The 71,711-nt window shown below is 36.7% G+C and overlaps 4 protein-coding genes, 3 long non-coding RNA genes and 1 pseudogene across 10 annotated transcripts; 2 read left to right on the top strand and 6 right to left on the bottom strand.

Annotated features, from left to right (window-relative positions):
- Positions 1-1,258: 1,258 nt before the first annotated feature.
- Positions 1,259-3,396, bottom strand: LOC147485826 (cation/calcium exchanger 1-like). Its single transcript, XM_086571800.1, has one exon. The coding sequence runs from the start codon at positions 3,190-3,192 to the stop codon at positions 1,390-1,392; it is 1,803 nt and encodes a 600-aa protein (XP_086427926.1). The 5' UTR covers positions 3,193-3,396; the 3' UTR covers positions 1,259-1,389.
- Positions 3,397-12,889: 9,493 nt separating this feature from the next.
- LOC147485825 (protein EMSY-LIKE 4-like) lies at positions 12,890-17,692 on the bottom strand. Of its 3 annotated transcripts, none has more exons than XM_086573384.1 (8): positions 17,559-17,692; positions 16,878-17,038; positions 16,588-16,697; positions 16,263-16,464; positions 15,568-15,789; positions 13,479-13,550; positions 13,305-13,362; positions 12,890-13,229 (listed from the first exon to the last, which is right to left on the bottom strand). In XM_086573384.1, the coding sequence occupies exons 2-8, from the start codon at positions 16,992-16,994 to the stop codon at positions 13,078-13,080; spliced, it is 933 nt and encodes a 310-aa protein (XP_086429510.1). In that variant the 5' UTR covers positions 16,995-17,038; positions 17,559-17,692; the 3' UTR covers positions 12,890-13,077. The 3 variants fall into 3 exon arrangements, with proteins under 3 accessions (XP_086429510.1, XP_086429511.1, XP_086429512.1); XM_086573385.1 differs by having other exon boundaries at positions 16,275-16,464; positions 17,559-17,676; XM_086573386.1 differs by lacking the exon at positions 15,568-15,789 and having other exon boundaries at positions 17,559-17,676.
- Positions 17,693-18,142: 450 nt separating this feature from the next.
- LOC147485824 (uncharacterized) lies at positions 18,143-19,005 on the bottom strand. The gene is made up of 2 exons (XR_015200875.1): positions 18,604-19,005; positions 18,143-18,515 (listed from the first exon to the last, which is right to left on the bottom strand). It is a non-coding gene; the product is annotated as an uncharacterized LOC147485824 (long non-coding RNA).
- Positions 19,006-20,466: 1,461 nt separating this feature from the next.
- On the bottom strand, positions 20,467-21,816 carry LOC147485823 (uncharacterized). Its single transcript, XR_015202307.1, has 2 exons — positions 21,780-21,816; positions 20,467-20,915 (listed from the first exon to the last, which is right to left on the bottom strand). It is a non-coding gene; the product is annotated as an uncharacterized LOC147485823 (long non-coding RNA).
- A 939-nt stretch (positions 21,817-22,755) lies between these two features.
- On the bottom strand, positions 22,756-25,467 carry LOC147485822 (ABC transporter I family member 1 pseudogene; annotated as a pseudogene). Its single transcript, XR_015200874.1, has 3 exons — positions 25,099-25,467; positions 24,940-25,002; positions 22,756-23,698 (listed from the first exon to the last, which is right to left on the bottom strand). The product of XR_015200874.1 is annotated as an ABC transporter I family member 1 pseudogene (transcript).
- A 125-nt stretch (positions 25,468-25,592) lies between these two features.
- Positions 25,593-42,144, bottom strand: RIF10 (polyribonucleotide nucleotidyltransferase). The gene is made up of 25 exons (XM_086570246.1): positions 41,809-42,144; positions 41,635-41,703; positions 40,737-40,843; positions 40,577-40,619; positions 39,703-39,786; positions 38,579-38,643; positions 38,271-38,427; positions 38,046-38,102; positions 37,746-37,859; positions 37,118-37,390; positions 36,173-36,247; positions 35,053-35,166; positions 34,357-34,449; positions 33,174-33,352; positions 32,858-33,041; positions 31,808-31,855; positions 31,615-31,687; positions 30,205-30,278; positions 29,936-30,043; positions 29,761-29,855; positions 28,519-28,582; positions 27,864-27,917; positions 27,728-27,769; positions 26,114-26,600; positions 25,593-26,025 (listed from the first exon to the last, which is right to left on the bottom strand). The coding sequence occupies exons 1-24, from the start codon at positions 42,064-42,066 to the stop codon at positions 26,235-26,237; spliced, it is 2,796 nt and encodes a 931-aa protein (XP_086426372.1). The 5' UTR covers positions 42,067-42,144; the 3' UTR covers positions 25,593-26,025; positions 26,114-26,234.
- A 7,947-nt stretch (positions 42,145-50,091) lies between these two features.
- Positions 50,092-52,788, top strand: LOC147485820 (cytochrome P450 87A3-like). The gene is made up of 9 exons (XM_086575014.1): positions 50,092-50,349; positions 50,477-50,801; positions 50,903-51,052; positions 51,179-51,427; positions 51,537-51,626; positions 51,720-51,798; positions 51,974-52,080; positions 52,189-52,316; positions 52,396-52,788. The coding sequence occupies exons 1-9, from the start codon at positions 50,150-50,152 to the stop codon at positions 52,484-52,486; spliced, it is 1,419 nt and encodes a 472-aa protein (XP_086431140.1). The 5' UTR covers positions 50,092-50,149; the 3' UTR covers positions 52,487-52,788.
- A 16,644-nt stretch (positions 52,789-69,432) lies between these two features.
- Positions 69,433-70,350, top strand: LOC147485819 (uncharacterized). The gene is made up of 3 exons (XR_015202703.1): positions 69,433-69,589; positions 69,674-69,937; positions 70,048-70,350. It is a non-coding gene; the product is annotated as an uncharacterized LOC147485819 (long non-coding RNA).
- Positions 70,351-71,711: the final 1,361 nt, after the last annotated feature.

Raw genomic sequence — 71,711 nt, 5'->3', positions numbered from 1 at the left:
TTTGATCTGTTCTTTAGCTCTTTCTGATATCAAAGTTTCAATAAGAGTTCTGGTTTTATAATCATATGAGACCTAATTTGTGCAAGAAGTTTTGATTTTTGAAAGAAATCGTTGATGCTGGAAGTGTTGTATGGCAAATAATATACGAAATGTTTATCGCTTTTTCTCTCTTATTGTGACTTCTTGCGTTTTTCAATAGGTTTTCCTATCCTCAGTTATATTTTGTCAGTCTTGCTCTTAATACTGACAACCTAATCAATCCAATCTCTAGCATATTTTGTCCAACTTGATATGCTGACAATTCAGCCAACTATCAGTGCCCACATTAAGAATTATGATTCATGTACAATGACACACGTTGAAGTAAAATGTGGTCTATAAGAGACACGAGTAGGTGACTGACTCTTGGACTCTTGGTGCACAATGTCCACCCTTTGAGTGTCAAGTGTGATGTAGCTTTTGTAGTTTCTGTGCACATATTCATATACCAAGACAGAAATAACTATATCATGCCACACTTCTAATAGTTCTCGTAAAAAGGAGTTCAAAGTTGCTACGTTTCTCGTAAGAATTTCACTATGTAGTATGATACTGCAATAATGTGAGCTCCTGCAATGATACAACTCACATTATTTTGGACCTTTTGATGTCTTGTGGCCAACTCTATTGACTGATGCATTCATGTATCTCTGCTATCTCTCATGTCTGTGAATTGTGGTGGTTATAATGCCAACTCTTCATGTTTATATAACATAACATGGAATACACGTTTTATATCAGGAAATAAAATATTATTGAAATGATGATCGAATTTAACAATGTTTTCCAATATTTCCAATATCAATTTATTTAGGGAAAAGTTGGCCGATGTTGGGATTAGTTATGTCAAATCTGATTAGTTATGTAATGACACTTTAATTGAAACGTGCCGTTCTTAAAGTGGTTTAAACGGGTGATCGTCGTTTTCTAAAGTAACCTCTTTAATAAATTCGCAAATCAGTGTTTAAGATTGAGTGTGATGCGTAGATGACTATAATAGATACATCACTTAAGGAGTGTTATACACTTACACATCACAGTGAAGTAATTGTCCATAAGAAAATTCCAAAAAAATGCTCGCAACACAAGCTCGATAGACTGCATACGTCGTACATGTCGTTTCTGATACTTCACTAGCTAAGATATGTTGCAACTTGTAACTGATATAATTATGATGTGTGTCAACGACCCGGCCTGGTCAAAAAAGACGACAGGTATCTTTGCTAAAAGATGATGATTTAATTTGTGTTAAAACTAAAATACAATACATTTTCTGTTAAATACATAGAGAATGACATTCTGTATTCTAGTATGAAACTTACAAACAATGTACAGCTTATCACCAAACTATTACACTTGTTGCACTATACCAAGAGTCTGAGCGAGTCTAACAAATAGAAAACACAAGTATATAGCCAATAGTCCAGCACCCAAAGTTCTATCTAGCTTCATATTTCTCCTTGGTAGGATTACAAGGGCCCAAAGCAAGCCACTCATCAGAAATGCTAGAGTTTCATAGAGAGAAGGGTCTTTTGTGATGACATACGAAGATGGGTACTCAGACCAACATGAGAAAACAAGTGACAAGCCCAGTCCCACGGTAGTGTTGAAGATGGGCCCAGCATAACAGCCTGAGATAGCAACTTGGACCCCATATGGCCCACCATTTATCGCCATTGTTACATTTCCAATGAGATCTCCAAGTGAGTTACCCCAAGCAAGTAAGGTGAGCCCTAGAATTGAAGGGCTTATTCCAAATATATGTCCAAGTGATACTAGTAAGGAAACCAATTCCTCAGCTATGATGTAACTCCAAGCTATACTCATCAGAAACCCTCCTATAAGCCAAGGCAATAAACATCTCTTTGGTGGACTAGACCTCTTTGTACTCACAAATGCAACAGTCCCAAAAATTACCCCAACAAGTGCACTAGTTAAATTTATCACAAGGCTAATTTTGGTGTTCATGTTTCCACTGTGAGAGTTCCACAAGACTGCCAACAGAATTGGTGCTAATGTAACTGAAATAACAGCACATGGCTTAGACCATCTATCTTCACTAACAACAGGAATAGTTAATCTTCTAGGTAGGTAAAGGGGAAGCTCTAGGATGTAAAATAGTTGATGCAAGTAAAAACAACTTGTCGAATCGAGACTAAAACATCTTGTTTTTGCCTTCTGATCATCATCTGCTACAGTATCAGTTTTATTCGTTGAAATAGGCTTCTCTTCATCAACATAGCCTAATAACGGCGTACCAAATTCGCCTTCTCCAGGTGCAACCCCAAAGAAGTTCTTAGTACTGATAGGAAGTATATGACATACATTATCAAGATTCTCCTCTTCATTCCTATTCCTGCAGAAATATGTGGTGGAGACGGCGAACACATACACAAAGTATATAGAAAGAAAACATATTGCGCCCCATATGTTGATCTTTCCAACAATCAGAATTACTAGTAGAGAACAAAGAGATAGGAGTAAGAAGAGAACATCTCTTATAAAGCTAGACCTGTCGACAATTACTTCACGCCTTCCCATGGCAATGCATATAACTCCAACAATGATACATGAGATAAAGAAGACTCCTCCCAAAACACTATTTAGACCAATTCCGCCCGTTCCATTTCCCATGAAAGAGACCAAACTAGCGAAAACGTCGTTTGCACCATTGCCCAGAGAAAGAAGGGTGACACCAGCAATAGTAGGAGAAAGCCTCAATACTCTTGACAAACTCTCTAAGGAAGAACAGAAGTAGTTGGCAGCAGTATTACCCAAGACATAGAACAATATGGCAAGCCATAGGAATAGGACAGTGTAGCCTAATACTGGGTACTGCCCAAAGGTGCAATAGAAGAGGTGGAGATAGTCTATGTATCCTTCTGAATGGCACCCCCTTTTGGAACTCACATACTCACACTTAGCTTTGTAACCATGGTACTTATGAATGTCGTCGCACGTAACATTGTTACTGGATATATTATAAAGGGTTTGAAGAGTAGAAATGGTAGGTCTATTAGATTGATTAAGAATATGGTAATCTGAAAAATAAAAATAAACTAAAAAGAAGAGACATAGGAGGAAAAGAAAGGATGTATTGAGAAAGAGAGAGAGTTTCTTGCCATGGGATATGGAGCAGGCCAAACTTGCCATTCAAAGATAGGGTGTTAGATATCTGCAACTTCTATTTTAAATTTCATGGTTTCAGATTCTTGAAGCACTGAACAACATGAACAAAAGAGGATTATGCAGTACTAATGACAGAGAGAAGGAAAGTGAGGGGGGGACTGGGGGAGGGGGTTTCCAGGAAAGAGATGTTCCCCCACCTTTTAGCTAAATAACAACACTTCGATGGGTTCAATGACTTTTAGAACCAAAATAGTTCATATATTATAGGTGTGTAAAACAGAGAGAAAGACGGATATCTAAATCACATCATCCACAAGAAAATAACTTTGTTAAAATTGTTATGTTGATTACGAAAATTTTACTATGTGTGGTCTGGAACTCTGGATTAAGATAGAACTGCCTAACATGACTAATCCAGTGACCAATAGGACGATAGCGATCTGAGGTCTTGTATCTTTTTGGAGTGGTTGTTGTGTGAATTTGTTTGCTCGGTCTCATTTACATATTTAAAAATTCACACTTGTTGCTCCTTAATCCTTACAGGCTTGGGCATCTGAAAGTTTTCATTTTATGCTCAGCATTCAAAACCAATGAGTGAACCTAGCTCTCTCGTCTTGTTCTTAATAGACAGATTACAGAACACACTTGAAACATCCACTTGCGGAAGCAGTTGATACATTTTGTCTAGAAATAAAATTGACATCATTAACTTTTTGTATCTTCTTCAAATTCAATCCAACTGTATGTCTGTAACTCTGTATGTGTACCTTCTATTAAGTAGACAAGTGCTCAAAAGTTTATCCGTCAAAGAAGTGGAAGTATAAGGTGCCAGACTGCCAGGTAATGATAGGACTACAGAGAGTGTATGATCCCATAAAAAAAACAGAGTGTATATGATTAATCATTAATGTAATTTTGCAATTTTACCTTTGCAGATAAATATCATGCTATATGTCGGGTTCAACCACATATGTAGGCACTAGGCAGTCAAGCTGATAGATTCTTCTCAACAATTATTAATGATCTTCAAGAAAGTTTAAATCAAATTTGCTCAATCATGTACATGTCCAGTAAAACTATTTATTTACCAAATAACCACAGCACGTCACAGAGTTTGAAATTTATAAACATCGCATAAAGATCAAGTAAGATGAGAGCTGTACATTGTAGATGAATATGCTAATTTGCTAATGGAGGAGTGGGGATATTTTTGTTTGCGACATCCTAAAAAAGATCAAGTAGATGAGAAATTGTTTCTTCATCCTTCAGTAGAGTCGAAGTTAATGCATGAGTTTGACATGGTAAAATAGCTTGGCTTCTAATATTAAAGATTCCCAATGATGTAAAACTTCTGAATAACTGCATTACTGATATGCTTATATACAAAATAGTAGTTTCCAAAGCTTGTTGCATTATTAGTGCACTTCTTTTGGAGGTTAGGCCCTAAGAAAGCTAAGATTCAACATTTGTTAAAAAAAGAAAAACGCTTTTGTTTATATTTAAAAAAAATAATCCCAAAACTTGTTTTGATAATTGTGGTAAAAAGCTTTGGCTTCATTTTCTCTTATATGGTCTCTATTATGGAGGCTACCCTATAACCTTTACCAAACCACAATTCTGTTGAACGTGGTTGCATTAGTTGGATTCATGAGTCGGCAATTTGTCATTAGGTGCAGAGTTAGGCCGTTGAGTTCCAAAACCATGTCCACTTGCTCTCAAAACAATCTCGGAGAACGAACATGTATTTGTGGTTTTCTTCTGACCGCCAACGTAATTCTGGTATATATATCATGATTCATCTCTCAAACTAGGGAAAACTGACAAATTTTTCGATGTTTAGTAAGAAAATGCAGAATTCTGTTGTATGGTCTATATATCATATATGCACCTACCATGTAGTTAAGCTAGAAGAAGCACCAGGAATAATTATAAAAAGGTTGTGCTAATTTGGGCAGAAAACCAACACACGTTCAAGGGGAATGCCACTCTAGGAAAACTTGAACAAAAAGGCATCTTAACACATGCTGTTGTAAAATTATATTGAGTAATGCGATGAAAAGTTTGCCAAAATTTTAATACTGAGATCATATTCCAAAATTTTGTCGATACACCTGTTTGTAACATCCTTGAGGATTTTGAGCAATATAGAAGAACAAATTGAACTGCCAATTAGAAGGAAGAACTGCATCAATTTTCGTCAACCATGTCTAATATTCTTTGAAGCAGGACACGTTTCAAATTGATGATATAAATGGGACTTTGAACATCGACTCGATATCGACATTTACTTTAATGAAAGAACCACTCCCCGAATGCACGACATTCGACGCTAGACATGGAGGATTGGTCGATAACAATGTTCATCTTTAGGAGTAGGTATCCTTTTAAGACTTTGCATTTTCCAATTACCCTTTCAAATATGGTTCAAAACACCTGGACATATATCAGTTTTGGTGCGCCTACCTAGAATATAAAGGGTTAGTTAGGGATACTCTCCTTTACTAGTTGCAATTAGGGATATCCTATTTTCAAAAATATTAGGGATATCCCCAGTTGCAAGATCTAAGATCTCCTTTCCCCCCTCAATTGTAAGATTCAACATCTCGTAGCCGCCGTTGAATCTTGCAACTCGGGTATCCTTAATATTTTTGAAAATGAGAAAATATCTCTAATTGCAACTGTTAATTCGGATATCTCTAAATAACCTGAATATAAATTGATAATTCATAATTCGACCAGAATGCAGCTATAGTAACATTGTGACCACAATGGATAATTAATTTTATTTTGAAGATAAACAGTATTTGCACTGGTTATTATCAGCTAATGAGAGTATGATACAGAGTACAGACATTTTTGGACATGATCTCCGTTTTGTGGGGAAAGACCGAAAGGCTACTTGAGCTGGTGCCTGGTGGCTTGGTGAAAAAGCCAAAATGAGATAATTAAAACTACAGAACTTGTCTGTTTTTTTAATTCACGTCACATGAAACACTTACCTTAAAATGCAATGTGGGGGTTTAAGGGCCACACCCGTAAGGTATTCTGGTTTCTAAGATTTCATGTCAGAAATTCATGATGATCATGTTGGGCTGTAGAACTGTCGAGCTTATGAAGCTCCGGTATCTCACCAGCAAGCTTTAGAGTTTTGAAATTTTTCGGAATTTCGACAATTTGTCGATATTTCGGCCCCAAACATTTTTTTTTTTTTTTTTCTATGTACACCTATATAAAGGAAATAGATTAGGGTTTTGAGACAATCTTTTGAGAGATTCATTTCTTGGGTATTGTAGGAGCTCTATTGAGCTAGGGTTTGAGTGATGCATCTTGTTCTTGATTCTTGATATTTCTTGTAAACTCTCCAATCTTTGCTATAAAGGAAACTTGGCTCTTGTGTGGATGTAGGTAACATTTATCGAACCACCTAAATCTTTGTGTCTCTTTGCATATTTACTTTCTTATTTATTGTTTGCTTGCTATGGGTGATGATAAATTAGTGGCTTTGCTTGTTTGAGTTTGTTGTGATAACTACCAAAGTCTTGGGTGAGTGATTTCCTTGGTGTGAGCTCCAAGTTGAAATCATTTGGGATAGAAAGTAACTAGATTGAGGTGTGACTTTCTAGTGAAATCTCCCAACAAGTGGTATCGAGCTATAGATCAGAATGAATGAGCTGGTGGTGTGTGAGGAAAAAGACTCCACCTTTAGCATTGGAGGCTAGGTGTTTGAGGAAATTCCTCTGAGAGGTTCTCCACCGTTGGTTTTGATTCAGTAAAGTCATGACGACCGACAAAGAAAGCTACAGGATAGAAAAGTTTGATGGAACAAACTTTGGCTATTGGAATATGCAAATTGAGGACGTTCTCTATCAAAAAGATTTGATGGAAACGTTGATAAGTGAGAAGCCTGAGGAGATTCCGCAAGACAAATGGGATTTGCAGGATAGAAAGGCCTTGGCCACAATCCGATTGAGTCTTTCAAGTCGGTAGCCTTCAAATATTAAGATCGAGAAGACGCTAAGTCTCTCATGGAGGCACTTACTACGATGTATGAACAACCTTCGGCCGCGAACAAAGTCTATTTGATCACCAAGCTATTTAGTATGAGAATGTCGGAGGGGACATCCTTCAAGGATCACTTAAATGAATTCAACCAAACTAAGGACCAATTGGAGTCGGTTGAGATTACATTTAGTGATGAGGTGCTAACTTTGGCGATACTTGGACAAATGCCTCCAAGTTGGAAGGCTATAGTTGCGGCTATTAGTGGCTCTGCGGGAATGACCAAGTTGAAGTTTGAGCACGTTGTTAGTATGGTACTAACCGAGGAAATTCGGAGACAGGATTGTCCTTCATCTTCGGGGTTAACTTCGGGGTCGGCATTGAGCACTGAAAGTAGGGGGAGAAACTCAAACAGGAATCGTGGTAAGAAGAAGTGGAGGGGGAGATCGAAATCTCAAGCCCCCAATTGCAACGCGTTGAATACAAACCCGAGACATAAGTGAAGTGAAGTGGTGTGCTATAATTGTGGTAGGCCCGCCACTATAGCCCCAATTGTCCAAAGACCAAGAAACAACAACAACATTAATAAGAACAAGAAAAAGAATCAAGAAGGTAATGTTGTTGAGATGGTAGATGACGCTTTGATATGTTCGATGGAGCAAGAAGGAGTCTTGGGTACTTGATTCCGCCAAGATCTTTCCATGCTACCTCACATCGAGAGTTCCTTGAGAACTACACGAAGGTGACCTTGAACGGTCTTTCTCGGTGATGACCAACCTTGTGACATTGTCGGCAAAGGGTGGCGTGCATGTCAAGATGAATGGCTCGTCATGGTTATTGAGGGACGCCGCATTAACGCCCGGATTCGGAGGAAGAATTTGATTTTCGTGGGGCAATTGGCAAGTGAAGGATTTGTTATAGTCTTCACCGGTGATACTTGGAAGGTCTCGGGCGGTTCATTGATTGTTGCAAATGGTAAGAAAGATGGTACTTTCTACATGACCGCACATGGTTGTGAGTCGATTGCCGCGGGCACACGGCAAAGAGGATCCGAATGTTTGGCACCGCAGACTTGGTCACATGAGTGAGAAAGGAATGAAAATCCTTCACTCTTCTGGTAAACTCCCAAAGTTATAGTCGACTGAAATTGACTTCTGTGAGAATTGTGTATTTGGAAAGTAGAAGCGAGTGAGTTTTTCGTGAGAATGGGTCGACTCGAAAGCAAGAAGGCTCGAGTTGATTCATACAGATGTCCGGGGCCGCCTAATGTCTCTTCACTTGGCGGAAAGTCATATTTTGTGACTTTCATTGATGACCATACTAGGAAGGTGTGGGTCTATTTCTTGAGACACAAGTCAGAACTATTTGAAGTATTCAAGACTTGGAAGGCCATGGTTAAGAATGAGACAAGCTTGAAAGTAAAAAAGAAGTCGAGATCCGACAACGATTGGAGAGTATGAGGATTCGGTTTTTAAAATCTTGTCGACAATGGCATCAAGATGGAAAAGACTTTGCCAGGGACACCTCAGCAGAATGGGGTTGCAGAGCGGATGAATAGAACACTGACAGAGAGAACTAGGTGTGTACGCATTACATTAGCGAGGCTTGCCCAGCAGTTTGGAAAGCGAAAGTGTTAGCACAAAGAAATTTTACCTGATCAATAGAGGACCATCAGTACCTTTGGATTTTAAGATTCCAGAGGAAGTGTGGAGCGGGAAGGATGTGAACCTTTCCCATTTGAAGGTGTTTGGTTGTGTGTCCTATGTCCACATTAGTGACCAAGCTAGAAGCAAGCTTGATGCTAAGTCACTAAAGTGCACCTTCATCGGCTATGGCGGTGATGATTTTGGGTATCGCTTTTGGGATGATCAAAATCGGAAAATCATTCGTAGTAGAGATGTTGTGTTTAATGAGAAGGTGATGTACAAGGACAGAGATGAAGCACAAACCAAGGAATCGGTACAAAGAGCGCAGCATAATATGTTGAGTTGGAAGACTTCGATGTAAGTCGTGGTATAGTGGGAGCCCCACCGGGAGGATGCGATAGTAGTGACTTCGAGAGAATAATGAGGATACTACACCACCGAGTCCATCTCCACCTCGTGCCCCAAGGAAGACATCCAGGCCACATGTACCGAGTACGAGATATCCACCCTCCACCTATGTGAATTACTTGCTACTTCATCGATGGTGGCGAGCCTCAATGCTATGATGAAGCATTGGAGGTGAGTGATGCAAGCAAGTGGGAGCTTTGTTTATGCAAGATGAGATGAAGTCTCTCATCTCTAGTGGCACGTGGGAGTTAGCCAAACTACCCGTGGGCAAGAAGGCTCTACGAACAAATGGGTGTTTAGAGTCAAAGAGGAACATGATGGTTCCCGAGAGATACAAAGCGAGGCTAGTAGTCAAGGGTTTTCGCCAGAAAAGGTGTTGACTTCACAGAGATATTCTCCCCGTGTGGTGGCCCAATACTATTCGGCCGGTGTTGAGTATTGTTCTGTGGAAGATTTGTATCTTGAAAGCGGTTGGATGTTAAAACCGCCTTCCTCCATGGTGACCTAGTTGAGGAAATTTACATGCAAAGAACCGGAGGGTTTCATCAAGAAGCGGTAAAGAGAATATGGTATGCGCAGCTCGAAAAGAGCTTGTATGGTTTAAAGCAACCCCCAGTAATGCAGGGAAGTTTGATAACTTCATGCAAGGAAATGGCTACTATAAGTGCAACGCCGACCATTGTTGCTACTTCAAGAGGTTCGACTCTACGCCATCATCCGTTGCTATATGTTGATGATATGTTAGTAGCAAGTTCCGATATGTCGAAATTGGGAGATTGAAAGAGAAGTTAGCAAGTGAGTTCTCTATGAAGGACTTGGGTGCGTGAAACGATTCTAGGGATGAGGATCGAAGAGATAAAGCGTAAAGGTATTCGGAGTTGTCTGCCGTGAGTATATTGAGAAGGTATTGAAGAGGTTCAACATGGGTAGTGTGAAACCGGTTTGCACACCTTTGGCGATCCACTTCAAGTTGTCCAAAGAACACTCTCCCAAGATCTGTTGAGGAAAGAAACTTCATGGCTAAGGTATCATCGCCCGCCATTGGAAGTCTTATGTATGTATGTCATGGTTTGCACGCGTCCGGATATAGCCCAAGCAAAGGGGAGCCGTCGTAGATTTATGTCTAATCTGGCAAGCAACATTGGGAAGCCGTGAAGTGGATATTGAGATATCCGGGAGGTACTACGAGAAATGCCTATGTTATGGAAGGGTGTTGTGAACCCGCAAGAGGGTATGTGGATGCCGATTTTGCGAGGAGAAGTAGATCGCGAAGAAGCACTATCGGTTATGTCTTACAACGGAGGTGCTACCGCAGATGAGTGGATTTCGATTCTGAAGATTGTTGCTTTGTCTACCACGTAGCGAGTATGTAGCCGATTCTGAGGAGGCAAGCAAAGAGATGATCTAGTTACGAGGGATTGATGGAAGAGCTTGGGATGAAGCAAAGAGAAAGTGTGTTACGGTGCGGATAGTGAGTGCTATAAATCTTGCTAAGAATTCCGCCTTTCATTCTAGGACCAAGCACGTTGGTCTCCGGTATCATTTTATCCGATCTGTTAGAGGATGAGGTTTCGCACTTGAGAAGATCCAAGCGGAGTGAGAATCCGGTGGATATGTTGACCAAGACCGTGCCCTATCGAGAAGTTGAAGTTGTGTTCAACTCCGGTGGGTCTTCTTGCTTGAAGACCATGATGGATGAGCCGAGTGTTTCTTTAGTAAATTGGAATTTGATGGAGTTGTTACAATTGAGATGTGATGTGCATGTAGAATCTCGAAGGTTCCAAGTGGGAGATTGTTCATCGTGGAACCGCCGGTATGAAGCTCTCCCAGATCTCACCAAAGAACCTTTAGAGTTCTGAAATTTTTCGGAATTTCGACGATTTGTCGATATTTCGGCCCCAAACCTTTTCTTTTTTTTTTTTTTTTCTATGTACACCTATATAAAGGAAATAGATTAGGATTTTGAGACAACTTTTTGAGAGATTCATTTCTTGGGTATTGTGGGAGCTCTATTGATTTAGGGTTTGAGTGAGGCCTCTTGTTCTTGATTCTTGATATTTCTTATAAACTCTCCAATCTTTCTTTATAAAGGAAACTTGGCTCTTGTGTGGATGTAGGTAATATTTACCGAACCACCTAAATCTTTTTGTGTCTTTCAGATATTTACTTCCTTATTTATTTATTGTTTGCTTTATGGGTGATGATAAATTAGTGGTTTTGCTTGTTTGAGTTTGTTGTGATAACTACCAAAGTCTTGGGTGGGTGATTTTCTTGGTGTGAGTTCCAAGTTGAAATCATTTGGGATAGAAAGTAACTAGATTGAGGTGTGACATTCTAGTGAAATCTCCCAACAGATCAAGGCTTCCAAAGAAGCCAGGCTGCAACAGTACAATACTGGTAAAGAAGGTTACTTTTTTGGGATTCGTCTGAAGTTACATATGAGTGAAGCTTTATTAATGGTAGGATTGTATGGCACGAGTTTCATTTTGTCATCAGTGGTTTGACGAGGCATCTTTTTACTTACGGGGAAACATGCAATAATTGGTAAATTATCAAAGGTTTTACTATTGGATCTAAGAAATAGGATTCAACAAAAGCAACTGAAGCATATTGTTGCAATCAACATGTCTATACCTCGATCGACTATAGCTGCACATTCTTCTTAATCTTCCTGTAGTTTGACAATGGTGGAGTGGGAGAAACGAACCCCTGTTAAAATGTACATAACAACAACTCGTGTTGTCTGGGACTCTGGGTTAGGACCACAGACCATAGCAGAAAAACGTACAAGGATCGAAATACACTAGCTATTCAAAAAGTAGCCAGTCCCTTGCAAGTTGCAATACTCTCAAATCTTATCGATTCTTTGTGTTTGTTGATTTCTCCACCAACCGAGGAGATACTAAAAAATGAAGGACATGTTTTTACCTGCACCCGTATTTGAAAAAGAATTAGACTTGCCCCCAATTAAGGAAAATTAGACTTGCCCCAGACTAACTCCCCCTCTCATTCAAAGCATCTCCGTGGTCAAGGTAGTGAAATGTCTTGAATACCCTTGTCGTTGTAAACTACCAAAATAACTCTTAAAATAACTTCTCAATTCAAGACTCATTTTCATGTTTGAGAAGAAAAAAAACACATGTTGAGAAAAAAAAAATCTTGAACACCCACCATCATTTTATCCATATTAAAGTGTTACTTTTAATGATTTCAAACAAAATTAGTACTTAATTAGTTGGGAAAGATAAACTCAAGGTTTAGAATTTAATTATCAATGAGTGATGTGGGTCATTGGATATATGGATGTGAGTAATTAGATATTGACACCGTGTCATGTACATTTTCTAGTTTAAATTGGATATTGCAAAACCAATATGTCATTTTGATAATTTTTCAATGAAAAAAGTATTCAAAACATTTCAACTGTCTTGACCACAAGAAAACAATCAAAATGCGTTGACTGAGACGGCAAGTGAAGCTATAGGGGCAAGTCTAATTTCCCTGAATTTGGGATGGCAAGTCTAATTCTTTTTTAAAATGGGGTGTAGGTCTAAAAGACCCAAACTCGAAAATGAATGTCTGCCAAACAGATAAGGCTACTAGCACCAAGAAGAATAGTGTCAACTATTGACACATGCCATTAGACTATTACAAGACAAGATCGTCAATAATAGAAACAGCGCTGTATTCCAAAGTGTTACGATCAATAACAAAGCCGTAAAGAAGAATATACACATGAAGGCCTATTGCAACTAATCCTGTGTTGACTTATCAGCAACCTAAATGAATAAAATAGCTGTTTGTTCTTCTGCTATTTACATTGCCCCTAAATCTGGTGAAAATTATTGTCCCTAAATCATCTAGTAGATGGACACAAAGGACGACCCCTTCCATTGACGTGGTCCGCATGAAAAGCTTTCATGTTATCAGCTTGCTCATAGAAGGCAAAAGGTGTTGCCAATTGACGTGCATTCCTCTGCTGATGCTCATAATGACGAACACAGCCCTCTGGTGCAACAAAACAGTTCTTAAATGAATTTGCGAGATTTATTATTGAAACAAGAGTAGTGAGATGTGACTCACCATCATCTGACAGATCAGCAAGTTTTTCAAGTGCATCAATAATTGCTCTTTCTTGCTCCTACAACAAAATCAAAAGCTCACATGGTAGAGTTAGAAAACAAAAGTTAAAGAGGTATGTCCAAAAGTGCATGAGGTATGTAACGATTATAATTGAGAAAATGATAACAAAATTACTTTGAGTAACGATTTTGCCTTCTCTACTTGTACCGGGTCGGGGTATTCTCCGCTGTAGATCAGCTTCTCAACCTAAGAACAATTTCAGATTTATTAAAGAAAAATAAAAAGAGAAAAAAACAAAGAAATAAGAAGAGTCAACAAGAATATCATTTATAAACAACAGAGGAAGTGAATCCTACAGATAGGCAACTAGGGGAAGCCTAGCTGGCAGGAGATACTTTACCACCTGATGCACATACTGCACCACTTAACATTACAGTCGAAGTAGTTGATATTGATGCCCAGGAAACTGAGCATCCATATCAAAGGCGTCATGTTTAAAGCAAAAGGAAAGTGTAACAGTAGGTTGGATGCCATTCATAGGTCAGATAACACGAGAAAGTGAACTGCTTGAGGCAACTTCTAATTACTACTATGATGGTAGGACAACAGGGAAAGGCACCTCTGTGGCTTGCACAGGGAAATAAATACTTTATGTCACAGCCTTACAGAAGCTCAACAATCTGGCAGATAGATGGAACAAATCTTACTAGAAAAGATCATTACTCGCAAAACCTACGGGAACGAGTGAAAACAAAGCAATTCTTGACATATATGGGCACATCTCACATCTATAAACACCCGATTATAAACTACAATATAAAGTAGTTTTCTCCGAGATAAATCCTAGGAAACATATGCAGTTTCTATATCCTAGAGCAAGGTTATAATTTTCAGAAAATGAGTCATTTACAATTAATACTACCAAATAAGTGAAATTTATCCGAGTAATATAAGCTACTTACATTTGATACAAACAGTACTATATGCATTTACAATGCTAAATGAAATATAACTCAGATCCTCCAAAAACACAGAGAAAAGCTAAAATCTACATGAGCGATCCTGAGAGAGAACAAACAGAGCTAAATGCCTATAAGTCTATACTGAACAGAATAATCTCCTCTCAAATATGAGAACATAAAAGGTGTCTGCAGAGCAACAAATGAATGTGGAAACCCCAATTTCACCAATTTTTTCAGACAGGACTCTCCAAACTATATATCACTCTTCAAAAAACACAACTTACAACTTTAGCCAAATTTTGTAGCGTGTATTCCACCATCCAATTTTCTCTCCAAGGATATCGTTTACAATAAATATAGAAGTCTCAAAGCTATGTTGCCTGGACATGGCATGGACACTGCTTTGATACTTGATACAAATGGAGTATCAGGTTATGGTGCAGCTTCCATATTGAAATAACCATGCAACAGAGCCTCAAAGACTTACCCTAGTCACAACTACATAAAAAATTTAATCATGGTTATTTGAATTAAAAAAAAAAAAAAGACGAAAGGCAAACTATTAAAATGGAAATCGCTTATATGAAAACTATTCATGAATTTAAGGGGGGAAAAAATCTTGTTAAGTTTATTGAACAAAGAGAGTGAATATATAAAAATAAATAAACAAGGCTCTTATAGCTTACAAAAAAATATATGAAAGATTAAAAAAGAAAACAAAGACTTACTCACTTACATGGTTACATAATCCCAAATAAATATAATAAATAAAAAAGAGATCAACTTGAAAAGATGGTTCCAGCTTTGAAGTTTGAAAATCTAAGAGTTTATTAATGGAAGCATACACTCATAAAACAGCCCTTGACAAGACCTTTCAAGTTATAATTATGAGTTTATAAAGTTGACATTAGAAGTGATGTCCTAGACTCCTAGTATGATCTTACAATATTTTCTTTTCCTCCTTCATAGACCAATAATGGAACACCCCTCAGAACTTAATTACTTCTCTCCTGCAGCAATTCCTTGTTTTTAACTTTTTAGATAATAAATCATGCGTGTTTCTCACTGCTACATTGACAAGAAATGGATGTTCAACTTTAATATAATGATACGTGATCTACTGCTCCTAGGCTTCCTAGCTAACTTCCATAGCAGAGAGGTTGGCATTATTTTGTAGTTTACATCCATCCAAAGAGTGCTGGTTAAGGTTCCATGACACACTTACGTTTTCAAAATAAGCCACTATTTCACAGCAAACTCAACACTAAAATAAGCCTGATAACACTGTCTCACGGTCTCACCTCATGAATAAGCTTCGTTGTTGCACGAATCTCAATTGAGACTGATCTTCTTTTGGAATTGTCAACATCCAAAACTTGATGACCCTTCTTTGATTGGAGTATCATGCCTTTGCCCACAGCTAACGCTTGCCCGTTATGACATACTAGATTCTTAGGTCGTGCAACGCTTTCTCTGCTGGAAAATATAGCTGCCTCACCACCATATTGACTACTAAACTGTGTCTGGACGCAGAGGTAAAAGATATGTTATATACCAAAAAAGTATAACAGTCATCTTAGACTTTATGCAATGCACTCTGAACTACTATGGATATTACCAGTCAAGATTCCTAAGTTACAGATCCCAAACTGATTATTGCTAACCAAATAAATGATCCAATAAAATGCAACATTAAGATGCAAGACAGTAAAAAGGGCAGATAATATATTTTGTAAATTCCAATCACCAGACACTATTGTGAGACCCACTCATTTTCATGCAGTGGCCGTAAGAGAGAGAGGAGGGGGTGGGGAGGGGAGAGCTTGTAGCATCCCCAACTACTTTATCAAGGACATGGACGAAAATTTCCCCCAAATCAATAAATCTTTACTCCACAGGGAATGCTTAATATAGCCATTTAGTGCAATTGAGTTATCACCAAGAAAGTGATTGTATTTAACCAAGATCAATACATTAAAATACAGCTAGAGCTTACGTCTTCACATACTGCCTTTGAAGAAGGAAGAGCTGCAGGTAAAGGTTGAGCTGCAGGTGAGTAGATTTGATAGGATGACAGAGGAACATGCGGAGTTTTCAATCTCTTGGAGGAAGCATGGCTCATTGAAACAACTGAAGGAGAAACATTTATGTTATTGGAATGCAATTCTTTCTCCCCGACCATGCCTTGACGCCACTGCCTGTATCAAAAGAGAAAACTGGCCAATAAAGAACGATTCACATGCAAAAGTTACCAGATAAAATCAAACTAACCTTAAGAAATAGAAAGAAAATAAAAGCACAACAAAATAACAATACGACACCTTATCATAATGACAGAGTCGTCTGACTGCACTTTTGCACGGAGTTCTCTGTGTTCAGCATCTGAAATCCTAAGCTCCTTCCTCAGAGGAATTAAGTTTTCAATTTGCTCCTAACAATATTGTAAATAGATAGTTTCGTCAAAAGGTGATAAATGTTGGGATGGACAACTATACATACTATGAGAAGCAAGCAAATACAACAACAAACCACCATACAAATTCATATCAAACCTGAGCTGAACAAAAGAAATAAGGCAAAAATAAAAATTAAGCTGAAGTCCCTAACCTACCCAGGTAGGTCCACCTTGAGCAGTGAGAGCCCTTAGAACAGCAGTGTATGCCTCTAACTCGATAGAATGTAACTGAGAGTCCACGTCAGGCGGGTCCATTCTGTGAGATATCGCCATTGGAGTACCTCTAACAGATCCAATACTTTGCAGCCCTGGTGTTCCTGTCAATACTCAGCATTGGGAAAACCTTAATCAGTTCCCCTCGTATTGGTAAATACGTACATTTGACAAAGTATTGTTGAAACACAAGAGCAGTGTTTCCTTTTCCAAAAAAAACCAAAAAAGACATCAGAAAACATGTCTAGCAACCAATAAGATACAAAGTTAAATATTTGTAGTCACTCCCGCGCGTCAAGATTTTTTGATGTGTATATGTTGATACCATTGATTACAAAAAAAAAAAAAAAATGAGGCCTAAATCTTGTTGATTAGTTTTCAACTCGTAAGAAAATCTAAAACCCTGCAATGCCTAAAACCCTAATAATTAACGTAAATCAATCATAATCACAATGACAATGACAAGGCCAGGAATCTCTCAGGAAATATTATATTCCATGACATAAAACAATAAATGCAAGAAACAAATTCAAACAAGAATAAAAAAAAAACAAGAGATGCATTATTACCAATGCTGTATGCTAAACAAGTAAGAAGGAGATGATCATAGCATAGCGAACTTACGTGTGATAATGCGCGGGAAAGAAAACGAACCAAAACCCTAGACGACAAAGGTGGTCAATTCATGCTCTGGGGTTTTCGCTTCTTCTTTCATTCTTCTCTGCGTCTCTTTTTTTCACTTTCAAGTTTTGAGGTGGGGTATAAATACTACTACATTTTTCCAGATAGGATAGTCTTTGGGCCTCACAATTGGGCCTCAGTAACTGAAGTCCTTTGTCAAACACTCACTCACGTGTAACGTGGCATGCTGGCAGTTTTTATTTTCGAACACTGGTCACTAGACGGCCTACGGCCTAGGCACTCATTCAAATCTTAAGCCTACACGGGCTTTTAATTTTTTATATTTAATCATTCAAAATAATAATAATAATAATAATTGACTGGACTGCCTAGTCCCGCCTAATCAGTCCACCTAGACCCGCCTAGTCGGTCCACCAATTTTTTAAACAATTTGAGCCTAGACAAATCAGTTGGACAGCGCCTAGAGACCGCCTAGACCGATTTTTAGAACAGTGCTAGCTACGTAGTGCTTGGCAGCAGCAGGAGGGTAATGAATTAATGACAAATGCGAACGCTGGCAAATGTAATTCCAGAATAAAATTACAGCATCCTTCTCGTAGAATTGATGATGAGTTTATATCGTACAAACATTCCAGTTACATACCCCAAGAGGAAAAACGGGTAAGGTCTCAATGATAAATTAATACACAACAGATTATTACTTTATTTTGCTTCTAATTCACGCCTTCCAAGTTTCTTCTCATCTCGCTAGTATTAACAAGGCTATCGTAAGAGGGTTTTGCAAATTGAGAATGGTGCAACTGTGGTTTCACACATGATGTCTAGCAGTAACAAGGAGCATGGACAGAAACAGTTGAGAGTCACCAAACATCAGCCAATGCTAACAGATGATAAATAAAATAGATGCTTTTGTGAACACTTGTATCTATCTGCATATACCTGCTCAACACAACAGAGAAATTACTGATTGAGTCATATTTCAATAACAAATGCAATAAAAATTTATAGAGAAGAATATTTCACATACCTCCATCCCGGGTAGCAAAATGAAATTCATTGGTAGAATTTCATCCCTTGACACAAGTAACTTTTTGGTCCCCCGGATGAAGTGCCGCCCTTAACCAAATTTAATATCTCCATTTACAAAATCACTTCTCATCTTTGCCAACACCAGTGCTAACTGCTCTACTGCTGCTCTTCTTTTGTCTGTCTTTGTTGACATAGCCCGCATCTCCAACAGAGCGAACTACTTTCTTGACAAGCTTCTCCTGTGAAAGTACGCTGTCCTGAGATGAGCTCATTCTTGAAGGGGCGCTACTGACTCTGCGAAGTGTACCCCTATACTTCCCTAGCTCTTTGTCTACTTCTGTTGGATCACCATTTCCTGGTGTATATCGTGGAGACCCAGTATCCTTGGTGGGAGAAGTTGTTTGCGACTCCCCATTGGTTTTCTCTGGACTTTGTAATACCGTAGAAAACAAAACTTATATCTTCTAGGTCTTGCTACTCTCTGTTAACGCTGTACTACCGAGTTTTCTGTTTGCCCATTGTATATATAACAAGGGCTAAAGACCTCATGTTTGGTGGTAAAATGTCCGTGTGAAATTTGCTATGTTATATTTATTATTGATTCAAACCCTTGATTACCCTCATAAATGTGAGCATGTCAATTGTTGCTTAAATTGTTTGTGTATATTGCATGTCTCTAGCTTATACGTGTTGCTATAATTCAATTGTGAACTTTTATGAAATTCCATTAACTTGGTGGTTAATTTCCATTCCTAATTGTTTGTATTAGGTATGCTTGATTCCTTTTCAATATTATCTTGTTTCTACAATTGGTGGAACCAAGATTCAGATGAAAAGTCCTTGTACTGGAGTACCACTTCATCTTAATGGTCAGCAGATGAATCATTGAGTTGAAATTTTTAAGATATTCTCCATGTCTTTTTTGACCTGTAGAAAGCACATGATTAAGTTTTAGGGAGTTCATTTGTTGGTTATATTGAAAGAAATGTCTCCCAGTGATGCGTTAATATAGGGTATGAATGATAGAGTTAACCTTGTGTAAGAACAAATGGGGTGGTAGAGCATAGGCTTCCCCAAAGATCAACACTGAAACCCTGATTGTTTCCTTCGGTGATAATCAATGGCGAAAACATCCAATAGAGCAATTCTGGAGTGCCGTATCAGCAATGATTTGTCAGACCTCCCTAAAGTCATAAATGAGTGACATAATACACAAGAAGCAAAAATAGGAAAGTTTAATCATTTTTTTAATCCGTAGGAACGTTTATTAATGAAAATCGAATTATCATAGAAGAAATAGGAAAGCTAGAATGTTGGATTCCAAGGGATTTAGAGTCTCTGGAGCTTGACTTTGCATAGAGTACAGTTATGTAATAATACAAATTGACAAGTTGGCCTCTTCTTTCTTCTTCATTGTCATATTAAAAAAATGCAAGTCTGGTTTCTTGTTTGAGATATATGGTTTACTTACACTGATCTTACTTAATCTGTCAGGTTGAATCAACTATCATGCCTGAGGAGTACCGCGATAAAAAGGTACTTTCATCCTTGTGATTTCAAATTATAGGAAAGCTATATTTATGACACCTCATCCCCATGTTAAGGAAAAAGGTTCTATTAATTCTATAAATAATAATAAGCATTAGATATGACTTGCCATCACAATCTTGTTAAATAAACACAGAATTTTTTCATATTTATGTTTTTGTGACACTGAAAACTCTTGTTAAATAAAGTGTAGTCTTCTGTACTGATGAAGGCTTGCTTTTGTTCAAGATACCGCAAAACTTTTCATCTGAGTTGAACTTGTTTAGGAATTTTTTATCAAGTAATTCCTACTCATGCATCTCGTCTTTGCAGAAGTTATTCAATTGACTTATTGCTATGTACCCCACTACGTCAGTGCCAATTAGATAGAGTCTAGCGACTGCATTTTTTTCCTACTGTTATACAACAAACTTGACAACATTTATAGATGTCCCTGAAGTGGTATATAGGAAAACAGGTGCTAACCACATGGTTAGGAGTATCACGCACCAGTGCATGTCATATGGTGGTTCTACGTCTTGCAGCATCTCAATTAAAGTGTCTTTGTCAAGCTCTACATCAAATTAATGATTTCCTCTTAATAAACATGCCTTGTCGTATGATGCAGGTCTGGATCCTCTGTAATGATTGCAACGCCACCTCTGAAGTCTTGTTTCACATATTGGGGTTGAAATGCAATCCCTGCGGATCTTACAATACCCGGCAAACTGCTGGGACCAGTATCTCCTCGGTAACTGATACATGACATCCACTCCTGAAAATCTGAAAGCATTGGAGTGCACAAGTGCTATTCATTCATTTTGCTAGATAGGTGTTTCTTTGTAAAGCCTAATAGAAATATGGGATCCCAATTTTAGTCCATCAGGGATCAGGCCTAATCATTCCTCTTTTAATTCATTCCGGACCATTGAGTTCTATTAACGTAGGGCCGTGGCAAATTTTGACTTGAATATCATTGAAACCTTGAATATGTTACTCATCCCTGTGATGATATAAGCGATATTTTGAAACAAACATATTGTTCATTTTAGATGGGGGGGGGGGGAATGGGAATGGGAATTGGTGATGGTGTAATCTATGAATGTTGTTATCTGTGGTGATCAACTGCATACATAGCTGCATGCCAGTATGCAAGTTCACATCGTGTTTGCATGTAACAGTTTCTTGTATATCACTATATCCACCAAGGTCCATATAATTGGTAATCTTTGGAAAGTGTCAGTATCACTATGCCATAAGTGACTAGCTTTTTAGTTTTTTACCCGCCTTTATGAGTCTTGGAGTTGTACCTAAAGCAGGTTTGGGTCAAAAGACGTGTAATTAACACTAAACCACCGTTCCAAAGATTTATTACCTTCAAAACGGTTCTCAGTTTTTTTGGTTGCTACTTGTAGAGTCTTTGCAAGTCATAATGATGAGGTGTTACTGTCTTTCCAATAAAACTGAAAGACCTTCTCAGGAAAATTGAAAGAAATTACTTTAGAAACGGAAGTTGATCCAGGGTAGTTGCTCATGCTGGTAACTCCGTACTTATTATTTAACCTTTTTAAAGTTGAATCTTCCCTAGATGCATCTATTCCCTATTGATAAACTGATAGGGCCATAGGGGTGTTGCCGAAACCTTACCTTGCACAAGTGTTACCATTTCCTAGCATTCTTTTGGGCAAATCATCATCGTCGCCTAACAAAGAATGGAAAGTCAGAGGCAAGACAATGCCATCTTTATTAAGTTAGCAAAACAATACATCTTTATTAAAATAAGTAAGATGTTAAGCAGAAAAAGTCTTCAACTAGACCTGATAATTAAAAATAGAGTATAAATGGCGTATAGATAAGCTTAACAATAAATATTCAACCAAGTTTAATTTGGTTAGGTGACACAGAACTCTTTCAGACTTACATTGCAGGGCAGATCAAGAAGAAAGAAAGATGGCAAATGGTTGCATCAAGGGAAAGCTAGATGTATCCAAGTACTCTTCTCCTGTTCCAGTGATCGGCTTGTACATAGCAGCAGGCTCTTAGGTATGTTTGTTATTCATGCTTGGTGATATTATAGCCGTGATCCGTCACAAGAATTTTTTGGATACCATGCCGGCTTTTCTCACTTAACTCAGTTGCTTTAACCCTGCTTTCTATATGGCAAAATTTCCAGTGGACTTAACAATGCCCATGCCAAAGACCAACTTTCCAAGCTCACTGGAACTGCTTTCATATGTATTTCAATTGGTTTCCTCAATCCTTCAATAGGAGACAACAGACTGACAGAGGATCCGAATGTTTGACTAATGTGGCTGCCTTAAGCATCTTGGTAATAACTATCATGGTCAATGACCTCATTAGATGCAAAAAATTACAATTAAAAATGGTAAAGTTGTTTTCAATTAAAACAAACACATTTATATGAGAATGCAAAGAAGGTACGGAGTCTTTGAAGATAAGGACAATAGGAGGTTGTACCGATGAACTTGTTAGTAGATACTAAATGAACACACAACTAATTGAAGTTAATAAGGCACCCCGATGAACTTGTTAGTAGATACTAAATGAACACGCAAGTACACAACTAGCTACATACTAATTGAAGTTAATAGACATACTGCAGTGCCATAAAAAATTTCAAACTATTTCACTTTTTCAACAAAATATTACATTAAACGGGTAAAAATATACATCAAGACAAAAAAATTTACTTTTGCTCATTTTTCTGTGAAAAGATTGAAAAATGTAAAAACAAAAAAATGAGCCACAGAAATATGGCCATTAGAAAACCATTTACCTACATGAAACACGAGAGATTGAATAGAAGCCCGCCCATACAAAGAACAAGAAATCCCCATATGTCATCTCCTTAATCAGTCAAGCAAATCAACCATGGTTTTCCTCCTTGGAAACCTTTGTGGCAACCTTAAACACATAGAATCCCGAATCTCGATCGGTAAATGAGTGGCTACAAACACAATTCCCCCCTTATTTCTATGCTCCGAGATGATGTACTCGAGCAATCTCGTCCCGTCAGCATCTAATGCAACTGATGGCTCATCAAGCAACCAAATAGGACGGTCAATGGCAAGTAGTCTTGCAAAATTTTGAAGCCGCTTTTTGCCCCATTGAGAGCATCCTTGCCTTTTCGTTAATTAGTCGACCGAGTCCCATGAGCTCTAATGAGTCCCTGGCTTTTCCAGACTTGCCTTCAAGGAGCTCAAACCATTGGACGTTGTCAAGGACAGTGAGTTTGTCCTTGATGGCATCTTTAAGAGAGAGCCAATTGAGTTGAAGCTTGTACTGTTGGAAGACTCCCGATTGAGTTATGTCGCGGGTTATTCCAAAGGATCTCACCCGCCAAGAAGGTCGTGGAGAATCCCGCCAACATCGTGAAAGGTGGATTTGCGGCACCATTGGCACCTGTTAGTATAAGGGCACTTCCGTCATGGACGGAGACATTGATGTTTCTGAGGATTGTTTGAGCATTTCTCATGCAAGAAACATTGTTAAGAAGGAGGCGAGGAAGTGGTGCCTTGCGCAAGGACATTCTTCCCTATTATATCGAAGCAAACTAGCAAAACCGGGTTAGGCCATGAAAGAAGAAGACCTTTTGAATTCACAAATTGAAACAACTCGCAGAGCTCCAAGTCATCTCATTAAGTGTGAAATCACTCTTACACGAACCACTTCAACAGAGCATCATAACATCATAACAAATCAACATCCAGTTAAAAATCAACCAAAGTGATAGTGATTTGAGAAACCGAAGGAGGACTATAACAGTAATACCGGGAGGTGGGGGCCAAAAAGCCGAACTGCAATTAATTCGGTGCATAAAAATTAAGAGAAGTGAGCCTTTTCTCCAGCATGCTATCGTGTCAACACCCTTACGAAAATGTGATGCTAAAAGAGAATCCTAAGTCCTAACGGCAACATGACGAGAAAATTCTAAATAACTAACTTAGAGTTACTACCTCAAAAACACAATCCTCTATAAAGAAAGCATGCAAATTATTAATCTTGTCAAATTTCACATAGATCTATAAGACAGTAAATCCACCAAATGCCAATTTATATGTTGATTAAAATGGAATAATAATACTATAATAGAAAGAGAAGACGAGAGAAAACAAAGTAAAATGGATTCTATTAAATACAAGTTTTGTCTGAATCAACACGTTTCATCCTATATGCAAAACTTGGTAAACTAAACCATCCACATACTACTGATTGGAGCACTTTTGATCTTGTTTCCCTTTTGAGAAGCAACACCTTAAGAGAATTTCACTGTGCACCCACGAAGTAAAATGCATATGGCACTCATTTCCAACTGTGACAATACAACTATGTGACCACTACCCTGAACCTACATAGCGAAAACCATCTAGATACTGTGAAACACATGTGTGGACTAGCTCTTGGTGAAGCTGAAGACACCACCATACCTAAAATGTTAAGCTTTCGTTTATAGTGATCATTTTACTGAAATCCCAAGCAACATGAGGGACTGAGTCCCCAGCCAATTTTAAGGTGATAATTGCATTGTTACATGTATGTGTATACTTGAACACTCATAACTCTGAAACAACACATACTAATAGAGCCCACAATGCAAACCATAGTTTTGTAAATTTGTTATATATGTGTACGGAAGGGCTTATAATATCTTACAGGTAGAATTCGTGGCCATGTTTGTCTATAGCAGTTGTAACAGTAAACAATCTAAGTGGTAGTAATAAAATTTAAACAAACTTAGTTCTGCAATCAACATGGATATATAACAACAATTCATTTATCGCTTACCAGAATTTACAGTTGCTATCAACAATTCAAACAATTCCACACTCTTGACTTCAGAGAGAGTTTCCTGCATACAATAATAAGTTGTGTGAGGCATTTTGTCAAACAGGTCGCTCACCAAACTTGAATACAAAATCATAGTTTTAGACTTAGTCACACAAACCGTGCGAAGTGCCCACCGTTCCCGGTCTCAAACCTCGCTCTCACGGTTTAAGAGTCAAATCGCCATAAAACCGCGCTTTCCAAAATCTTAACAAATAGCGTCTTTTTCCCCAAAGAAAAAAGTTTAATGACTGCTTTAGGATTTGTGTGTTTTGTCTATCTGCAAGAAATTTCAACCCAAAAAAAGTAGTAGGAGAAGATGATAAAAAATTTGGGAAGGACGTTTGTGTTTAAGGTTTACAAATGATATGGTTATGGCTTCTGCTACTGGTTTTTGGCCAAGAGAGAAAGCAGAGAAGACAGATAAATAATAGAATGACGAGCGTAGTATTCTCTTTGTTCTCTTGTTGACTTGCTGGTTTCTGTGCCGAATTATGTAATAACAATCAACATTGTCAAAGTGGTTTCAATTTTGAACTTAAAGTTCCGCAATGCTCACTATATGCCTATATGCTCAGTAATTCTATTACTTAATGAACGAAGACCCTGCATCCGGAATAAAATTACAGCATCAAATTATAGCAATGCTCACTATATGGTCAGTAGCAAATGTAATTCCAGAATAAAATTACAGCATCCTTCTCGTAGAATTGATGATGAGTTTATATCGTACAAACATTCCAGTTACATACCCCAAGAGGAAAAACGGGTAAGGTCTCAATGATAAATTAATACACAACAGATTATTACTTTATTTTGCTTCTAATTCACGCCTTCCAAGTTTCTTCTCATCTCGCTAGTATTAACAAGGCTATCGTAAGAGGGTTTTGCAAATTGAGAATGGTGCAACTGTGGTTTCACACATGATGTGTAGCAGTAACAAGGAGCATGGACAGAGACAGTTGAGAGTCACCAAACATCAGCCAATGCTAACAGATGATAAATAAAATAGATGCTTTTGTGAACACTTGTATCTATCTGCATATACCTGCTCAACACAACAGAGAAATTACTGATTGAGTCATATTTCAATAACAAATGCAATAAAAATTTATAAAGAAGAATATTTCACGTACCTCCATCCCGGGTAGCAAAATGAAATTCATTGGTAGAATTTCATCCCTTGACACAAGTAACTTTTTGGTCCCCCGGATGAAGTGCCGCCCTTAACCAAATTTAATATCTCCATTTACAAAATCACTTCTCATCTTTGCCAACACCAGTGCTAACTGCTCTACTGCTGCTCTTCTTTTGTCTGTCTTTGTTGACATAGCCCACATCTCCAACAGAGCGAACTACTTTCTTGACAAGCTTCTCCTGTGAAAGTACGCTGTCCTGAGATGAGCTCATTCTTGAAGGGGCGCTACTGACTCTGCGAAGTGTACCCCTATACTTCCCTAGCTCTTTGTCTACTTCTGTTGGATCACCATTTCCTGGTGTATATCGTGGAGACCCAGTATCCTTGGTGGGAGAAGTTGTTTGCGACTCCCCATTGGTTTTCTCTGGACTTGGATCAGGAAGCAGTGCTTTGCGACTTAGTCGCAGTTGACCCTTCTCGTTTATCTGGATTAAATTCAACCATAAACAGGAATTAGGCAGACTAATTTTTTGAAAATGTGAATCTACATAAGCGAAATCCATTAACAAGACTCAAAAAGGCTTTGATGAAAATCTGGTGCAATAATTCCATTTGCCAGTGCATAGGAACATGCACTGTCAAAGAGAAAACACAGATCCTGCAATGACGGTATGATCCATCCAGCAGTAACATGGGTCAATACGATTGAGAAACACAGCAGTAAGACATTGCAGAGGATGGTTTCCTCATCTATAATCTATGAATGGCACGAAGCAGTCGGGTAAGGAGTCAGCACTCAATCAGCTCCACCCAAAAGATGTCTTCCGGTAAAACACACTTATTTTATATCCAAGATATGACTTTGGAACCTAATTCCAAAGCCTATGTCAGTTTTTGGGTTCAACACCATATTCCTTGCGAAGAACAAGGCCTCACACAAAGAGTACAGACAGAAAGAACCTTTCACCAACTCAAACTTTATTAATCACCAACTCTAACTTGGCCAAAGGCCTGCAACTCAATTTTATAAGCAAATACAACTTTCAAAATAGAAACCTAGTCCAAAAACAATTCTAAATAAAATAGAAACATTAATGCGTAATTGCAATAACCCCGGAGTAAGAAATAATCTACAAACCTAAAAATACTTATTAAACGTAACTTCCAAAAGTCCCTTAAAATACTAATAAAAGTAGTAACTAAATTGGGGATGATTCAGTGTTGTAATCCCTAACATGCATCCCTAATTTTAGATGCATACCGTTTATGGCCCACCCTTTATAGATTATCTTCTCTAACAACCAAGAGGAATGAGATTATGCTCAGTAAATCAAATGTCCTAGGCTGGACAACAAAGAAATGGCCTTGGATGTTCCTATTAAAGTTGCCATCAAGCACAGAATTTAGGGAGGATAGCTACTTGTAGTGACTACATTAAATCACTAAAACAAAATTACTATAAACAATACACTAGTTGATACATTCCTAGGCACATTTTTTCCATTGCTAACTCTTCACTTATTGCACATTTAATATCCTAACAGATTAGAATTTAGAGTTAGAATTATAAACATCCACTGTAAGATCCAAATGAAAGGAGTACAATAATAACCTCAATAAGTTTGACGTCAATACGGTCCCCAACTTTGACGGCCTGTGGACAACGTATAAAGGAACTGTAAATCTAACATGTTTTCGAAAGATCTTGGATCTGGAAAAAATTAATTAATTAAAAGTAGGAAACTCACATCTTCTGCCTTTGCCAGCCAATCTGTACTCAGCTCGCTAATATGGCAGAGACCCTGCAGAATATACAGATTGAGGAAAGATTGTGATAAATTTGACATCAATACAGCAACAAAAAGGTCAACTCTGAATTTTTATTATACGCTCATCCTCACTGTTGCTGTCTTAACAACCAATTACTTCTATCACTACAACAGCTATCATAGTTAAGCATTTGTTATTGTTGAGTTGTATGTCCACGCTTCCTTCAATCCATGGCCTCCACCAGACAACATCAGAGAAGCAATTTGGTGTGTGTGTGTGTGGGTGGCTACCATACAAGGCGATATGGGTAGGGGGTCACACCTTCATAAGAGGCTCGTGTTCGAACGAGCTTAATCGAAGGGTATTCGAGCATAAAAGGAAAGGATCAGATGCCATCTTGTTAGAAGTGAAACTTTGTTTGAATGGTCTAGAGGAGTTGGCTCTTAGGGGGTTGAGATTCTATACATTGTATGTAACCAGGAGACTGTTGCATTGTGATAAGCCTTGTATGAGGATTTGGGAAATTCGTATTCAATTTGGTAACAAGTTATAGCTTTCACCATAAATAGAGAATTATATATATATAAACAAAATATGACATATCAATGGCTAATGCATATATGAAATTTGTACCTCACGCCCTGGAGAAACTTCAACAAAAACTCCATAAGGGACTATTGATTTGATTTCACAGTCCCTGACCAAAAGGCAACAGAAATATCCAAGTATTAATATCAGATTCGTAGTAGAAAACTAGAAGCTTATCAACTCCCAATTAGATCCTTTGTTAACCACGACCAATGAGTCTCCATTTCAGAAGAGATTAATCAATTAAATAACTAAACTGACAAAAAAACTTTCAAAATCAAGGATCTGCAACTTCAGCATAATCATGAACAGGATGTGCCTCGTAATTAGAATATTACTTTGAAGATTGTGTTTGTCAAAAACACCCGGGATAAGTAAAAGAATTGGAAAAAATTATTATTCTTGGTGTAAGCAAGACAATGCTATCAATGTCAATTACACAGGGCGCCTTGTCAGACATCTGTGATAGTTCCATGAGGTTTCCACATATAACAATACAGCCAAAAGATACACAAATACAATATATGTAATTAACTCTAATGTTTTCAGACCTGTGCAACTAATAGGAGCATATTAAATATATTTAAAAACCTTTCAATTTCATAATGGGAAGAACCTGGCCTTTTCTGCTCATAGAACATGTGCAACTCGAAACAGTCCGACATGACCAGTTAACCCATTATGGATGGTTTGGTTCTTTGAAGTCACACTACGCTGTTAGCCTACATTTAATAGAGGGCAATCAGATGGTTTGTAGAATTGAACATTTTCAAAAAACCGGTCTTCCAGGGTCTACTCAAAGGGGTGCAATTGGGTTTTCAGTGGGACCATCTTTGTCTGTTGCTACTTTCTAGTCCCTCCATCACCTTTATATGCATTCCCCTTTATATTTTTAAAAAGTTGAAAAGAATTTTATTAAGGATATTGGCATGAAACTGATAAACATATTTCGCATTGACAATCAAATTTGTAAATAAACTCAAAAAACAAAAGCTAAATGGCGACCTCTTTGTAGTTTTTCTTTTCTTTTTTCATAGAAAAATATAATAACGTTGAGTACTAGCATGCCTGTTACATGAATTCCTACGCAGTTGAGGTAGATACCTAAATTGGACCAATCCATAAGAACAAAAGACAAAACATAAAATACAGAAACAAAGGAGAAAAGGCAGAAAAAAGGAGAACCCAAGAAGAAAAACAACCCCCCAAATTGAATCGGGGATGTGAGAACAAAAAAATGCAAAACGTTTCCCATAAATCAATAAACAGTTCTTGCAAAAGGAATACCTATATATATCACCAACAGTAGGAACCATTGTCAGATTTGTAATAATCGCCTTGGACTTTTCCAAACTTGCCATGTCTTTTCCAGTAATTTTAACCTGCAAAGGGTGTGGCACGCATAAACCCTATAAGGTGATATTCTATAAAATAAATAACGTAAAAGCTAGTCTTTACTTACAACTCCATCATCTTGTGTTTCTATAGAATACACTCCCGTCTCTTCGATGATACTTTTTACTTTCTTCCCACCAGAACCAATTATGACATTAACTCTATCTGGCATAACCTACAATATCAACACAATGTTCCCAAAAAAAAAAGATTACCATATTACTTAAAACAATCAAAATAATACCAGGAGAAATTACGCAGAATCACTAAGTATCAAGCATGAACTCATTACGGAAAAAAAAGAAAATAAATTGTATATCCAGCATATATACAAACCTTCATAACAAGAATCAGTGGTGCATACTTGGAAAGCCTCTTTGAAGGGGGAGGTGAGCAGTTCAACATTTCATCTGAATTTGAGAGGCCGAGAAGATATTAGGTCAACAATGTGACTTTGGAATTACACCAAATCACTCTCACATATATCTAAAGCTACTTCAAGCCAAAATACAAGTGAAACTAATAGCGGGTGAAATGTGTGTTGTGTCTGTATTTTTTATAAATGTATGATGTATGCTATGAAACACGGACGCACCACTTTGTAGTGCGGACGCACGTCTGACGCGGTCAACAAAACCGGACACGGGTCAAGATGCAGTCAGTATGTGGTCAACGTAGTCAGGACGCAGATATTTGACTCAAAATAGAAAAAATAAATTAAAATAATGTTAAAAAACTCAATTTTTTCGAATATTGATATGTTAAGACTTATAACATGGTTTTAAAGTTTGATTAAGAAATATGTAACTTAATTTTGTGGCTGCTTTAAATAGTTTTGAATTTATAAATTATGGTACATTTAAATTAGTTTATAATGTTTATTTATATAAGATAAAATTACAATTATTAATTAATTTCCGCATCAATGCAACATAGGATGTATGATAGAGACTTAATATTGTATAACTTTCTATGTATGGACTTCTGGATCTTCCATTACAGTTAGCAGCTTAGCATAAGGGGGTGGTTAAGAAATCACTGATATATCTTGTTGCTTGTAAACACTCCTCCAATACGAGTGAACTAATATTAGGATATGAGCTGGACTCTTTTGTCCTAGATGGGCAGTTTTGCACCGCTTTCTATCCCACATTGATAGTTTTGCTCCTGCTCTAACCCTTCCTACTTACAAACTAAAATCAAGAAAGTTTTCAATATATCTCAGAGGATAGGCAAAATATCTACCTCCTATACCTTGATACATCTCAAAATAACTTGAAATATCTGGGAAAGTCGTGAAGAATTACATAATACTTAGCTTGAGAAAGGTAAGGTTTTTATACAGAAAATTATAACGAGCAAAGTCCAAATGTAAAGGTCATCAGGGAGTATAATTGCCTACAAAGTCTATAATGTGAGTGTCTCAGACAAGCTGAAAACTCGAATGGAATTATATAAATGAAGTTGATATAGGATTGAACACCCCACCACTAAACCATGTATTTTTACGTTGTTCAATATAGTGAAAGGATAACAAAACCCTTTGAGCTTTTCTGTTTGAGGTGTAACTGTGGAGAGTATAAATTAATTCAACATCCCATGCTTCTGATCTAGCTCGATCGTGTTCGGAATCATGTATTAGAGAAATGCATAGTAGTCCTGAATTATTAGATAAAAGTGGGCTTTTTTGGACATTGACATGTCATGCAGTGGTAATGAAAAACTATTGCATCTATTCAAGCTTACCAAGTATAAGCTTCCGTCCTTCTCTTGCTTGTAGAAGCGCTTGTTTCATTATGGGTAGAGTAATTCCTCCTACCTTTTATAAGTGCCAAATAATAAAATTATCATCAACTTGCTCCAATCACAGTTAAATTGCATACGGATCTTAAGGTAGAACATGCGTTCAAAAGTTTTCTTTAAGCAGACGATAGATAACCTTTATGTCCATCTGGAAAGCAGTCACACCATTTTCATTTCCAGCAACCTGCAACATCAAAGTCACAACTTCAATTTCGTACTGAAGGGTCTGAGTTTCCAGATGCTTCAAATTTTGTTTCAAGATAAAACAATAGGTCGTATGTAAAAATATCTCTCTACAGAGAGAGAGAGTGGGTCATGATGCAGTGACACCTAACAATGACAGCATCCTTGTCAGATATGTGTCAAGGGCTACGTTTTGTGCAGATTATGCAGATTGTATTGATAAAAAAAACTTCTCTCTAAGCATTTCTATCAGTCTAACATAATCTAAATATGACCTCAAAAATTAGAAAATTATGATCATTCACTGTAAACCCTAAGAACAGTGAAAGGAAATGTATAAAATAACAAGGGATGGGTTAAACAAGTTTAAAATTATATTGAGGACATGGCATACGAAATCCTCTTTTAGAAAGACTTCGACAACTTAGTGTGGCCATGCTCTGAAACACTACTTCCTTTCGTTTTCTTGATAAGCAAGAGTCATATATATTGATAGGACTGTGAATGTATTGAAACACTACCTCTTTTTGTTTCTGATACATGCTCTGAAACACTTTTAAATAGCTAAAGTTTAGTTTTGTGTCGAATATGAAATTTTGCCTTTGTGAAAAATTTCATTGGAGATAAGTAGGTCTTGAAAGTATGAAAGAGCGCAACGAATCTAAGCACAGGCGCCTTTAAGGCACCGGGTGGGTTATCTAAGCACCTATAAATGATAAAAGTTGTGAATATAACTAAAACTTAGGAAGACACTTCTGCCTGTGTGAAAATGTGAGTAAATATTTTGACGAAGTAAATATTCTGCATGTGTGAACTTTGCATTGATGCTTTAAACTAAAGAAGAGGCATGGTAATAAACTAATAATATAAAAAAAATCATGCTAAAGCACCAGAACTTGTCTAAATGACATCAAAATGCAAAAACTTATTGAAGAAAAGAAAAAGTAAAACACAAAACAACAGCGACGATTAGGACACAAAAGTCAACAATTGTTAGTTGAACCTTAAAATCCATATCACCAGAGGCGTCCTCAGATCCAGTAATGTCAGACAGAATGAGAGGCATCCCATCTCCTCCAAATTCTTCTGTATCCAACACCAATCCCATTGCGATCCCAGCAATTAAGCCCTTTACAGGAACTCCAGCATCGTGTAGAGCTAAGCAACCGCCACAAACTGACGCCATACTGTTGAATCAGAAAAACTAGCCATCAAAAGTAGAGGAATGAACGACAAAACAGATGTTGAGTCTACAAAGCTTGGCAGCGGAAATTCAAAGCGCGCTGAGAATTTACATCATATTAAGGAGACCAGCTAACCTTGAAGAACCATTACTTTCCGTGATAGTACTTTCAACACGAATAGTGTAAGGAAAATCAGTTTCAGAAGGCAAGATAGGTTCCAGTGCCCTCTCTGCAAGCATCCCATGGCCAACTTCTCTTCTACTAGGAGCACCCATGCGCCCCACTTCTCCAACGCATGAAGGTGGAAATGAATACTGGAGAAACACCAAACAACATTTAAGATTCAGCTTTCATGTAGACTTTACTTTAAGTCGGACAGCATATATAATCACTAAATTAGAGCACACTAAAGATACAACTTATCAGTTACTATTTACTAATCAAATAAAAAGTACAATAATTCAGTATAAGTCAGGGTTGGTATTCTAAGTTTCCAATTGGCATGAGCATGGACCAAAGATTGTTCTCTCTATCTCCTTTTCGTTTCTGCAGTACAAATCTTTCACTGAGCAATGGAACACACCCTTTAACAAGAACCCAGTTAACACTAGATGGGCATTGAAACACAAAAATTAAGAGTCTTTGATTTTCTCAACCTCTTCAAGATTTTTGAAAAGAACTGCAGAATTACCAGAGCAAAATTATTTCGACAAAACCTTTAACTTCTTCAGTACAACAAAAAGTCAAAGACAAGAATACATTCCTTGGCCTATATCCAGAGAAGGTGATCACCACAAAGGAGATCACTCTCAAAAAAACACATGTGCCCATGAGCATTTGTTATGAAACGCAGGACAAGCTAGACTACTGTCTAAAGAGCAAGACATACGAGAATTACAGCTATATAACAATATGAACAGCAACTAAAGAGAGACCGAAAAGAAAAAAACTAAACTAAAGGATAACATAACAAAAAGATAACAAGACATGGAAAATCCAACAGGTTTTATAAAGACCAAAGAATGTCTCTCAAAACTTTCAGGCCCAAATCTAATGAAGCAAGAGACCCCATCAAGTTGAAAAATAGATATCTAAAACCTGTAAAAGTGATGATCCTTGGTGATAGAACAAAAGTCCAGAGTCTTCAAAGAATGTCAGAATACGTCCAAAGAGGTGGGTCATTACACTACCAACTTACTAAACCATACCACCTGAGATTTTTGGACTCTCAGTAAAGATTAACTGACAACTTTCTTTATGATGAATAGGTAAGACCGGTAAGCACACCCACATAGCACATCTAAGTTATGAGACAAACCTGCAGATAGAATCTCTTGAATTCCTCTACATCCACAAGGTTGTCTACCCTTTGTGCCATTTGCTTATCTCCAAGTGTAACCACTGCAAGCGACTGCGAAATTGGACAAGGAAAAATATCACTACAAACATTTGCATATATGAATCAATTCGGACAAACCATTCTACAAATACATATAAGAGCTTTATCCCTTAAACTTCACCCATCGCGCACTACGAGGTATAGAAAATACAGTGTTTTAATCGGTAAACTACGGCATTATTAATCTCCATGTAGCCAGTAAATCAGAAAAGGCAAGTTGATGAAGTACAAAGATGTTCATGCAAGAAGCCAGGAATTACATGGTCCCACCCAAAAAGAATATCTTCATAACCTGAAGAAGCATGTACGAAGATTTAACTCCTTCCTACTTTATTAAGTAGAAAGAACAGCGTATTACAATCATAAAATTATACTTCAGTTCTAAAGATCAAGAGACGAATCTAAACCATTTCAAAAAGTATTCCACGACTCTAGAGGATTCTTCAATTCTTGGGGACAAAAAAAGAATTCTGGTTTCACTTGATGAGACATATAAGAGAGAAATGTAGTGGAACAGGAAGATACATCAAAACACAAGATGACTCTGTCTTCATTGACGTCCTTTTTCGTAGGATTATAAACGCAGTAACACATCACAAACACAACCAAATATACCTGTGTTTCACCACGTGTGAAAAGTGCACTCCCATGTGCTCTAGGAAGTAATCCACATTGCGAGTTGATTAAGCGTAACCCAGATGGAGTTCGCCCATCACTTCTTTTTCCTCCCTGCAAAAGCACAGGCATGACGTTAAATTGTCTATGGTTAGTAACTCAACTATGGTTATATAGATCATCTATCCAGCTTATATCACTGTGGTCACTAGCAAATTAAAAGAGTGTCTACAAAGAAAATGACTAAGACTGAAAAGAAAGATTATACTTAAAACAGCCATTGGGATAATACCACTACATATAATTGTCTCACATTTAAATATTATTGAAGATCAGACATGGATCTTAAAAGCTTGAGGTAGAAAGTATTGACTATTAAAGCAAGATTTTACCATCTCAAGAATCAAGATTCACAAACACACAAATGGAATGATTCATAGAACTGGGAAATACCAGTTGAAAAGGTCTATCCCTTATCCAGATACCTTCCCAAAAGAGAGCATTAGTACATTACAAATCTAAATCCCCTCTCAGATATTGCCATCCTAATCAAAATACCTCTCTAAACCCCACACTCATATGTCGTCTTAGGAGGGACATTTGTTATCCTAGCTGATTTCCCCAATCTACACACGACCAACTCTTCCAGAAACTGTCACGCTCCACATAATTCATGCCTAACTTATTGATGTGATTTATGGTTTATATTTATAAATTTGGTTACTTTCTTTTTTGGTTATTTCTAACCACGAAATAAGGTATTGGATTTAGTTTCCTTTTCCATTGGTTTCTAAACTGTAAGCCTTCTAAGGCTACAAATAATCACATAGGCCTTTGGCCATACTGCCATAGTAGGTTTTTGGAGATTTAATTTAATTGAGTTTTAGTTGAGAATTTGTGGAATTCGTTTTATTGCAATTGCGATTGCATCACTTATGCTCTAATAAAACTGTACCAATAATACCGAGCAAAAAAAAAAAATTGTACCAATAATACAAAACAAAATGCAACATCAAGAGGATATTGCCTCCCAAATTCTAAGTTCAAAGTTCAAACCACATAGTTTTCACAAACTTCATGAATTATAAAAGAATCATCATCCCAGAAAGAAAATATATACCTCAACAATTCGTTTGCGCAGAAATTTGGATGTCACTTCCTTGAAAACCAGTTTTACATCTACTTCAGAGAACAGCTACAAGGAACGACAGTGAGTGTAAAAGGTCAACATTGAGTACAATACTCCAATTGCATAACAAATATTCAGCAAAATCACATTGTTAAATAAAGGTAGATTAAATTTTGGGATTTTTAGTTATCGGTCCCTCTGAATAGTGCCATATTAGCCTTTGAGGGAAGAAAACGTTTATTAGGTTTTTGGCTCCTCTAACCACAAGTCAATGTGCAACACTGCATCCACCCCCGCTGACCTAATCAAAACCTAATGACCAATCTTTCCGTCCTCGAACTAGCATTATTAACAGGGACCAAGACAATAAAGCCCCCCATAAATGTTCATGTTGATAGCTGGAGTGTGGAACAAGTCAAAGAAACAGCAAACAGAACTCAGCATATTGTTTCTGTTCTGGGGTTTTTTTTTTGTGCTCGGTAAAGTTGAAATCTCATTAAAAGTGAAAAGAAAGTAGGCCGAGAAAGCCTACTATTACAAAGAAACAAAATAGAAATAAAAACATAGCCACCGGAAGCTAACCCGAGAATCACAATTATTCTACATCCAAACACAAAAGCCCATCCCACCTCACCACAGTTTACAAAAGCCTATCACAATTATTTGGGTGTACTTTTTAAAATTTTTTCAACATGTATCTGTAGGTCTTCTTGACCTGCTCTGTTTATTTAACGAAATTCCAATTTTACCGGGCAAATATAGTAGGTGCAGTATGGAACATTTTAACATTAAATCTCCAATTGAGACTCATACTCAACCAAAAACATTGACCGAAAATCAAACTATATGATAAATTTCGAGAGAAAAGATCAAACTCCATATAAATAACCAAACATAAAGTGCATGGACAATGACCCCAAGAACATTCAACCTTACCAAAGGTATTGCTTTCCTTGAAGCTGGCGTTATGTGAACATCACCTTCATCTACTTCACCATCCACAACCACCACCTCATCCTCATCCTCAAATACCTCATCCTCAAATACCTCTGGCAACAACTCAGCAGCTACTGAAGTTTCATCCTTACTGACATAACCCTGTTCTGTAAGAATAATGATAACTTTGTCTTCCAACATAGATAAAGCCTTTCGTCTTGGTATTTTATTCCTTATCTGCAATGCCTTCACCAAATCAGCTCCGGCGATTTCCTGCAAAGGATAATGTGACTGTGACTATTTGCAATAATGCCTATAAAAAATATAAAATTCCGAACAAACTAATCTATCACAAGACTAAAAAAAACTCGTGATGGGGTATGGACCAACTTTGACGACTTGGATGAAACTAGAGTTTACTTTTTAGCTGCATGATTGATTAGCAGCAGTTCAAGCAGGCTTGTAATTTACAACTAGGTGAGCATCTTGGGTGTATGGAGCTTACAGTGGAGATTAAGTCATTTACTCTCTCTCTCTCTAATGACTTAAGATTGATGTAGTTCTTATTTTGGTTATATAACTATGCTACTTTTAACCTATCCAAACAACAACAAAAGAAGAATCATACTTCAACATGCCTATATAGCTCAGGAGGAGGTAACTTGATCGCTTCAAGCATTTTCGGTTTTCCACACTTCTTAACCAAACCGTCCACCTCTTTGCAAATTGCTTGCACTGCATTCTGTCCATGGAACAATACAAATGCACAACATTAGGATATTCGTTCATTTTTTGGAGAAAACATTGTTGCACACTGCATGACATGTATTCAGATTTTCCTTAAGAACACTTGTAACAACATAAATATTACCATAAAAATAACTGACACATTAATAACATAATCTTCTTTCAACCAAGAAAAACTTACATGTCCAACTTCCACAGCTTGAAGCAACTTTTCCTCGGGAAGAAAATCGCAATAACCCTGCAAGGAACAAAGTTACACGAGTCGTGAGATATCTTGGCCTAAACAATTATAAAAATACAAGATAGCACTCATGCAAATGCACACACAAAAACATTTGAAAGTAATTTGCAATTTGTATCAGAGGCCCACGACTTCAGTAAAATAAAAGAAAGATCAAGAATACACCTCTATCATCAATATAGCACTATCAGTCCCTGCAAGCAATAGATCCAACTCTGAACTTTCCATCTCTTTGGTAGTTGGGTTCACAATAAACTTATCACCAACCAGACCAATTCGAACTCCCGCAATTGTTTTAGTACTTGGTACTTCTGAAAGCGCCCTGTATATTGTTAAGGATAAGAATGGATGCCATGTTGAGAAATAAATAATTATCACCTTTCTCTTATATGTAGAAACAAATACCTATAAAAATCAAGAGAGGCTTTACAAAAAAACAGAAAAGAAAAAAGGAAAAGCTTGAAACGTCTTACATCGCTATTCCAGCTGCTGTGATTGCCAATGAATCAGGGGAATGCAAACCATCATAGCTCAAAACCTATAGGTGGAATGTGATATAAGATAAGTGGGAATTGAAAGCAAGATAGCAACCAACCAAAGGATATTAAAAAGGAAGGCCCAAAGTTTCTAAGAAAAACAAGACATGCAACTAGGAAGAAAATAATATGATCAGTTTCATAAAAATTGGGACACTATTTGAACCTTAAAAAATAATGAACATGATATCTGGATACTTAAATATGTCAAACTTATCCGTCATACAAAACTGATACCAATACTTGAAAGTTCAAGGATACTTCTTGGACACTTTTGCCCATATCCTTTCGTACAGACAAAATTCACTATAGAAAAGTGAGAAACCGAAATATTAACATCTAGCATGCGTACTTCCAATCACATAATTACTTAATTTTATCTACACCGACACAGGTTTTTTCTTCTCCTGTTATTATAGGACGGATTGGCCTAAAGACTATAGACCCATATGATAAAGTCGAACACAAAATTGTCCTCATGTATTAGTTTGCCCATGATTTTGACTATTCAATCGAAGTATATACAAGCAATGTTGAACTGAGCATCCCACATATACATTCCTCAATTCCGTGGATTGCATACCATCATTCAAAGTTACCAATTACTTCATTATTGATTTCAAAATTAGTCAATCACAACACTCCTCATTGAGAACCACTGTAAGCGAAATTACAATGAAAGAGATGGCAATTAGAGTTACTAAGCAATTGATTCCCTACCTAAAGACAATACCTTCAATGTTACATCAACCTGAAACCAATATTATAATAAAAGTTGACTGGATGTTTTGTTATTTATAAAGCACTTAGACGAATAAGTCAATAACACTATGTTACATGGACACGCCATATTTTAAAAATAATCCGTATAGGATATGTGTCCGACACGGACCACGACACACGCACATATTGTACATGATGTACTTAATTTTTGGTATTTTGCCATGTTGGACACTTCGTATCCGTGTCGGATGTGGACACACATATCCATGTCAATGTAACTTAGCAATAACAGCATAGCAAAACAACTGACGCGAAAAGATAAAACATGAAGGTCATACCCAAGAGAGTACTTGTGTCTCATGATAGAAGCCCTTCATCATAGTTGGCCGCAAAGGCCTATCAATCAATCTACATGTTAGAACCTACATGAAACAAATGAAGAAGTTTATCTCAGAAGCATCACAGAAATAACTAGCAAACCAGATATACTGAGTTACTAACTGTTTAGCAATCACCATTGGTAATGAAGCCAAAGTTGAAGTAAGAAATCATGCCGCAGCCAATTATGCAACCAGGACAGCCCAACATCGAAGAGTATGTGGTGTACTCACCAAGGATATATCAAATTACACTAATTTCTAAAGAACAGCAGGAAAGAACGTTTTCTCAACCCCGGACACACACACAGTATGTCGAAAATATTCCAGATCCTGGATTCCCTCCTACAAAAGCATCAAGTAACTAGACCTATATGCATTTCCAACTTCCCTGGCTCCTTTCTGCAAAACCACTATTTGCATTCAAGACCCTGGATTCCCTCCTACAGAAGCATCAAGTAACTAGACCGATATGCACTGCAAACTTCCCTGACTTCCTAGCAATCCCAAATCCCAGCGACACCATGATTTACTTGGCTACTATTTTGTACTGTTTTCTTGTGGGTCCCAACAACCCTCTATTAATCACTCAGCGTCAGAAACCGATTCTACAAAACACTTTTTGGTCTACATTCAAGATTCCGCCATTATGGCATTTCTTCCTTAATCCACCAACGAATTTATATACAATAATAGCAATTCTACTAACTGATAGACCTTAAAAGTTAATTAGCTCTGAATGACATTTAGAGGAGTGTACACAGATGTGAAGGTGCAAAACAATTGATGTGATTCATGAAGTTTAAGACAACCTTTTACTATATCCCCATTTTACCTCATTGTCTTTAGCCCTTCCTTCTCGTTTGAAAAATCCACCACTGAAAGGATGCCAGATCAGATCAATATATACATTAAAGTCGAATCCACACAAAAAGGAAAGTTTGGGCCTGGGAGAACGGGGGAGGTAAAGCAAAGGAATTGCAGGCAAATGGTACCTTGTGCGACCAGCAGCTGAAAACCGCTCTTGGTAATTTACTGTGAGAGGAAAAAAATCAGAAGGCTCACTTGGAACATCAGCCAAACAAACGGACGTGTAGACAATCTACAAGAAACAAAATACATTTGGTTCGTATCGTGTAAATATATGTCCATTGACTAATCAATTAAACTCCTTGGAGAAAATATCAAGAATCTGACCAAAAACTACAATAATAAACAAACAATAGATGGCATCATGACAAGCTGAAAACACAATGCTAAAGTAGTTGTGGCCCTACCAAACAAAGAAATCACTATTTATGAGCTCAATAGGTATATATAAGCATACCCTACAGAAAACATTAATATGTATGATTATTTGTTTTCAGTTGGCTGGGGGTGGGCTGAGTGGGCTGTTTGTATCAAGTTATCAACAATTTGAGAGTTCACCAGGAAACTCTCGTACGAAAACTATTCACAGTAAGTCAGTGATCAATATTAGCATACACTTGCAAGCACACCAACTCTCAAGCATAAAGCAGATTAGAATCATTCTTTCCTTCGACAGATATCATCTTGGGACTACACAGTTATTACTTGTATAACATTAACGTAACATTGATTGCAGAGTTCCTACACTAATTTCAATAAAACTCCCATGTACTTCAATAATCTATTTGACATATATCAAGCTGTCCTCTATATGCACATAATTGATTTTCTAGTTAACCCTTCTTTTATCAATTCGCGATATAATGACTCTAATCACTTCTACATTAACTACTCTTCTGTTTGTATTGCATATAAGTAGCTCCAAGCCAAAGCAAATTAAACTATTGCACCTAGCAATCAAAATGTCTAAGATATAATGTTCTTAAACAGAAAATATACTATGCATTACTGCCAAACACTTACAGTTTCTCCATCCGTTACCGTAACAGAACCACTAGCTTGTCTTCCTATAAGACCTGTTTCAACCAATATCTGCAAATAATACAAACAGAACATAAAGGGGGTCTTAAATATAACCAAATTTCCATTCTTTATGAACAAACATTGGCCACCAAATATTTGACAAAAAAAACTTACATGTCTATCACCAGCAGGAATCTTAATAGAGTAAGGTTGCTGAGACAGAACACCATCTACAGACTCATTATTAACTGTTTCCAAATCAACTTTCGGTTGTTTCAAAGCTCTTATAACTCGAAACTTTTTGGACGGAATGTATGAAATTTTGGATTTTTGAAAAGTGTGGAATGAAAAGAAGTTGTTTTTAGTCCGGAGTGAATTGAGAAGTGGTGTTGGTGGTGAGTATGTGGCATTGAAACTTGGCGTTGTTAGCATTTTTAAGCTGAGTGTGTTAAGAGAAAGTGAGTGAACAAGCTCTTCGTGGCTTTATCCAGTTTCCCTCTTTTTATTAGTCTTTAACTAAAAACTGAAGATGTTGAAAACGGGTCTTATGCTAGTTGTGCTCAAGGCCCGTGGGCCGTGGATTGGGTGGGTAGAAGAAGTTGGATGGGATGTGGGCGGTAGGGGACAGGGGTGATAAAAGGGCCGGGCCAGGCTAGCCCGCCCCTCAAACCATAAAAGCCCGCATTCTCCTATTTTGTATTGAGGGGCGGGTCGAGTAGGGTCAAGCATGAAAACTCAAGCCCTTAACCCGACCCGGGGCCGGTCTAATTATATTTTACTAGTTTACTTATTTTTTGTGATTTTTTATTTATTTTTATTATACTTTGATTATGAATATCAATTTTAACTAAGTATACAAAACTAATTCTTATGAGGTATTTCCATCATTCTCATATGGTATTGCTATTGTTCCACAAGAAATTATTGATGGAGTTGTTCTTTAGAGCGACTATGTGGTGGGTTACTTTGTTGGGAAGAGGCTTTCCTATCCTTTTGTAAAAGAATCTGTTACTAAACAGTGGAAGCTCAAAGGAAGTTTCACTCTTTTATAACTTCAAATTCCAAATTCATATACATAACTTCAAATTCAAACACAAATGACTTTAACTTCAAATTTTAAATTCAACCTCTTCACCATCAATATCTTCGTTGTCTTCATCGCCATCTATATCTTTTTCATCGTCATCATCATCATCTCTATGATCGTCCACATCCTCAATCTTCTCATCAATAACTGTCAAGTAAGAAAGTGATGACAAATGTCAATTTTATAGTGAACTCCAAACAAAAAATTTTAGTATACTAGGAATGAATGTAAACTACGGAAATCACTTTACTTACTTATTCCCTTATTCCTATTTGAATTTTGTGGACAATTTCGTTTGTCGTGATTAACACCAACCTAGTTACAACCAGTACATCTCCTAGCTTGCCTTCCCTTTGCTAGCTTTTGCAATGTCTTTCTCCAAACCTCATTTTATTCTAGTACTACTTTTGTAAACCTTCACTTCCTTTTTCCTTCATTTAGTTTGTAAGATGTTGGGATTCATAAATAAAACTTGTGAGGCATCAATTGCAGGTTGTGAGTTTTCATTGACAGTGCATGAATCAACAACTGAAATTTGGGTCCCGTCGATAGTCTTTTTTATTTCCTTGAGCTCTAGTGATAGTGCTTGTAATATTTTCAACATCAATTGGTAAGTCTCATCTGCTTCAGCTGCTTTATAAACTAATAAATTGGCAACCATCTGAAGTTGGGTAGTTCTCAGTACCTCAGAACTATTATGTCCACTTACTAGTCCACATTCATGCTCAACTCTATATTTGTTAGACCCTTTCATTCATCTCTTTAGAATAAAGTGATCGGGTATCTCTATATCACGACACTGAAAAACCTTTACAAGGTGGCCACAGGGTATCCCTAGGAACTCGAAAAGTTTGCATTCACAGTTACTTTCTTTTGTGGCTGAGTTGAACTTCACCTTCCACTCATGCTGATCACCTTCCACTCGAGACTTGTAAGTGTAGGTCGTATAGCCATCACTACCCTTTTCATCATCATCTAAGACATACTTAGCTCGAGCTTTCTCACATTCTTTCTTGAATCTATCATACGCATTCCTCGTATACATTTTTTATGCACTATTCAAGATAAAGGCATTACTATCGACGATACGATCCAAGTGTTATGTAGTATAATCCTCTCTTTGAACAATTCTACTCAAACACCTATCATTCTTTAGCACAAACTCTCTAAGAGTTGTAGTTGAATGGAAAAAATTATTGTAAAATGAATTCATGCTTTTAGAACGTCCGGTAGTATTAGTGTCAACATAGAAAGTATCAAAGTGATAAACCGGTGCCTATTTTTCTCAAATCTCATATAATCCTATGAGCCATTCATTATCCATTAACTTATATGTAGACATAAATTCCTTCCACTTCGTTTTGAAAGCACTAGGAATATAAGTTTTTTGAATACATATTTTGATAGCTTTTTTGAAAGATAAGCTCTTGAAATAAACATGTGGAAGTTTTTCAGGTAATTTCTTCAAAATGTGTTATAGGCAAAATCTATGTCGTGTATTTGGGAATACCTTCGCAATAGCCGATGTCATAGTTCTGTCTTGATCTGTGATGATTGAAGATGGGGCATGCCCGCCCATGGCTGCAAGCCAAGTCTGAAAAACCCACTGAAAAGATTCTTCTATCTCATTTAATAGGAGTGCACAACCAAACTAGATTGACTGCATGTGGTGGTTAACTCCAGTAAATGGCGCAAATGACATTTCATATACGTTCTTGTGATATATGGTGTCAAAGAAAATAACCTCACTAAAATACTGAAACTATATACGTGAACGACTATCTACCTAGAAAAAATTTATTACTCGTGCTTCGCTATTCATCTGTATTGCTTAGAAAAAATTAGGATTTTCTATACTCTTCTTCTTAAAAAAAAATTAGCACTGCGGTAGCATCACCTTTGACAGGTTTCTTATACTCCTTCGACGGACCTAAGTGGTTTCAACAAACTCTGTCAAAAAAACCATTTTGTGGTCCATCAAGTATATCAGCAACTTTATTCACAGGCATGTCTTCATCACATAACAAGTCAATCAACATTTTAGCTGCAACAGGCATGCACATCCTTTTCGCCGGACTAACAAGGTTGTGATTGTGCACACCAACATACTTCACCACTTTCCATAATCCACTGTCTTGTTTTTTCACTCTCATTGTTACTAAATACCCGCATATCACCGTATTCGTGTTTCTCCTCTTGTTTATTACTTATTTCTCGGACCCTACTTCTTTCTTGGACCCCTCATCTATTCATTTTTTTACTCATTCTATGTAAGTCTCCAAAACGCTCGTAAGTCATTTGACAAGTACTCACTTCGTCTGAATGTTGAATTCTTTTTTTGGGTACTTCGAGTAATGACACTAAATCCCAATGTTTTTCCGTAGTTTATATAAAACTGTTTCGCACCTTCCAAACTTATAAAATACATCCCAAAATACGGAATCTTTTCGCTATCAACTATGTCTATGTCATCTCGAGTTGGACGAGAAAACGAAGCGGCCTCATTTTCATTTTCCTTAGATATTTTAGTATGAAGAAAGACGTCATCAATTGATTCTACAGAAAACACAATAGATAATCAGTTAAAAGCTAGAAAAGGAAAAAAAAAAAAAAAATCATCTTTGAGGATTTTCATCTACCAGTTCAAAACAAGTTGAATATATAAGTTGAAAACCCACCCAACATCAAAACAAGTTCGGAATCAACATCAAATATTTTCGAAATATAACTTGGCAATATAAGTAGGGTGCAAACAACTCTGTCAGTTCAATATAAGTATGCAAAAATCAATGTTTGCTCACCCGAATCATTCAATATTGGCGTCGATTCCATCTCTCTTTCTGGTTAGCGGGAAACTGAGCAGAATAAAACTGGACAGCTAGAGTTTAAAGGTTTGTTGGCAAAAAGAATTAGTAAGAATTGGTTGGCTGGTTTAGTGGAAAGAGTTTATTATCATATTTTAGTTAAGGGTTTCAGATGAATCCAATAATATTGATTGTTTGTCCTGTTTATTTTGATTCAATTTCTTTTTACTTTTGGGGGGAAATGGAAAACGAAGGGTTGGTTATTTATTTTGTTTTAAATTGGACCATTAGATCTGGAGATGATATTGCGAGGTGAGTGGTAGAGATTTGGAGTGGGCGTATCCATCATATATATATATATATATATATATATATGTGTGTGTGTGTGTGTGTACACACACACACACACACACACACACACACACACACGTACACATACATACGACAAGTGTTCTGAAGGGCTCTCTAGACTGCTTTAGACTATGGAGCTTCTCAAATTTGACGCTCTCTTGCTCCCACTTCCGTTTCGCGTTCTGGTGACTAAGGTTGAGAGATGAGACACGCTTCACTTAAATTCTCGCTTGCACGATAGAAAGGTGATATATACGACTTACGAGATTGGCCCACGAGTCCGCAACCTACTTGACTCAATCAAGTCCTCGTTTTATGTAAACACAATTAGACCAAGCACGACATATTTGAAGCTTGAACATATTTCATCGAAGAGCCTGAACATATTCGAAACAGTTCGTTGCTGCTGCGGTAGGATTGTTTTCATCCAACTAAGAGAAACCGATACTTTGAACGTATCTTTTTGGTGCATATAAAACCCCAAATACTTGGAACAATAGCATAGGTGATTTATAGCTATAATGATAAGTTTTAACTAACTCTTCTCTAAAGCCCGAAAACTTGAAAATTATAATTACAATAAAGTTTTAAGGGTTATTTAGGGATTGGTCCTACTTATTTAGGGGTATTTAGGAATAGGTCATAAAATTATTGATTATTAGGCTTTAATCCTACTTTTATCGATTGACTTTGAGTCAACTCAGTTGACCGTGGTCAACCCATTTTATAATAATATAATTTTTATTTTTTATGAAAATGTCCAAACTACCCTCCATATAAAAACAGAATATTGTAACCCCTTACATTCTGTAATCCAATGACCAAGCAATAGATCAATCTCCAAACACCTTCAGTGACAAGATACATAGTACAACACGCCTTGTTCTGCCAACCGTCTACTATTTCTTTTGTGCAACAAGATCTTCAAGATATTGGAATATGGGTACTTAACCAACGACAAAGAGAATGGTCTCTAAAACAAAAAATTTATGGCGATTTGGTTATGATTTGATGTTTCAATGTGATTGGTTGTTGTTTAAGTGTTGTTGGAGGTGTCAATTTGGTGTTGGTATATCTAGATTGGGTTGTGGAAAATATGGGTAGAGAAGATGATCAATGGGTCGGTTAGACCCAGTTCAGATTTTGGTTAAGTGGGCCTTAACTTTTCTAATAGATGTGGGCTGATGGCATGTGAGGTAAATACTATAAAGTTGAGTGTGATTGGACTTTCTTGTATACAAAAGCTTATTTCTCATGATGCTGTTCAACCCACGGCTTTGAAGGAGATATGGAAGATAGATGATGTAAAGTTGAGTGTGACTGGAAGATAGATGGTTAAGGCTTCGAATTCTTCAATGGCAGTATATGGAAGCTTCAAATCTTTCAATTAGAGAGAATTAGTTTTTTAGGATTTAACCCCTCCTGTATTTGAGTTAATTAGGTTTTAGTCCTATTTTTCTGCCATTAAAGAGTTTGAATTTAAGTTTGTGAAATATCTTGGATCAATGTTTCTAATTTTGACCATTGGATCAATGCTTTAGATTTTTGACACGTGTCTATTGTTTAACTTGGTGTTCCAAAGGTCCAATATAAAATCACATGTGAAGCACACTGAAGGGTAGTTTGGCCATTTTCATAAAAAATTAAAATTATATTATTTGACTCAAGGTCAATCGATAGAAGTAGGACTAAAGCCTAATAATCAATAGAAGTAGGACCAAGGTCAAAGTTCAAAGTGCTCATCTCAAGCTAAATGATAGCATGACAAGGAAAGCAAAGGTGCGTGTTTATTTGTTTGGATGTACGTGGATGACCCAATTGTCAAAAAAGAGACGTTTTAGGTTCATACGATATCGAATATTGGTTTTATTGTGGAGATGACTGCAGCCAACTAGATAAAATGAGTATGCAAACATACGGTGGAATGATTTACTCCACACTCCTAATCCAACTTAATTGTTGAATTCTTATTTGGCGGCCAAATACTCGCCTGAAAGACCACATAATAACTCCTTTTAGAATGGAGATGGGAGGAACAAAAGTGTCCTAATTGCAATTATTAGTATCTACAAAATATTGATAAAAGTGTGTTTTCACGACGATGTGATTTAGAAGGACAAATTAACAAAGACCACATAATAACTCCTCAAAACCATTATTTTGAAAACTATTATGGAAATAATGTATGCAATACTGTTTATTCCAAGTTCACAACTTAGCTAGTTTCCAATCAAATCTTTACATATACAAAATTATTAGACTATGAATATTGAAACTTAAGATATGAAGAAGGATATAACCAAATCACTAGTTGCAATTAGGATTTAAAGAGGGTAAGTAGAAAATAATAATAAATAAATAAATAAAAATTGGTAAAAGAACATATATAGTACAAACCACAAACGAAAAATGAGAGGGGTACATTGAGACAAGTTTCCTTTGACACATTGAAATATGGTTGCTTGTGACTCTGAGCATTATTTGAGGTTCACCGTACCTCAAGTCTTGCAATTTTCAAAAGTAAAGTTTTTTCATAACTTTGAAGCAAGTTTGAATTAAACCAAGTCAATATACCAAGTAAATACTTGGTTTAATTTCAACAAATAAATTCCCTAAGCAATTCATTCTGAAACATAAACAACGTATTGAATCTTTGAAGCTTGTAGTTTAACATTGTAGGAGTTAGGGCAATAAGCCCATAACAGCACCTCATCATAATTTAACAACAGTAACAGCAAAACAATAAGTGTGTAGCGTTTTGAGATAACCCCCCAAAAATCCTACAGCCAAAAAAAAAAAAATAATAATTCAATCTCAAAATTCAACTCAAAAAACCTACACACTCATGGAGGGTTAACTCAAAAATGTCCTTAATTTTTTTTTCTAGAATTGTCGAATTTGATAATTAGGCGTTAGGATGAAAGGGCGAACTTTGGAATTAGGATTATAGGCTACCTAAGAAGAACAAATACATCCTTAGTGTTAAAAACATGTTTGTATCCATTATAAACCCATTAATAACGACAAGTCTTGAGTCTTAGGGGTTGTTTGTTTTTCTGAGCCTCTGAATACAGAACATTGAATGTTAAATAAACCTGCTACCTGAATGGGGAACTCTAAAACTTTGTTTGTTTGTTTTTTGGTTCTGAATGCTGAATATAAGTTATTTGGACCATTTTGCCCAATGGAATTATAATTTCTTTTTACTAACATAATCTTTATATTTTGTTTGAAAATAATATACTATTGTCAACATTTTAAAAAATTGTTTTCTCAATAATGAAAATAAATAGTTGGACTAAATAGTGCAAACTAATATTGTTAAAAATGTATAGTAATATACAGAAGCAATAGTTAATGTCATATTTTTTTTTCTTATATAAGAATTTTAAGTATATAGTATATTATAAAATAAAAACTCACATTTTAAATAAAAAAAAATACATTTTAAGTATAATATATTTTCACATGTATGATTGTCAAGTTGTGCCACCATAAATGAAAGTGAGCATCGAATAAGGATGTCAAGTAAGACGGTAAGACATCAAAGTCTTATTTTTCAAAACAAACCATCTCAAATTAAAAACCCTCGATCTCTCTTTATGGATCGAAAATCTCATACTCCATCTCAAATCACTAGACAAAAATTTAAGAAGTTTAAGTTAAATGAAGAGGATGGGTTTGTCAATAATTGATGCGAGGTAACTAGCTAGAGTTCTTCGCTTTTCTTTTTTGGTGAATGAGTTCTTCGCTTGAGTTGAAAGAGAAAAGGGTAGTATGGGATTTCAGGGTAGTATAGGATTTCAGCATTCAGCGACAAGATTGCCACGGAACACTAAAAGCCTATTTTGGCACTCAAAGCTGAAGTCAACAAAAAAAACAAACAACTTTTTGGAAGGCTCAATGGAGTCAATGCTGAAAATTAACAATTCAGTTCAGGGCCACTCAATGCTGAAAATTAACAATTCAGTTCAGGGCCACTCAGGGCCACTCAATGCTGAAAATTAACAATTCAGTTCAGGGCCACTCAATGCTGAAAATTAACAATTCAGTTCAGGGCCACTCAATGCTAAATTGAGGTGAAAATATTTAGTGCAGTCAACCTCGGTAGACTAGAAGAAGCAAATATGAAGTAAATAAGATACATTACTAGATTGAACATGCAACCCATGCAGCATATGGTTGTCTATATAAGGAACTCCCCTTCTTCCTGAAATGTATCACAACTAACTATCTCTTCTTTACTTCAGATAACCTTAAAACATACGAAGAGATGTGGTCACTTGCATTGGTTGTTTTAGCATTAGTTATTGTATGGATGACCAATTATGCCTATAAGTGGAAGAATCCCATCTGCAATGGAAAACTCCCTCCTGGTTCAATGGGACTGCCATTACTTGGTGAAACCATTCAGTTTTTCAAATCTCAGACCACTTTCGATATTCATCCTTTTATCAAAGAAAGGATGACAAGGTAATAGATTTAATATATGTAGCTAGTAATGCACATTATATAACAGACGAGACTACATAATGCATGCAAGCTTCTATATTTTCTTATCGATAGATGTATGTAACACCTTCCGTTTCATGATTTTCAGATACGGGCCACTTTTTAAGACTAATTTGGTAGGTTGCCCAGTGGTAGTCTCGACTGATCCTGAATTTAGCCATTTCATCTTTCAACAAGAAGGAAACTCAGTTGAATTGTGGTACCTGGATTCATTTATGAAACTAATTGGACAGCAAAGCTTGACGAGCAACACTGGTGCTATTCACAAGTACCTTAGGAACATGATTATGGATCATTTTGGTCCGGAGAAGCAAAAAGAGAAGCTTCTCTCTGACATGGAAAATATGGCCCGTGAAAACCTATCCATTTGGGCTGAACAGGAATCGGTAGAAGTGAAAGAAGTCGCTACAACGGTAAACGCAGCTCCATAATCTGTTCTCAATCTCATAAAAATGCGAGGTTGTGTTCTATATGTTCTTTTTCGACTTTAACAAATATTCCAAATTACATACAGATGTCATTTGGTTTGGGTTCGATGAAACTAATGAGTTATGATCCGTCCAAGCATTCGGAGAATTTGAAGGACAAATTCACTAGCTTTCTTAAAGGCCTCATCTCATTTCCATTGGACATCCCTGGGACTGTTTACAATAAATGTCTCAAGGTAATGCCAAGTATACAAAGTTATTAACTGTGAAACTAATAAGTTATGATCCATTCAATTTAAGTAAATTAATTAATTAAGATGCCATATAATATAGACTCTAAAGTCTAAACCATGTACGTACAGGATCAAAAGAAGGCTATAAGAATACTCAAGGAGATGGTGAAGGAAAGATTTTACTCCGATAGGAAGCATGGCGATTTTCTTGATGTTGTCATTGAAGAGATGAAGAAAGACGATCCCCTTTTCAATGTAGAAAGTGCTGCTTACTTTGTCTTTACAGTTCTTTTTGCCAGCTTTGAGACAGTTTCCTTGGCTATAACTTTAGCAATTAAGTTTCTTTCAGAACACCCTTCAGTGTTGAAGGATTTAACGGTTGGTGCCGCTCAAATCATCCTCTCACTCTAAGCACTCTTTTGTAGTATTTTGATTGATAGTGTCTTGCTCTAAGCTAATTTCGTTTTTGGTTTTTGGTTTATTTTAGGATGAGCATGAAGAGATTCTCAAGAAGAGGGAAAATGTGGATTCTCCACTGACGTGGAATGAATACAAGTCTATGACATTCACTTCTCACGTTAGTGTAGCAATTTTCACACCTTCATATTCAAATTAATGTAATCCAACACGGCCTGGTTTTAAAAAAGATTCATATTCTTTTGTATTGCAGGTTATTGATGAAACACTTAGGCTCGGCAACATAGCCCCCTTGGTTTTCAGAAGAGCTACAAGAGATATACAAATAGACGGTAAGGTTCGAAGCAGCTTATATTTAATCTAAACATCTTGCCTCAACATACCATCGAGCTCCTAGGGAACACAGTGCAGCACATATCAAATTCGATCATAACATCTATCGAAAAAAAAAAAAAAATCGATCATAACCAAGTATTCTATAATCGGATCAATTTTCTCATTTCACAGGATATACAATTCCAGCTGGCTGGACAATCATGGTTTGCCCTCCAGCCCTTCACCTTAACACTGAAAAGTATGAGGACACCCTTGCCTTCAACCCATGGCGATGGAAGGTATGTGGCTTATACATCTAGCCTTCCTTTATCCAAGTACCTTAAGACAGGATTCGTTGGAATTAATTTCTCTGTATTTAATAATCATTATTCCCTACCAAAATACAGGGACAAGGATCAAATACAGCTTCTAAGAATTTCATGGCTTTTGGTGGAGGAATGAGATTATGTGCGGGTGCAGAATTTGCAAAGTTGCAAATGTCAGTTGTTCTCCACTTCTTGGTCACAAAATACAGGTAATTAAATATTAGTTCAAGTGTCTTCAGTAAATATGTAAAAACTCTGATGTATTTTGATCTTCTGAAATTTACTCAGGTGGACAAAAATCAAGGGAGGCGAAGTCGTTAAGACTCCCGGGATATTATTTCCAAATGGTTTACACATCAAAGTCACTCAAAAAATTTGAAGTTGGTCAATCACCGATAACACTGGCGGTACTTATCCAATATGCAAATTGTCCATATTAATCTTAAGGATTTAAAGGGGCACTGAAGTAAGAATAAGTGCCTACAGATGTAAGAGGACTTTTTAACCACAATTGTTCTAGGATTCTATCAAGACCCACAATGCAATAAGAGGGAAGCTCTCCTATTCACAATATATATTACTTGTAAGCAACAGCAGAATGTGTACAATGAAATGAATTTTGCCTCACATATGCAAACCTGGACTCTGTTTCAGACTTTGAGTAATATGGTTGTTGTATTATACTTCACTTCTTCTTTCTTGACAAGTTGCATATAAGTTTGTTCATAGGAAAGCTATAAGACAGATCAGTAGAAATTGAGGTGCTAAAAGTTGAATGCAACTTAATCATCATTCATGATTCAACAGAGATGAAAATCAAGTAATAAGCAGATCGAGCCCATCTACTTGAACAACGAACTTAGATCAAATTTCATTCTCACCAGTACTAAAATTTAGACAATTTTATTTGGCCTAATAATATTACAAACGATGTCACAATCATATTAGATTCTCAATAACAACTTTCTACAATTCCATGGTGGCTTGAAATTATTCTTTTAAAGTATTACCCTTTCATTAATGGTTAAAGTCATCATTCAGGTAGCAGTTTCTACTTTTTTTTTTTTTTTTCCAGCAGTTTCATTCCAATGTCTCAAACTCTCAATTATATCAAACTGGATGATATAATTACTACTGGACTTCTGCACGAAATTGAGAGAATATTTTTCTTCGCGTTGAAGAGAACATCTCACGTTTCACAATTATGCATTAACGATAAAGTGGACTAAACATTAAAAAGTGAAACGAAAATTGACGAACGTAAATGTAATTAAGGATACGAGCACAACATGATTCATGTACTGACGCAGATTCAGCCCGGAATTTGTAAAAGTTGTCAAAATAAGGTACACAAATCTTTGACGCAGCGACAAAAGACATCCACGCCTTTTTTTTCGCTTCCTCCTGTTAGAGTGTTAGATTGGACATTGAATCACTATTCACTAACAGCCAAACGATAAAAGTGCGATTGTCAGGCAAACCGTCGTCTCTCGGGCCAAAATCTTGGTAGACGCTGATATTTATAATTGAGTCCTGTTAATTTGTGTTGGGCAGACCCCGAGTTAGGCCGGGGTCTGCCCATTGTGTTGGGTGCAACTTCTAACCATACACTCCCAACCAAATACCCAAGAAATCGAGAAATTGGCGAAAACCAGTTCCACTCTTCGTCTCCATAAAAAACCCTCGATTTCGATTTCTGCTCCCAAAAACACACCGCGATTCTCTCTTTCGATCTCAATATTCTTTATCTAGATCAGATCTGTAAGTTTTCATTCTATTGTTCTTGATCTTTAATGTTATTTTCGTTACAATTTTGCTACATTGGTTATTAGATCTGTAATCGATTCATTGTATCCCCTTTGTATCTGGCACAGGTTATGGTTTAACATTAACCTGAATTTTGGATGCTTACCCTTTGTCATTTCGCCATATTTTGTTCAATCACAGGCATGTTATTTCACTGATAAAAAACAGAATTGATTGGGTTTTTATTCATCTTATTAAGTTATGTCTAGTTGATTAAAGGGATTGACGACATGGAGTTTTGTAGTCTTTGCGTTTAGGTGTCATTTGTGAAGGCCCTTGGTGCTAAACAAGTAGGTCTTCTTCTGTAACCTATCTATAATGAGATGCCTTAGTGGTGCCTTACTTGTAAAGCTTACATGCTTTGTTCCATTACAAATATGAATTTCCATTGCTTCCCTCTCTTCTCTAATACTTTTCCTTCTAGTATGGCCTGTGAGTGAATTGATTTGAGTAGTATGCTATATAAATTATTACACTTGACTAGTTGAGGCAGCCCTTGTACCAATCTAAATAGGGAGTTTTGTCTTGGTATATCATGTTAGATCATACGAGTATATCATGTACTGTTGTGTTAGATAGTTTGAATCTGTTGCAATTTATTTAAGAACAAACTTCTTGTTTTATTCTAGTGTCTAAAGCTTTTGTTTGCTTAAATATTTTGTGCTATTGTTTTTGGGATTGAAGTCTGCATGCACCTGGACAATGAAACTGAACTGGACAATAATAGTTTGTTTGGATGGGTTTGTACCTGTATTTGTTTGGATGAGTTTCCTATCCAAAGGGTTCTTCTCATTCTCCCTGTCTCCTAATGATCAAAAGGCTAAACAAAGATAGGAAAAATCCTACAAATATGTTTGCATGATTACCAGTTTTTTCCCTATGTTGAAAATGATTTCTCTCTTTTCAGAATTTTCTTTACCTGAGGATCTTTCTGCTTACGAAGGACTAGAATTGCAAGTTATGTGTTTGTGTTAGTTATATTTTGTAACAATGCCTCGAACAAAGAATGTGAAGAATGTAGCAAAAAGTGTTTTCACGGGTGCTAAGAAGTTGTTAGGTGGGGGGAGTAGTAGTTCGGGTCGCGGTGACCTGCCTGAGAAAAAGAGAGGAAGGGGAACAACCACTTTGGCATCAGTCCGTAGAGGGGATCGGAAAGCGGATGATCCCAGTAATGTAGTTGTAAGTGGTGTAGACTTAGGAAATCACAAGAGAAGAAAGGGGACAGTTTCGAGTGATGTAGATGTAGATGTAGATTTAGATTTAGATGTAGATGTAGATGTAGATGTAGAGATGTAGATGACGTAAATATGGATCGTGGGAAGAGTGTAGTTGTAAGTCATGGTGATGGTGAAGAAGATGACGAAGAGGGTGTTTGATGATGCAGAAGAGGAGAATGACGAGGAGGAGGAGGACGCAGAGGATGAGGAGGAAGTCCTTGAAGTCCTTGTACCTGTACCTCCAGTGAATATTGTGAGAAAGTCCAACAATAACTTGGAGTTCCAGAGAGGTGTTTATAAAGGTGGCCCTCGTGTGCCACATTTGTTGTATGACTATGTGGTGCACGTGGCTCGCGATGTTTGGGAGGGGCAGGTAATATTATCATATAGTGTCTATTAGTATTTAAATTTTTTATTACGAAACCTTGTGCATACATTAATACTGAGTTTTTGTTGTTTTAGGCAGAGCGAGGGGTGTTGAAGTGCCATGGGCACCTAAACAAGTTGGTACAACGGGATATCGTCGGAGAGTGTTCAGATTGTTCTAATTTTCACGTAGAGCTTCAAAGGACCGACTTATATGCTCTGGTCTTAGGTGTATACAGGCATCAGGATCTTGTGTTGGTCTCTGCATTTGTGGAGAGGTGGCATCCAGAGACCAACACGTTTCATATGCCGTAGGGCGAGATGACAATCACGTTGGACGATGTTTCCCAACTCTTAGGAGTTCCGATCAGAGGCAAAGCAGTGACTGGGGACACTGATTTGACCCTGGAACAGACAAAAAGACTCCTCCACAAAGGTCTTGGCATACCCATGGACAAGATAGATGTGGAGATGAAAGCCAATAAGTTCACTTCCAAATTTAGGATGGATTTCTTGATGAAGCAGTTTGCTGGGAAGGTAATGGATGAAGATTTACGTGATGGAAATGGGGTTGTTGTGAAGAAGGCCTCAACCCAAAAAGAGTTGCAGTTTGCTGTGAGAGCTTATCTATTATTTTTCTTTGGATGTACCACCTTCACCAACATCGCCCGAGGCTGCGGTTCCGTTTGTTATCGAGGCCGCTTTTGAAATTTACCGAGATCAGAGACTACGCGTGGGGTGCAGCCTTACTGGCTTACTCGTACATGGGTCTTGGGACTGCCACAAGTGCCAAGGTGAAGGGTGTTTTAGGCTATTTCACTCTCCTACAGGTATTAGTTTTTTTGTTTTTCTTTTCAATGTCAATTTTATCTATCTATTACAATATTAACTGGGTGTCTATATTAATCTAGGCATGGATTTATGAGTATTTCTCGGTGTTCAAGCCATTCCCAAATGAGGACTATCAGTTAAGCATGTCGCGTGCTCATAGGTACTCAGTTACTTAATCTTTTTATGCTAGCACAATAGCTGCATTGAAGCATACCCTGAGCGGTGATTGATAATGTGACTTGTACCGATGTAAGCATTTTTGTTTGTAAATAGTTTTATTTATTAATTGATATTATTAGTATGTGGTTAATGATTAATTTCCCCGATCATATGCTATTTGACAGGTTGAATGATATCCCTATGCTGAAGTCCGAGCTACATGCCCGGTGGATGAAATAACATTTTTGAGGGATTTATATGCTTTATTGATGATGTCGAGCAATACAATGTTTCGAGGGTTGTGCGTCAATTGGGTCATATGTAGTTTGTACCCTCAGATCCCCCAAGACCAAAGACCTCGATGCGGACTACTTCCGGACGCGGGTACGATGTGAAATTTAATATTGCGTCTTCCTATTGGAGTAAATAGCAGAATCACTTGATACAACTTGAACATCGATGACCCATTCCGTTTTATCCATGGGAGTGTGTTAGTAGATACATGAGTTGGTACGAACCCAATAGTCATATTCGAATGATAAACCGTGATCATCCTAATCACTACTCCCTACAGAGTCTTCCATATCATAATCTGGTGAGTTAATACTTTACAACGTTAGTTTTTGTTATTTTTTTTTTGTTATTTTTTGTTTTGGTATTTTATAAATGTATATACTAATGTAGTTTTTTGTTTTAATTTTGACAGCACCCCCATCGTTGATGAAATTTGTCGCTTGCTCGATCGAGGCCTGCAATTGGGTGGGACTGCGATTCCAGACGATGCACGGAACGAGTTCATGGAGGCATACAATTTGACCCGGTGCAAGTTCATTGACGGACGATATCGTGAATAAGCATAGGTGAAGAAGCAGCCTATTCTTAAGCATTGATCTCAACTCTTGGAGTTCTAGTAGTATAAGACTGTTTAGGTTGCTTTTGTTGTAAAGAGTGACGTTGTGATATCTGTACCCAACTTTATGAATACTTGATTTTGTGGTATGTTATTTCAAAATATTATTTGATGTTATGTGATTATCTGTTTTTTATGTGTTTGGTTTTGAATTTGGAAGTGTTAGAATTGTTGGAATATGGAAGTTGAATTTGGAAGTGTTAGAATTGTTGAAATATGGAAGTTAAGAAAAAAAGAAATTGAGGTTTGCCATATTTCAGTCCCAAACGACTTGGCCACACCGTTTATACTAAGTCCCAAACGGTGTGGCCAAGTCGTTTGAGACTTAGTCCAAACGGTGTACCCACACCAGTCAAGAGGCCAAAAAACAGAACTTTGTGTTTTTCAAAGTTCAAATCCCAAACGACTTGGCCACACCGTTTGGGACTTAACGACATGGCCACACCGTTTGGACTAAGTCCCAAACGGTGTGTAAAATCGTTTGGGATTTGAACTTGGAAAAACACAAAGTTCTGTTTTTTGGCCTCTTGACCGGTGTGGGCACACCGTTTGGACTAAGTCCCAAACGACTTGGCCACACCGGTCAAGAGGCCAAAAAATAGAATTTTATATTTTTTCTAGGTTCAAATCCCAAACGACTTAGCCATACCGGTCAAGAGGCCAAAAAACAGAACTTATTATTTTTTCCAGGTTCAAATCCCAAACGACTTGGCCACACCATTTGGACTAAGTCCCAAACGACTTGGCCACACCGTTTGGGACTTAGTCCAGTCCCAAACGGTGTGGCCACACCGGTCAAGAGGCCAAAAAACATAACTTTATATTTTTTCCAAGTTCAAATCCCAAAAGACATGGCCACACCATTGAACATCCAAAGTATCCAAATCAAACTAACATACATCCATACATCAAATTCGACCAAAGAATACCATCAAATTTAAGAAAATTGTATCAAAAACCAAATTACAATTCCAACCACATGAACATTAATTACATAGACTTATTCCTAGTCAACATCTATTATTGGTATTTCGGACCCATCATTAGTGTGCTCGTCTTCCAATACTAAATTGGGAATGTTCAATGCCGTAAATTGCGCTTGTCTTGCTTGTAATGCAGTATCTCAACTATCTACAATTAAGTGTCGAGCTCTACGCCATCTTCGCATCGGTTTTGGAACCGGACAATCATCAACAAGTTCAACATGGACAAAATGACATCCCTGTACGTAAGCGGTACCCAACACTTTCTTTACTTTCTCAGGATTTGCTTAGGTTCTCAGTGGCAAGATAATATGGCAGTACGTACTTCCTAAATGTACAAGGACGACATTAAATCTCGAAGCAAATAAATATCCAACAAAGGGCATAGCCATCCACTTATTATAGGGTGCCCAACCACATGCATGAGAAATTGTAGGTTTCACAAAACTAACCTCACTGTGAGTGCACAATGTACAGTATAGGGGGAGGTTGTCATTAAGTTCTTGTAACAATTCATTTCTCATCCACGGCCACTCTTCCTGACTTCTTCCCAATGCAATGCACATTGCTCTATACCCGCAATGCCCTCAGGATGCCAATGTCTAACTTTTGAGGTGATTTTTTAGAAGAGTTATTCTGTGGTGTGGTTGTTTTAGGTGGTAAATGTGATTTTTAGAAGAGTTATTCCATGGTGTGGTTGTTTTAGGTGGTAAATGTGATTTTTGAGAAGAATTCTTCTATGGTGTGGTTTTTTTGTGTGGCAAAGGTGGTTTCGGAGAAGACTTCTCTGCAGGTGGGTTTGGAGTAGCGTATTTCGATGGTGTGGGTGTTTTATGAGAAGGCTTGGAATTTGGCGTACATTCCGATTGTTGCGACGAGACCCACTCTTCATGCCCACGTTGGGAATGTTCAAAACCATATGAATCTCGCTTTGAAGAGTTCTCATCCTCAGTTGGAAACTTTCTCTTGCAGCTACCCTTAGGCCGACCTTTGGTTTTCGCCTCCTCATGAGGTGGTTCTAGCCATGTACTTTCTGGCACAACAATCTCCATAAGTTTCCTAACCATAACCCTCTGCTCTTTTTTAGAAGCCATTTCATATCTTTTCATAAATATATCCATCGAAGGTCTACAATCGGGACCAACACCCACCGACACACTTGGAAAAGTAGACAAAGTTTTCCAAAAGGGATCGATAGCACTCAAAGATATGGAACGCTCTTGCTTTTAAAGTTCAATGATTTTGTGAGCACATGGCAATCCATGACTGGTGCGCAAATAACACCCACAAATGAACTCAGAGTCCTTAGCAGCACGACTTACATGGGTATCTAGTTCTTCATAAAGCAAGTCCAAACATTTTCTTGAGACCAGGTTTCTGAGTTCACGAAATAAAGGAATCCAGTGGTGGTGCTGGGTTACAATCAGACTCTTCTCAAACGTACCTCTAATCTCAGACATCTGGATCTCTAAAATCGGGTGGATCAAGTAAAATATACTTAGAAAATCATGTCTGTTTGTGTTTCCTAGAACACGTTTCACCTGAGCATGAGACCCTTCGACTCTATTGGTCGTTGTACTCCCAAAGTGAATGTGTTGATTTGTCCAACAACATACGAATCGATCCTTGTAAGGCAACCAAGTCTCTCGCAGATAACTAACAAAATTGGAGTACTCAACCCTATATTGTTTTTCCAAAGCAGCAATTCTACGGTTGAAGATATCCTCAGTCCTCGATTTCACTACAGTGTTCCACGAGAACTGGCCTTTATCTACAAGTTCTGTGGTGGGAAAAAAATCATTGCATTTTTGAAAGACGCACATAGAGATATGCCATCTACAAAGATGTTTGTGCGCGTCAGGAAACACAATATCAGCGACACTCATCAAGGCCAAGTCTCTGTCAGACACGATCACAGATTGCCTTTCTTCACCCTAGCAAGCCGTTAAACTGACGCAAAGCCCACTCATAGTCTATCGCTGTTACACACTGAAGCAACACTTGACAGACCGTGAAAGACTTCTAGGTTGAAGTCACCCCTACAAACTGTACAAAAGGCCACCGATACTTATTGGTTTTGTAGGTGGCGTCTATAATGAAAACTTTTGGAAACGTCTGAGCCATTTTAACACCGTCTGGATGGGCCCATAACAATCCCGTTATCTTATCCGTATTTGTATCCTCTCTCACCTCATCGAAATAATGGTTTTCTGCTAACAACTCACGCAATCTCTGCATTTGCGAGCGATCGTTCATATCCAATGTCCTCACCTTGTGCCTGGCATTGTAGATTTGACATATGCTAGATAGGTTATTAGGAAACCTATGTTTGATGGACTTCAAAACTTCTTTAGGCTTAACTCCATTTTGAGTTATCTCTGACAAAAACTCGAATTGTGGAACGGTCAGTCGAGTAGCAAATGCATGTCCTTTAAGGGTCTTTGCCAATGGATGGTTGTGAACACCATTAAGAACGGCAATTTTCCAACTAGCGATAATGCCGCGTTGGAAAATACATCTTAACTTAAATGAACATCCACGTTTCTTGGTTCCCGTATTTCTCTTATTAGCCTTCTCTACCTTTTTGTGTGAACGATACACGCCCGAACTCTCGCAAGCTAAATCCAGCCTTGGTACTCGGTTCCCGTTAGCATTCTGCGACTTCCCAATTACCACAACCACATTACATTGTTTTCCCCGAGCAGTTGCCCAACCAATTACGTCATTACGTGTATGAAATACCTAAAGATATGAAAGAAAACAACAATCAATAAACTAATATAATTTCATTTAGAAAATAAAAACAAGTGAAAACAATGCCTACTATATACCTCTTCCGTAGTAAATATTTCTGTTGTATCCATTAAAAGCGGTTGAACATCATCCACGTCATTCGAGTTTTCAGAGTTCTCAAAATACACTGAAGGATCCTAAATGAAGAACAGTTGTTAATTGATGTATTATGGACCCCGTAAAGACATAGCCACACTATTTGGCTTAAGTACCAAATGCCACAAACACACCGTTTACCACTGTTTGTGTTTTTCTATGTTCAAATCCTAAAACGATATGGACACACCGGTAAAAAGGCCAAAAAACAGAACTCTATGTTTTTCCAAGTTCAAATCCCAAACGATATGGCCACGCCGTGTGGACTAAGTCCCAACCGGTGTGGTTACACCAGTAAAGAGGCCAAAAAACAGAACTTTATGTTTTTTCCAAGTTCAAATCCCAAACGATATGGCAACACCGTTTGGGACTTAGTTCAAACGATGTATCCATATCGTTGGGGACTTACTCCAAATGGTGTGACCACACCGGTAAGTTTTTTTTTAAAGTCCAAATCCCAAACGACATGGCCACATCGTTTTGGACTCAGTCCAGACGGTGTCACCAGACCGTTTGGTGTGCAAAACGAACGACCTAGCCGGGTTGTTTAAGCCTAGGGTGTTCGAATTTTCTCTTTCATCCCTATATATCACTGTACACATGCATAATTACGTTTAATTTACATTTACCTTATTCTTATTAAATGCATCATCAGCTATTCCTCTATTTTCTTCACTTGGAACTTGTTCTACATTTTCTTCTTGAATGGGGTCATGATGCATTACATTTTCTTCTTCATCTTCATGTTCTAAAATGGGGTTGGACTATTCCATTAGTGTTTAGTGTTAGGATATAGTTTTCTTTAGGGTTTAAGGGTTTAAGGTTTTTGATGGTGGAAGAGAAGAGGATAGAAGAGAAGGGCTGAAAAGGTTGCAACAAGTCAAATTCACGTTGGTTTGGGAGGTCCCAACACAAAACAACTTTTGAGGCCAATGGCACATTTGTAATAATTGTTTTTGTTTTTGGGGTCTGCCCAACACAATATGGGGTCCAGCAGTAACGAATACCTTATTATTTAGGACCATGGGATACTACATAGGTCATAGCAAGGATGTTAACTCGCAGCCAACCCTAGACCCCACGCAAGAACCCAAGTAGTCTAGGCTCCAACGGCAAGTGGGCGTCATTTATGGTGTGGGTTTTGCATAAAATTAAAGGGAATCAATACATGAATGAGATTTTTTTTTTTTAACTGCAATTTTATTTATGTGATATTACGAAATGTACAAACAGCAATTAAGTCATTGAAAAATAAACTATTAACACAATGTGGAGGCCTAATACACCATAGAGAAGTGATACCATTAGTCAAATCAATTAAGTTAGAAGGTAGATTTTCTTTCTCGACTACCGGATGTGACCAACCACGTAGGATCACTGGCCTGGTCAGACCCAAACCTGGCAAAACGATCAGCAACAAAATTACCTTCCCTGTACGTCCAATGAAGTTTATATTGAGATTTCAACAATAACATGTCCTTGATATTTGCGATAATAAACATAATTTCCCAAGGCAAAAGTTGTGAATTGTTCTTGATGCAATTATAGAGGTATTGCGAATCAGTTTCAAAGATGACATAATCCAACTGTAATTTGATAGCCATTTGCAAGATCGTTCGCAATGCCAATGTTTCGGCATAGAGAGAAAAAGCCCTCCGAATATGAGTGCTAAATCCCAATGAGATTTGAGAGGCATTGTACAGTTATCTCTATACTATTAGATTGTTAGACAAGTAGACAATGCTATTTGCACTCTCCTTAAACGTACTAGAAATTATTCACGTGACTTACATTTGCTTGATTTTGTCTAACTTTGTTTTACTTTTATGATAGTTTAGTGGTAAGACCCAAACAATAAGTAAAATGTTAGAAAGTAAGGCTAAGTCCAATGGTTTGGTGCGGCAAACCACCAAACCACAATAGCACAATTGATAAGGTCGGTAAGCGCGATAGAGTTTATGGACCCAATGGTTTGTTTTTTTACCCGATAGTGGCATAGGGGGCAGCGAAAAAAACCCAAACAAGTCAACCCATCCTAGCACAGGAAAAAAAATTTGCCACACCATCCGCCACTCCTACTGGCGTGTGGAATTTTCTTCAATTTTGCTTTTCTATATCCGCCACTCCTACTGGCGTGTAGAATTTTGTGTTTTAACACCATGCTGATTTTACCCCTCCCAGATTTATTTCTTTGGATGTCACTCGTTCTAGCGTGTAGAGTGATAAGCACCCAAAACTGTATTATAAACCATATAGAGACACTATATGCATATTGGTTGATGATGTGTTTAATAAATGTAAATTAATTATATTTTCGTGCTTTCACATGTTTCGGCAGTTGACAACAAATTTGTAGCAAAACCTGCGTTTTGGCATGAAAAAGTTATATGGAATAGTGCTTGTCTCTTTGCCCATTTGAAGCTCAAAAAGGCCAAACTAAAACCCGTGGGCTCAACACCGATCATTTCCTATTCAAATCAAGACAACGGTTAAGAAAAGTCGTAAAACTTCCAAATATCATATCTCCTGATTCTGGACTTTGAATTCGACACAAAAATTATCAAATCGATCAGTGTGGCGAGCTCTATGCAAAGATGTGAAGTTGTAAAAATCAGCATGGCCCACATGGACCCACCACTGGTCAAAACACATGGGTCCATCACTTAGTGGGCGCTCCATTATTTGAGCACTAATTAATGTCAAAATCAAGTAGTGCACTAAAATGTATAAGTTGAGCACTAGATTGATTATTTTTAATGAATGGATGAGAGCAGTTATGCTTGGTACTCATTCATTCCATGAGGAAATATTCTAAGTAAAATGGAATTTCATTCCATAGGGAGAATTCAATTCATGTTTAGTTTGAGAGTAGAAAGTTTGTAAGTCTTTAATGGAGCTGAGTCATTTCCATAGTGTAAAATAAAAACTTCTTCTTCTTCTCTCTCAACCTGTTTCTATCTTACTTCTTCTTCTTGTTTTTTAGTTCATACCTCTAAGGATCATAAGCTAAACTCTCTCTTGTGGAGGGTTAATGATGCTCATGTGAGGAGAAGCTCTATTAATGAAGTCTTTCATTACGTACTATTAGTTTTTCACTAGTTTGTTGTCACATCAACTCCAAAATAGTTGATGTTGATTACAAGCTAGGACTTGTTAGGGTTTTCTAGAGATAAAGTACCATAACAACTCCTCATGCTAGTAGCTTTTCTTAGAGATAAGATAAATCCACTAGGGATCAAACTCTAGTCCTATTATCGGGTTTGTCTATGAACCCAAAATGATTATATAGTTTTTGTAATGAAATCTTTAAAAATGGTAGTTATTCTAAACTTGCATGCATGAGTGGAGTTAATTCTCATATCCTTATCTTTCTCTCTCTATTTCTCTTATTTCTCTTTGTATAAGTAGTTAAAAATCAAGTTTACGTAGGTTGTAAGTTTAGAATAAAAGTAATTCAAGTGTAGTATAAGAACATCAAAGAAATCCTTTGCTCATTAAGGTTTATTGTGATTATTTGAGTGCGTGACATTGTGAACCAAGTGCGCTAGGAGTTAGGCATGGGACGAATCTTTGCTCAAGCTAATTAGAACATGATTTGATAGCAAGGTACTTGATATAAACCTGCTAAAAAATGGTTTATCACAGAGCATACGTTATATCGTTAAAATTGGCGGTATAGATAGAGAAACTTATACCGATAGCATTGGCGAGTTAACGTTTTGACGCACCATTGAATCACAATTTATGTGATATATATTTGGTGTTTTGCCGCACCATATATAGGACTTAGCCTAAGACACTCAGAACATAAGAAATTTTTGTCCCACAAAAAATCAAAATTCCGGCTCAGATGGCTAACATTAGACACGTGTCAATAAAACAACACTTGTTAGAACCGAGTTACAGCTCAAATGGCTCACTCGCCCACGCCCCTTATAAGTAGTAGAGATTTAGACTCCATAATCACCTGAAAGATTACAGTCAATTCTTTCTGGGAATTGATATATAGGCATAACTTTGTACATTTTTTTGATACATCTGCCATTTATAAAATTTATATAATAAATTAGAGTGGTGCTGGACATCCAACACCATCTCCTAACTTTTGGATCTAGCTTATGACGTGGCGAATCGTAGGGCTTATGTATGGAACAAGAGTGTTGCATCATTATTGAAGTCAACAAATGTGGTTAGGATTTTACATGTTTTGGTTAGGTTTTTTTGTCCGGCTTCTAATGGGCTTCAATTGGTGTTTTTTTAATCGGGTTTCGGTGGGGGGGTTTTTTTATTGTCGTACGGTACGGGCAATATACTAGTACACTTACAAAATGAGTTCAGGGTTGATTTTAACAAGATATGATTTCCCTAACCAATTTGGCATTGCTGAAATATTTTTTGAAAATTGGTCATACATGTCTAAATAACTGCTCTAAAAATTATTTTATTGAAATTCAACCTTCTCCAAACTCAGGTTTTTTAGTCAATAAATGCAACTAAGTTTGTTTTAGGTAGAGTCGTTCAACACCCATGGACAAGATAACTTGATAACACCAGCAAATACCATACTGCCACATGGACAAGATAACTTGATACCACGAGAACCGGTTCCAAGCAAAAAAATAAGACGAAAAAAACACAAAACAAACAAATAAAGAATGTGCTGAAAATTAATTTAAACATCACCACCACCAGACTGAGAGCTTTTTTATTCTACTTCTCTATATCGTTATTTTTCTTATTGTGGCAATCTCTCTCTTTCTCTTCATTATTCTATAATATAATTTAATTAGAACAAAATGCAACAAGTTTACACCCCAAATAATTAATCTAACATATTTTATGGTTCACTCTAGAACTTAGCAAATAAAAATAAAAGGTTTTACTTTGGAATTGAATTGGTTATTTTAAATATTTCGTTCCAACACCCAATTGATTTGAAATTCTCACATTAAGGACCCAAATCTTTGTTCTAACATCATGAAATTCATAATGGTGGTGAGTGAGCGGGTGGCAGTCGGTTAGAGAAGAGAAAATTATTGGAATAAAGAAGAAAAAAGATTGCACCAGCATCGTCGTAACCGGTGGTTATGGTATTGTGGAGAAGGAGGTTCTTTTTAGTAGTTTACCAATTTATCTAGCAGTTATTTATGTTGGTTTCCACATGGGTTGTTTCCATTGGCGTATGTTACACCGGACCGGTGGTTGAACTGGAACCGATAATTTTTGGGCTCGAGTTGGTTAAAATCAAGACTAGTTGAACCCTCGGTCTAAGCTAAACCGGGGTTGAACTGGCAAACCGGTTCAGTTAAAAACCAAACCACCTTTATTATAATTTTTGTTTTGGAAAAATTGATAATATGGGGAGTCGAATCTAACATCTAAACAAGATAATCCAAGCTCCAAACCAACATACTATTATGTGTTTCTTGTAGAATATTTTTATTTTGATTTATAATAACATTTAATACTAAATTGAAACATATATTTATTAATTTTATTTTTGTAAGTATATAATTTATTTAAAATTTTGCAAAATAAACATTAATCGGCCCGATCAAGTCGAAGAACCATGGTTGAATCCGGTTGGACCATTTTAATAAAAAATCGGTTTGGTTTTCAAAACATTGGTTACACTTCGAGTGTCACACATTGTGTTACATTATAATTTCCCGTGTCTTAGGTACTTAAGAATTTTAAGAAGGTCCAATAGGCTAACTAACTATGTCTTTGAGAAATGTTGTGGGTCTTTATTCTTTAGCTATGGACCTAATATATCCAAACCCATAGTAATCGGACCTGCTTCGGGCCCAACATTTTCTGCGACTGACGCAAGGAAAAATGTGACATTTCTGAACCAAATTAGGGTATCTAACTATCTATAAAAAAAAAAAAAAAAAAAAAAAAAAAAAAAAAAAAAAAAAAGATAGAGATGGTGGAAGAAATGATATTCTTAAAACATCTACATTTTTCATACTTAACTATGGTGTTAGGTTGGATTTGCTTTTATGTATGACTTATATACCTATCATTAAATCAATTACAAAAGCACATATGTTATGTTATGTTCTAATTTATCCCCTATTGAAAACTAATTTAATGATTTTTTTTATACAATTTAGATAATTATAGTATAATACATAAATATAATGTAAAATAACAAGAAAACGTGGTTTTCTTTTAGGGTTTACACAAATATATAGTCTAATACATAAATATATAGTATAATACATAAATTATCACCCCTATTTAGGGTTTACACAAAATAATCATAGTTTATTTTTATTTTTTTTTATATATTTGACCTCTTTTACTCAAATTACAAAATACCCCATATGATATGTGGTAAACTACCATTATTAAACATCATTTGTAGTTAAAATATTTAGTTCAAATAGAGATAATTGTGGTACCCTACATATATAATGTAAAAAAATAAAATATATCTTATTACTAGGGGTACGCTATTGCTCACCATCACTTTATTTAATAAAAATAAATAACAAATTATTCACTTGAACTAAATGACCAACGAAAAGGGGAAAAAAACACACACACATGCACAAAACCAAAAACACAAACCTCTAACGTACTCTCTCTCTCTCCCTTCTCGCAAAAAGAAAATAATAATAATAACAAATCACTTGATTAAAAAAAAAAACAAAAAAAACAAAACACGCATCAAGATAATAGGCTGTCTCGAATCGGTTATGGTGGTGTATCACTAACGAATTAAGTACTCTATGGTGATCCTTAGGTACCAAAGCTTCTCTTAAATGCTCTTCAAGAGTTCCTGTATGAATAAACGTGATGCCTGGACACAAATAAAAATACAAATTAGTAAATTAAATAAAAAATGTAAAAACTTGCTAAATATGTATATATATAGGGCCGATCTTAAAAGTACATAAAATAAGTATGTTAATAAAACTTCACTTATAAAATGAATTCAAATGTAACTTTTTATGGATATGACATATTCACTATAAATATCACCTCCACAAAATTTCAGCTCATTTGAAAATCTCTAACTTAGATAAAAATTGATGTCATCTTTAAAAAAAAATCTAACGGTTCAGAAATGTCGAGATTTTGCAATCATATTTTATTTAGGTTAGAGGTTTCCAAATGAGCTAAAACTTTGTAGCTAGAGATGATCTTTATGGTGAATATATCATATCCACAAAAAATTACATTTGAATTCATTGTCTAGGTGAAGTTTTATTTACATATTTGCTTTTAACTTAGAAGTACATACTTATTTTAAGACAATGAATTCTAAATAAGCAAATATCCGTTTACCATACTTTTTATACCATGCCCCACAACTTCACCTACAATGCGAACTATAACCTAGTTTTTTGTAGATATGTTCAACTAACCATGAAGATCACCTCTATAAAATTTCAACTCATTTGATAATGTTTAACTATGTCAAAAGATGATTGCAAAATTGAATAATCTGAGCCGTTAAAAAAAAATCAAAGTTGACAATGATTTTTAACTAGGTTAGAGATTTCCAAATAAGATGAATTTTTGTGCAGATGCTATCTATGATTAGTAGATAATATACACAAATTATTAGCCCTTAACTAATTTTGTAGGAGGGTGTGGTATAAACTATGGTATAAAAAGTGTGAGGAATCTCATATATATATATATATATATATATATATATATATATATATATATATATATATATATATATAAAATGCTCTAGTCGGACTAGTTAAGTAACATACAAAATCAGGACTCAAAATATTCACGTGATATATATTGTATTTTTCTTTATTTCTTTTTCTCTCTCACTTTATTTCTACTTTTTTATTTCCCTTTATTGAACCTTTAGAATCCATGGTATATATATATATATATATATATATATATATATATATATATATATATATATATATATATATATATATATATATATATATATATATATGCTCTAGTCCGGACTAGTCTGTAACATACAAAATCAGGACTCAAAATATTCACGTGATATATATTGTACTTTTCTTTATTCTTTTTCCTCTCTTTCTATTTTATTTCCCTTTATTGTTTTGTACCGACCCACAAATTCTCTCTCTCCATTGTTACTTTTGTTTTTTGTCCTCACGGCTTTCTTATCTTTCTTTCATTTGTTCTCCAACTGACCCCACACACTCTATCCACTTTAATTTTACTTCTTACGCTCTCTCTCCCCTCAAAATATAGTGTTTGCATTTGAATTGAATGCCTCACTTCTGGCTTCTTCTTGCCAATAAAACATTTGCTCATTCCCATCATCACTATCGTCTCATACAGTCTCCTCCTCAACACTGGTAATGGTGATTGCACATTATTTTTACACTGTCAAGTTTTATATTGTTAATTTTACATTGTTTTCCTAATCGAAATTTATTTAGTGTCTCCTACTAGAGATACCAACTGTAGTTCGACCATGCACCCTTGGAGATGTTCTACTCATTTTGGATTTTCTGGACTCCCTCATTTGTGTATTGACTGAACTGCTGTAACTGCGTCTCATGATGCTACTCGTACTAAAGAGTCAAGAAAGAAATGTGGTTATAAAAGTCTGTTGTTGATTTCACCAAAGTTGACCCCAACTCCCTTCCTAATGTAATCCTGGTTGGACGTCCGAATGTAGGAAAATCCGCACTTTTTAATCGGTCAGTTGCCATTTCAGTTCATTATTTTTCCCCTTCAAGTGCTCGGATTCTTTACTTTTATCTCTTGCAACTTTTAAAAATCTAAAACTTGTCATTCTATGCCTTTTTAGTTTCATCCAAAGGAGAGAAGCTCTTGTGTATAATACTCCTGATGATCATGTTACTCGTGACATACGAGAAAGCATTGCCAAGTTGGGCGATTTGCGGTTTAGGGTATTGGACTCGGCTGGCTTAGAGTTGGCAGCATCTACGGGAAGCATTCTAGATAGAACTGCAGAGATGATTGGGAATGTATTAAGAAGGTCACAATTTGCAATCTTCCTCATTGATGCTTGCTTGGTTTAGAAAACAGTTATCAAAGATTGAGATATTCAAGTCGACTGAATTGACACAGAAGTTTGAGGAGAGAGCTCAGATGTGAGGTTCAGTTATTCATGATATGGATTTCTCCAGCAAGATCATTCCGTGAGAGAGAAGTATTAGCAGTAGAGAGCGTTTTTAAAGCTCATCCTAATGGATGCCTGTTGATTCTCTCACAGACCATGGATTCTAAAGGTGGTAAAGTAGAGAGAGAGAGAGAGGAGAGAGAATAGAAAAAGTGTGTGTGGAATTGTGGAAATAAAGTGGAGAGAGAAGAAAGAGAATAAAGAAATGTTCTGAACTAGTATCCGACTGAATATTTTGAGTATATGATTTTATATATTATATATAACTAGTTAGGACTATATATATATATATATATATATATATATATACAACCCGGCTTTTAAAAGGACTTTAAATAAATACCAAATCTAAAACAACCACAACTTCACCTACAAAATGATTTAAAACCTAACATTTTGTACATATGATCTACTAACCAGAAAGAACATCTCTACAAAAATTCAACTCGTTTGACAATTTTTAACATTGGCAAAAGATGATTACAAAAACTAGACATTTCTGGACCGTTAGATATTTTTTCAAAAGTTGACAACAATTTTTATCTAAGTTAGAGGATATCAAATGAGTTGAATTTTTGTAGAGATGTTATTTATGGTTAGTAGATCATATACACAAAAGATTAGGTTTTAAATCATTTTGTAGTTGAAGTTGTTGTTATTTTAGATTTGGTACTTATTTAAAGTCATTCTAGGAGCTGGGATGTATGTGTGTGTATATATATATACACATACTTAAGTTAACGTAAAATAAGTACGTACGCAAAACTTATATATTTAGACAAGGATCAAGGGATTAGATCTCGTCAACCCAATTGGGCTAGGGGTACGCCATTGCTCACCATCACTTTCAACAAAATAACCTGAACGAACATGAAAAAAAAACATAAAACAAACCCAAAAACACAAACCTCTCTCTCTCCCCCTTCTCACAAATAAAAAAAAAATAAAAAAAAAAAAATCACTTTATTAAAAAAAAAACAAAAAACAAAACAAACAAACAAAAACACATGAGCTTCTCGCTCTCTCTCCTTATAAAAACTAAATAACAAAAAACTTATTTATTAATCATTAATCACTCTACTCAACTGTCAACACTACAATACTCGTGGTAATTTTTAAGAGAATTTTTGAAAATCTTGGGTTATTGTTTTTAGGTAATTCGTAAGTTTAAACTTGATGCTTTAATATACCTATTGATATCTTTTTCATATTATTATTTATTTTTTTAATTGCTTGGTTGTCTCGGTGCCAGAGCCGGCCCTTGAGTTTTTGGAGGCATGAAGGTTAAAAAACACACCCAAAACAAAAAACACAAACTTATAACATAC

This window comes from Coptis chinensis, chromosome 7, assembly GCF_015680905.1.
Source record: "Coptis chinensis isolate HL-2020 chromosome 7, ASM1568090v1, whole genome shotgun sequence".
Lineage (NCBI taxonomy): Eukaryota > Viridiplantae > Streptophyta > Magnoliopsida > Ranunculales > Ranunculaceae > Coptis > Coptis chinensis.
Note: the sequence above shows the minus strand (reverse complement) of the source record. Positions and strands in the feature narration are given on the sequence as shown.

What these genes read in the sequence shown, in the direction of transcription:
- LOC147485826 (XM_086571800.1), bottom strand. Translation starts at nt 3,192, where the DNA reads ATGGCAAGTTTGGCCTGCTCCATATCCCATGGCAAGAAACTCTCTCTC.
- LOC147485825 (XM_086573384.1), bottom strand. Translation starts at nt 16,994, where the DNA reads ATGGCGATATCTCACAGAATGGACCCGCCTGACGTGGACTCTCAGTTA. An exon ending in AGGCAAAATCGTTACTCAAA is followed by an intron (nt 13,363 to 13,478) that starts GTAATTTTGTTA and finishes ATTTTGTTGTAG; the next exon opens with GAGCAAGAAAGAGCAATTAT. An exon ending in TGCTGATCTGTCAGATGATG is followed by an intron (nt 13,230 to 13,304) that starts GTGAGTCACATC and finishes TTGTTGCACCAG; the next exon opens with AGGGCTGTGTTCGTCATTAT.
- RIF10 (XM_086570246.1), bottom strand. Translation starts at nt 42,066, where the DNA reads ATGCTAACAACGCCAAGTTTCAATGCCACATACTCACCACCAACACCA. An exon ending in CACTGATTCTTGTTATGAAG is followed by an intron (nt 30,044 to 30,204) that starts GTTTGTATATAT and finishes TTGATATTGTAG; the next exon opens with GTTATGCCAGATAGAGTTAA. An exon ending in AAACACAAGATGATGGAGTT is followed by an intron (nt 29,856 to 29,935) that starts GTAAGTAAAGAC and finishes CACCCTTTGCAG; the next exon opens with GTTAAAATTACTGGAAAAGA.
- LOC147485820 (XM_086575014.1), top strand. Translation starts at nt 50,150, where the DNA reads ATGTGGTCACTTGCATTGGTTGTTTTAGCATTAGTTATTGTATGGATG. An exon ending in CTATGACATTCACTTCTCAC is followed by an intron (nt 51,627 to 51,719) that starts GTTAGTGTAGCA and finishes TTTGTATTGCAG; the next exon opens with GTTATTGATGAAACACTTAG. An exon ending in TCAACCCATGGCGATGGAAG is followed by an intron (nt 52,081 to 52,188) that starts GTATGTGGCTTA and finishes ACCAAAATACAG; the next exon opens with GGACAAGGATCAAATACAGC.